The following is a 72,089-nucleotide window of genomic DNA, read 5'->3' on the forward strand; positions in this document are numbered from 1 at the left end:
TAAGTTGGCCCCAGGAAAATGTTATCACTTTTCTTGTATGAGATACCACTCTCTAGGATCAACACAGGAAGTTATTCCTTTGTTTGGCATGGCTGAAAAAGACAATGAAAATGGATCCTTTCGCTCTACAACCTGAGGATAGAGATGATCTCTGGTTAACTATTGCTACCACACCCCCTTTGTTTGTTTTGTACAAGAACTGGCTGGCAAGAGGTATAGATAAATAAAGCCAGAGGTTGCCAACAGTAAAATGGAAAGTGGGGACACTTTCTCATTTACAGAATTGGTTTAATCTTTGGGAAGTTCTCTATTCAATATTGAAAAAGAGGGAAATGCAAGCATCAGTGTTGCAAAATTGAAGTTGGTGTGAATTAATTGGACAGAACATTTAGTGCTTTTTAAACTATAAATGGCCAATTATTCAGGTGCAATGTCACTTCTCTCCACAGGGGGGAGGAATTCCTTTCCTAAAATAATGTTCTAATCCTTGTTGGCATTATCTAGACATTAAGTATACTTGTTGCTTCAGCATTTCCCACAAATGTTACTACTGGATCATTTCTTTAATAAGATGGCAACTCTAACAGGTTTACTAACTTAAAATAGAAGCAAACCCCCACCAAACCAACAAGTCATTTGATCCTATAAACGAACAACAGTTTTGTGCTACAAAGACCCAATTTCTAAACCTGTTCATTTGCAATTTTACATGCTTAAATTCCAGTATTCCTACTCCATCATATAAATAAGAGAGGTTATCTTTTAAAATAGCTGAAAACGAATTTCTACTGTGAAATGGATAACCACAAATCATGGTTATAAATTTCACTTTTAGTGCTTCAAAAAAAAAAAGTACATTAGTTGGTACCCTAAATGTAGAAATAACAGGTTTGATTATTAGGCCCTAGAATTCAGAACATATGAAAGACATCAAGTAAAGCAACATGTCTCCCAAATAAATAGAGAAGTAATATTTCAGCACTTAATTTTCATTACATATTTGAGTTGTTCACTTTACTATGTAGCACCTGATAACTCTATGTTCAGACTCCATATTGGTAATTTGAAGAGCAAAAAATAATAATTAAAAATCCTGATGCTTTCTTCTTCTATGCTTTATCTATCTAGCCAAAATTCAGGATGTTTTTGGCAGCCAGTGAACAGAACATGGAAACAATAGGTGGTGAGGGTCATGGAAAAGAAAAGAAAATCAGTAGTTTAGAAAATCAATGCCAGCTTTTACACTTTTAGAAGTGGCAACATCAATTGCCATGGCTTTAATCTCAGTGTCTCCAAACTGCATTAGCGTTTTGATTTCCCTCCGGCCTGGCACAGATTTGTCACTTCCTGTGAGATCCAAGCGCAGCGTGCCACACTTCCTCACTCCAGGCTCAGTGATGAAATTCACATTATCGTGTTCCGAGCTGTAGATGTTGATCACAATGACCAGCTGAGAAGGCTTGGCAGGGGTATAGCTGCGGGACACGGTCTCCCCAAGTGCCACGGACTGGTCAGCCGATATGAACTTGTCAAAGACGTCGGTGCACCAACGGGTGCCATCTTTAAGTAGCAACTTTTCAGTAGGGTGCTTCCCTTCCACGTAGCGATTCAGGACTCCCACCCCATAGGTCAAGGGGGAACGACGCACTTTAATGACAGCAGGATCCAGACCAAAGAGGACTGCTCCTTTGAGGATGGTGAGCCCCACATCTTGAGGGATGATGATTCGGCATTTTGAGCCAAAAGAATTCTGTACAGCTTGTTGTAGAAGTGGGGCTTCTGCAAATCCACCCACAAGGAATAGAAACTTTACATTTGTCAGTTCAGGTTTGTCAAAAATCTCACCTGAGCAGAGAAAGAAATCCAAGGGATGAGAAAAATAGCGCATTTACTAAGACCCAGTGAGAAAAGAATCTAGTCTCATCAGAACAATTTGATAAAAACATTAGGTACAGGTATATGTATGCGTGTCTATGGGGGTATATATACTGTAGATACTTATGGATCAGGATGTTATACAGTATATAGGTGTTCAGGAAGGGAGACGGTGTAAAGAAATCAAAATAGGCAACATTCTTCATATTAACTTGATAATCTCAACCATAATCCTACAGAAATGATAATCGTTAAACAAGAACATAATTATTTCTGGCATATAGAATTTGTATTTTTCAGGCTGTATGTTCAGTGGAAATTACAATAAAAGACTTATATACTCAGACTAAACAACTGCTAAAAAAAAGTGCAATATGATAAACATTTGGGATTAATTGTCCTGAAGAGATAAGATCTCTGCATTCTGAATGTTCTGACTCTTAATGACTTTAAAGCCTTATACACCCTTAATACCTACTGAGATGTTCTATAATGTGGTCAATTGTAGGTTTGAAGAGGGCATTCATTGCATCAGGACTCATTCTCAGCATTCCTTGGGAGGACCACTTCACAAAATCCACACTGCAAAAAAACAAAGAAAGCAACTGTTTTTTTTAAAAAAACCTACCCCAGTTCTAAGAAACTTTCTTGAAGATAGGGACAAAGTCAACGGAGGCAACACTGTACAGGTTAAGAATTACTTGGAACTTTTTGTAAGGAATGAAAAGATGAATCTATATTCCATTTGGGGAAAAGACTGAAAATGATCCTTACTGAATATTTATAAGTCTACATGTAAAAAGTTAGTACAAGGATGTATATCAGCTCTGACCCTTCAACTCCAGCCTCTCTGTAGGAACATAGATTTTAGGGACAGAGTACAAGCAGTTAATTCTCTATCATGTCAGGAATCAATCTTACTTGTTCAATCCTATTTTCCATTTAACATCAAATGGAAAAGTCTTAAGGCAAGGTCAGTCCACATTCCTGTGTACACCTCTACACCTAACACTCTGTAGAAGGGAAATATTGTTTAAAACTGGCAGGAAACTCTTGCCACTGAAATATAACTTGTTTCCTGTGCCTGACAGCCCTTCCCCCTGCAAAATAGGCAGGCAGAATTTCTCATCTTGAATTGGTTGCCACTTGTTACAGACAAAAAGTCATTCACAGCAAGGACATGCTTTTAAAGATGACTATAGGCTTTGCACTAGCAGAGCACACTTCTCTTTGCACAAGGAAGGGCACTCCCTTTCTCAAGTGCTGCTTTTGAGTTGGTGAGTCTCTTGGATCAGAACAACATGTGACAATGAGGCCTAGTCGGATGGTGAAATTCAAGTGTCATCTTTCGTGTGAACAGAAATGTTTTTGTAGGGAGAGGGCTAGATTTTTTCACCCTCCTGTCAGAAGAGGCCTTTGGTGCTTTTAAAAAATTCTAAAGACAAAATTCTAAAGATACGCCATTGTACCTGCATAGTACACCATCCTTTCTATCACTAATTAATGGGAGATTGTTCCAAATAGAAGGAAAAAACCTCCCTTCTCACATACTTTAAGATTGTTTACATTAGCAAATGCTATGATAAACAGCCTACATCCTCATGATAAATGGAGCAATTTCACAAAATGAAATTTTTAAGGAAGGGATAAAGAAAGATGTGGTTTTCTTTTTGTAAATGGACTAGTTAAGGAAGGAGGTTTGGGTCTGGCAATTTTACAAGCTTGATGCTGGAAAGGAAGAAAAAACTGTTTTTATGCTGGTGTTGCTTCACATACTGTTAGCAATTTGTCCAATTGAACTTGAATTAATTATTCATATTTCATGCAATTAATACAAAAAACTTTCTGGATTATTCTATGATGAATCTTCTGCATATCTATTTTTTTTTTAAGTATCAGTGACTCCATATGATTTATTTCCAGAAAAAAAACAGTCACAGAACAGCTTAACAGAGCCAAGGTGGCGCAGTGGTTAAATGCAGCACTGCAGGCTACTGCTAGATCAGCAGTTCAGCGGTTCAAATCTCACCGGCTCAGGGTTGACTCAGCCTTCCATCCTTCCGAGGTGGGTAAAATGAGGACCCAGATTGTTGGGGGCAATATGCTGACTCTCTGTAAACCGCTTAGAGAGGCCTGAAAGGCCTATGAAGCGGTATATAAGTCTACTGCTATTGCTATTGCTATTAACTAATTTCTGACTTACTTGCTTTTCCTTAAGGCATGTTCTACGCTGTGACCTCGAAACTTCTTATAGTAGTCAATGAAAGAAAAAGGCAGGGTGATATTCAGTGGATTTGTCCGATCTGGAGCTGCTGCCCTCTTCCGAGACTCAAATGCTATCATCAGATCAACCCAGGCAGCAGGTCGCTTGATTTTAAATTGTTCAATAAAATCTTCACCAAATATTTTGCACAGAAGTTTTTCAAATTCATAGTCTACACCTAAAGAGCCATATGGCCCTCCTGCATGAGAAATAAAATATTGTTAATGGGAAAAGTTATTTAAGAATTGATACAGTGAAAAACTATGGGTATAGCATTTTGCCTAAAGATTTTGTCTAGACAATTCAAGCACCTTTCTGCTGTGATAAAGGCTATTAAAGGCAACAATATCTTTCCCATAGAATCAGGTTACCACATGACAGGAATCATCTCTGTTTGTCCTTTGCCATCAAAATGTTTGTGGTCAAACTTTTGTATACTCAGTGCACAAGGGGACAGAGCTCTAGCCCATAGCTGTGTCTTGAAATCTACGTGAGAGACATCCCGGCACCATCAGGAAGTCTATTCATGGACAAAAATGCAACATCTGTATAAAAGCCATGGTTAGTAGGTTGTGCATAGCTAGCCAAAATGACCAACCCATAGCATAACTTATCCGTTCTTGGAATGTGTCATTTGTCAAGAGGTTTCCAAGTGAGTAATATATGCATGCATGTAGCCCGTTCCTATGTATCTTCATTTAAAATGCCTGTTAGAATAAACTGATACTCTGATCTCAGTTACATCGAAAAACTCATAATGAACCCAAGGGACAATATTATATAGTAGAATCAATGCGCTGTATAATTTATTCTTCATTTCTTGAAGTAAAGAAAGTTGAAGAACCACAAATCCAATTTTTGCTTTTCTTCAAAGATAAGCTTCTTTGGAACAAGTTTGCAAGTTTAATAACATTTATATGCCGCCCAATCCCGTAGGACTCCCGGCGGCTTACAGTACAAAAATAAGTCAAAAATAAAATACAGGGAAAGAAAAGATAGATTTAAAAACAGCGCACCATACACTCCATTCTAAATGGGGCTGGACCATATTTTGGGGTCAACAGCCCCAGGCCTGCCGGAACAGCCAGGTTTTAGTGGCTTTCCGGAAGGCCGAGAGAGTGGGAAGGGTCCGGATCTCTGTGGGTAGATCATTCCACAGGGCCGGGGCAGCTACAGAGAAAGACCTCCCCCGAGTAGTCGCCAACCGGCATTGCCCGGTCGACGGTACCCGAAGGAGGCCCAGCCTGTGAGATCTTAGACTACATGACTTCCAGCAAACCTTGTTACAAGTTGTTTTCAGGGTAAAGAAATTAAATGTTCTACAATCAGTAGGAGTGAGAAATCTATTTTACCTGTTGCCTTGTATAGTTCCTTCAGGTGTCCTTCTGGTAACCTGATCTGGTGCACAGTCACATCAACTGTTCCTCCTCCCCCATCCACAACTATGTAACGGTCACCTATTAATCCAAATGGAATAACAACAGTTGGGGTTTTTTTTCGCCCTGATGGGTATTTTGCATTTATTTTAAAAGCCACTTCATAAAAATCACAAGACGTTTACAAAAAAAAATCATGTAAAAGTTACAAACGTATGAGCTAGTTTGCTACTAAATAGACAGCAATTTGAAAACGGAGAGCAAATTAGGATCGCAGCACATTTGGGCACTGATGCTTGAACCATGTACTGAGTGATAACCAGAATGACTTACTTATACTGTCATTTACTTTGAATAATATGCGAGTTAATAAAGATAAATAGATTTATGGTGGTTCCTACACCCCAAAGTATTGTACTTTCATCATGCCTTTAAGCAACTTGTTCATCTCTTGTTCGGATTATTGCAATGCATTCTACATGAGCCTATCCCTGAAGAGTATATGGAAGCTTCAGGTGGTAGAGAATTAGGTCACGCAAGCAATCTTGAGCGCCCAATGAAGGGAGATGTAACACCTCTGCTGCATCAGCTCCATTGGAGGCCAGGTGCTGCCAGGTGCAAATCAAGGTGACCTTTAAAGCCCTACATGGGGCCAGGTTACCTGCAGAACGATCTTCGTCCCATTACAATGGCCCATCCCACCCAATCAGGCAGGGAGGGTATGTTGGGGAGCCTATCAGTTAAAAGTTCTTGAAACACTATCTTGGTTCAAGGTTTTTGCATCAATCAAGCGTTGACTACAAAATATGAAACTTTTAATGTGGACACTATCTACAGTAGAAGAAAGTTCTAGACCCATCAGCTAAAGAATTGTTACTGGCAGAGCCCAGGTAGAGAGATTTGTCTGTCATTCCCCCTGCCCTTTGGAACATTCTGCCCCCCCCCCCAAAGAACAACTGAGGTGGGCCCTCACTTTCCTGATCTTGGGGCCTGAAGGCCTGGCTCTGACAAATTGCTTGGAGCTCCCAAAGTAACAGGCAGCCATGGGGCTGGTTGGCCTCTTGGAAGACCATCCCTCCTCTGGCCTTTTTAACTTTGAATCTAACTATCCTTGCCTCCTAATGTAATATTTATACACAGTTCTTATCTTTTTATCTTTTACTTGTACGCTACTCGCTACCCAGAGTCCCTCTGTGAGGGAGATGAGTAGTTTCTAAATTTATAACATGTTTATAAATATATAAATAAATGGTTCTTGAATGAGTCACACAACACGCAACTGAGTTCTATTGCCTCACCCCTGTTATCATGTGTGTGCAGCAAATAACTTACTTAAAGAATTTATATTCCAGTTCACAGTACAAATACAGCAATTCATAGATCAACAAAATTACAAATACTTTTAGATGGTGGTGAAATTTTTAGAAAATAATTAGGATACTGTCACCCCAAAAATAATCTCTTTCTGAAAGCCATACGACTCAATTAATTTATGTGGGGCAAAAGACTTTAATAAAAGGATGCTGAATTGTGTAAGCTGACTAAAAGCCACTGAAAAATTAAAACCCTGGCATGATATGACTTGTATTAGCAAGACCTTGCTAACAATCTTGCCTTCCGTCTTGAATCATCTGACAATTTAGGGCAATCAGTAAAAGCAGCACCCTGTTATATAAATTACAAAGGCAGGAGGAGATCTTCTCAAACCTGGGCAACCCTTCAGAGGGTTAGATTCAGGGGTGGGTTTCTCGCCCCGTTCCAACCGGTTCAGTTGGAACGGGGCCGGCATCGTCCTCGTGCACGCACGCAGTGCACGCATGCGTACTAGCGTCTGTGTGATGCTCCAGCTGCTCCTGGAGGATCGCGCAGGCGCTGTATGCATTCTGCGCATGCGTGGAAGCGCAGAAATCGTCAAAACTGGGTAAGGAGCGCGGGCGGGCGGGTGGGCCCTTCGCCGTTCCCGGAAGTTATTTACTTCCGGGTTCGCCGACCAACCAGTTCGTGGGGACCACTGCGAACCGGCTGAAACCCAACCCTGGTTAGATTCCAAACTCTACAATTTTTTAGCGAACATCCGTTTGGTGTTGAGAACAAGTCCATACATCTGGAGAGTGGCCACATGGTGGGAAGCAATGATGGGTATGGAAGTGATTCCAGTGAGGATAATTTTTAAGACATGCATTTATTTACAAATGTGTCTTTATGTGGCCCTCTGCATTTATTAGAATCAAATATTCACATAGGCACTAAAAGGAACAAGGCAAGAGTCTCGCAGAGAACCATATTCTGCTGGCAATTCAAAACCAGCAAGACCAAAACAATGGACACTACCTTCCTCCAACTCGGACCAGATTTCTCCTATGACGTTTTCAACCAAAAAGGTGCGGCTTTGTCGATTTCGTCGAATGTGTTCTTTTGCTGGTGGTAACACAGAGAGAAAATGACTGAGTATAAAAGAGCAAAAGCAAAGCTGTATGTACATGGGGCGGAAAGCAGGGAAGTGGGCTACACATCATTCGGTTACGAATTAGAACGAATACATTGATAATCAAAGCTATAGCCCCAAAGTGGTGTCGCTCTTGGTGTGATTCTTTTTCAACAGATTGAATCAGAGTAGACCTCTGTGGTGGTTGAAGGCTTTTAATTCTATATAAACCAAACTGTTTATTGCAAACTTACCATAAACATATAACAAAGGTTAAGCAAATCAAATTCTGCTGAAAGTAGCTTTGCAGTATTTTGTTATTAGTTAGGCTATTAATTCATACATAACTGTGAATAAGAGAATCTGTCTGACATTAAGGCAGATCATGTCTTCTTAATCTTAGCAGATCTGTAGAGGAGAACTACACAACATGGTGCCTACCCCACACCAAAATGTCTTTAGGCACTCCCTTTGTACTCATAAATCTCCCTTCCCCATCATATTTCTTAAAGATTATTTTCATTTGAAAAAAAAAAAGAATACAGGCATGCTGGAAAACAAAAGATGAGCATATTGTATTGTTTTTATCTTCAGCAATGAGTACAGGCCCACAAAACAAATAGGATATCCTGCTTGAAAAACTGCCTTCTGTTCAATGGGCATTAAGAGCTGTGGTGGCGCAGTGGTTAGAATGCAGTACTGCAAGCTACTTCTGCTGACTGCCAGCTGCCTGAAATTTGGCAGTTCAAATCTCACCAGGCTCAAGGTTGACTCAACCTTCCATCCTTCTGAGATGGGTAAAATGAGGACCCAGATTGTTGGGAGCAATAGGGTGACTCTGTAAACCCCTGAGAAAGGGTTGTAGAGCACTGTGAAATGCTATATAAATCTGTGCTATTGCTATTTTGGAATTGCCAAATCCTAAGGCCATCATCATCATCAATTTATACGTCACTTGACTCCCATCAATTCTTAACACAACAAAATACAAAAGAAATTATTATCATTGTCCTTGGAGTTTTAGTTGTTGTTTTCCTCAGAGCTAGGATGAAGGGAAAGGTAGTCAGAATAAGTTCAACCAAGCGATTCATTGGAAAATTCCTGGCAGGAGGCATCTCTCAGGTTGGAATTAGGACATCTTCCAGTTTGCAATTGTCCGGCTTATCTAATCTGTGATGCCTTCGTGTTCACAAAAATCAGCAGAGTTGGTTAAAGAATGGGGGGATCCTTTTTTCTTTTCTCCCTCCCCCCCCCCGGTTTTGGAAAACAGTTTCACATATTATCTTTGTTGCCATAGTTAGGTATATCCTTGGATGTTGGGGCCAACATAATTAGAACTCCTATCTGGAAGACAGTCTCCAAATCACAATAATAAATAAATAAATAAATAAATAAATAAATAAATAAATAAATAAATAAATAAATAAATAAATAATGATAAATAAATGATAAATAAATGATAAATAAATAATAAATAAATGATAAATAAATGATAAATAAATAATAAATAAATAATAAATAAATAATAAATAAATAATACATAAATAATACATAAATAATAAATAAATACATAAATAATAAATAAATAATACATAATAAATAACAAATAAATAAATAATAAATAACAAATAAAAAATTGAGTCACTGTTCATTGATTATTGCTTACTAATTTTGGTTAGAATTGTTTATCTTTGTTTGGTATGTTCCTTAATTTGTTCCCAGCCTCTCAGAGCTGCAGTATTTTGAGTTGCACAGCCATACACATTTCTTAAAACCTTTACTTGAATTAGATCAGTAAATAGCACCCAACAACAGTTTATTGTTCTCTGAAACCGCAAACAAAACTAGTTCACATTTTGATTGGAGAGGTATGAACAAATCAGGAAACTCCACATATGTTGGCATGTAAATTCAAAAATCCCCCAAATAGCAATAGCAATTAGACTTATATACCACTTCATAGGGCTTTCAGCCCTCTCTAAGCAGTTTACAGAGTCAGCATATCGCCCCCACAATCTGGGTCCTCATTTTACCCACCTCGGAAGGATGGAAGGTTGAGTCAACCTTGAGCCGGTGAGATTTGAACCGCCGAACTGCAGATAGCAGTCAGCTGAAGTAGCCTGCAGTGCTGCACCCTAACCACTGCGCCACCTCGGCTAATAAAGCTAATGAACAAGCCACTGTCTTTTTTGTGAAACCTCATTCCTGGTTTCCCCATTATCAAAATCAGACCAACTAAGAGACAGTTTTTGTCTAAATGCTTCCATAAGGAAACATGTGGGCTGCAGGAATGAGGTGCATCATCCAATCGAAGTCTGATTAAGAGAGTGGTACCTGGTGTAAAACCTGAGGCAATAGTTTCACTGGGAGTGTAGCCGTTGACAGGAGCTCTGCTGCTTAGGTCTATCATCTGATGAAGGCGGAGCTTCCTGCAATAAATTGATGCAGCTTCCGGTTCCAAGGCAATTATCAGTTGTTCGGAAATCTCTGGGGACGCCATGCCTGCCTGTGAGAAATGAGATGGAATTGTAAAAAAGATTGTTTGTTTGTTTGTTATTCCTACATACTTGCTCCAAGTACATGTATTTCTTGATTTACAACAGTTCGTTTAATGGCCATTTGAAGTCACAATGGCATTGGAAAAAAGTGACTTATGTCCATTTTTCACACGGCAGCATTCCCCCATAGTCATGTGATCAAAATTCAGATGCTTGCCTCATATTTTGCAACTTTCTGAAAAGTTAAGTCAATGAGGAAGCCAGATTCACTTAACAACCATGTTACTAACTTAACAACTGCATTGATTCACTTAAGAACTGTGGCAAGAAAGCTTGTAAAATGGGGCAATACTTATTAACAATTGAGGATACCTGTAATCCCAATCCTGACCTTTTTTCCCATCCATCTCTATAGTATGTTGATTTCTTGATTGAGTAACTGAAATATTTAGTTTTGTTTTACTGGAGATAGTAAAGTGAAATGCTTTTGGAACAGTGGTGGGTTTCAAAAATTGTTTGAACCTACTCTGTGGGTGTGGCCTCCTTTGTGGGAGTGGCTTGCCACCCATGTGACCGAATGGGAGTGGCTTGCTGCCCATGTGACCGGATATGAAGATGCCGACGACACTTGTCAGAACCACCTTAAATTACCTCACACACAGCACTGGCATGCATAAGAATATGATGTAAACTTGTTTTTTAAAAGGCATCTTTAGTTTGCGTTAAAACAACTTCAACACACGGAATGTTCTGATTGTACCACAAACGCACCTTACCTTTCACAGAGGCACTGAGTTTTATAAATATGAGCATGATAGGGTAGAATAATCATATCCAAGGACCAGTGGTGGGTTTCAAAAACTTTTGGAGCCTCTTCTGTAGGTGTGGCCTGCTTTCCGTGTCCACTGGTGGAACCCCTTCTAACCGGTTTGGTAGATTTGACGAACTGGTTCTACCGAATAGGTGCGAACTGGTAGGAACCCACCTCTGTTTTGGAATATAGTGACAGAGTTCCTTAGACCAGCAGTCACCTAGTGGTGGTCTGTGGACCACTGGTGGTCCATGAGAAAATTTTGGGGGTCCACAGAAAAATTATTTGCATTTTTTTATATTGCACTAAATCAAGGATCCTCAAACGAAAGCCCCTGGGCCAGATACATGCAATGAATGGTTGTATTGCTGCAGAGTCTCCCCCTTCGGGGTCTTTTTGTGCAGGTAAGAAGGGGACAGAAATTCTGGCTTGGGTCTGCTTCAGCCTCCTGGTATGGGGCTTTGGGCAAAGGCTGGAGGGAAACGCCACTGGTAGCAAAGAGCCAGAGGGCCTTGTTCCAGTGGGATTGTATCAGGGGTGGGTTTCTCGCCCCGTTCCAACCGGTTCGGTTGGAATGGGGCCGGCGGCATCCTCGTGCACGCGCGCAGCGCACGCATGCGTACTAGCGTCTGTGCGATGCTCCAGCTGCTCCTGGAGGAGTGCGCAGGCGCTGTATGCGTCCTGCGCATGCATGGAAGCGCAGAACTCGTCAAAACCGGGTAAGGAACACGGACGGGTGGGTGGGCCCTTCGCCATTCCCGGAAGTTACTTACTTCCGGGTTCGCCGACCAACCGGTTCGCGGGGACTGCCGTGAACTGGTTGAAACCCACCCCTGGACTGTATCATGGCCTGGAACTAGCTGACCATCTCACCCTGCTGATCCTCCAGGTGCCGGTACCTGGCCTTGCACTCCCACAGGTCTTCGCGCTGCTTGGAAAGCCTATGCTTGTAGTCCTCAGTGAGGTACTTCTACTGAGCCTCCTTCTCGGTCAGATCCAATTTGAAATGAGCTGTTTTGCCAACTCTTTCTCATGGTGGCTGCTTAGCTCCAACAACTGCTTCCTTTTGGGGCCCTAAGGAGCCCAGGCAGGCAGGGAAGGAGTGGCTGGGAGGGGAGGGGCGGGTAGAGGTCAACGAGGTGCCCCTTGATGTGAATGACATCAAGTTGGCCACACCCACCCAGCCAGTCATTAGGCAGATCATATTAGTGATCCGCAGGATTTAAAATTATGAATGAGTGGTCCCTGAGGTCCAAAAGGTTGGGGACCTCTGCCTTAGACTGTATCAAGTAAGAATAATATTAACAGTTCGATAAATTATCTATTTGTTGGGCTTTTCAAATTAAGTTGCTCAAAACCACCTGTGTAAACTTTGCTTTTTGTGCCTTGTCTGGATTAAATCCAGCTTTTATGCTGTGGGAGAGCATCTAATATTTATTTTTTATTATAATTATAATTGACTTTCCATTAAAATTGCCCAAGATTACAAAATGTTTAAAATACATTTGATCGCATGATAATTCAATACAATTAAAAGATTTATTTGGACTACTAAGACTATATATGCCATGTCTGAAAGGACCATGTGAAACATTACTCTTGAGGCAGTAAATCTTAAAAGTTGCATTTTTCTGTCTTCTCCACATTAACTTGATCTCTCAACTGCACGAAACAATTGTGGGCATTATGAGATGAGGATGAGAAAATAATATATGGGGTTATCAAAAAGCTGAAGGGTTGGAAAAGGCCACGCAATTAAGTCAAAATTAAAATGTATTTATTTGAGCCATGATAATCTTTCAAACAAAATGTTTCACAGCAGGAAGCAATGCAAATGAAACTCCTCTTTTTCAAAAAGTTAAAAGTTGCTCTCAACTTGGATGACTCAAGATGGAAGACTCAATATTTAAGTCTTGAAATCCAGATTATGGATATTGGGGATAAATATGCTTACCAGCATTAAAACAGCATTTTAATTTTTTGGGAAGCTATCAGACAATAGTGATCATGCCAAAAGAAATATCTTTTTTCCACTTATTTATAATTTAGCAGCACTGCATTTTCAGGGCTCTGAAGCTCAATTCCATGAGTGGAGGGAGGGGGGAATCATTTTAAACCACAATAAGCACGGCTGATCAAGTAAAGTGGAAGACTATATATTTTGAAAGATTTCATTTTTAAAGGAGTAGAAAACCTACTGTTTTCCCCAGTTAATGTGGGAGTCAACAGTGAGAAACAGACACAGTCATTTTGAATGAACACAATTTCCTGCCGCTGCTTTAAACCAGGTTCCAACAGATGGTCACAACAATATATTCATGTATTTACTAAGATAACATTAATTTCTGCAAACTGCTGTTGAGTGGCATGGATGCAGTAGAACAGAGTATAATTTTTAATTTGAAAAATGTCCTGTTTTTAATGATCTACATGGCATCTATGTTGGGCTGGCAAGATAGTTTACAAAGTATGTTTTCTAATTAGCATTTTAAAAAACAATAATTGAAGGCTAGGGTTAAGTTTCCTTTTATTAAGTAGTGCACTAGAGTCCTCTTTTGGGGGCAGGGGGAAGAATACTACTTCAATCCCCAACATAGTTACCTATCTTTAAAATATAATAACTTCTCAAAAAATAAAAAAAATAGTTTAACACTTTTTCAACTTGGTTATTTGCTTATAGATGTTTCATTACTCAACTAAATAACATAATGTGTATCTGCATGCGTATGCACACACAAACGTATGCTGTTTGTGCGTGTGCATACACACATGCACATACATTCTACCTCTAAGTAACTGTTAAAATTACAGACTAACTGTATGGTCTAATTTAGAAATCTCTTGCCCGTAACTTTTCAACCAAAACCCTTGTCCACTGCCCTCTCTCCTTCTGCTGTCCAAAGCAACAATTTGAACTTGTCCATTCAGAAGTTTAAAACGTCTTAAAATTGACAGGTAGCTGATTCATTTTCCTTTGATGGATTAAGCCAGAGTTTTCAAACGTTTTCAGTCCACAGGTTCTACTATCCTAATTGAGAGGCAAAGCTTAGCTGTGTTTGAGTGAACTCCTTTTTTCCCCTTGCCCTTACTCTTTCATAATCCTCTGGATTAAACATTTAATGCTAAGTAGCAGGAAGACAGATTTTTTTAAAAAATTAGTAGTTAATATGATCTTGACATGCAGCAACGATAACGCTTCTGTTAAAAAGATTCTTTTTTATTGAAGAATCGTCATTGATTGATAAAATGATTCCTTGATCAATTGAAAGTGAATTAACCATTTTACCTAGCTGAATTGAATAACATGGGCACTTTTGTCCATGCCTATATAAAAGTAGACTTCAATGAAAACTACTTCGTTAGTTATGTGACCAGAATTCAAAGAATTAAACTATAGCACATATAAATATGCACATGAATATCTTCTCTCTCTCTCTCTCTCTCTCTCTCTCTCCCTCCCTCCCTCCCTCCCTCCCTCTCTCTCTCTCTCCACACACACACACAAACACACACACATTTTCTATTACAAATAATATGGCATAAAGGAATTCAAATGATGATGATTTGTCAACATTTTGGAGCATTCAAACAGAAATGAAATGTATTAAGTATGCTATTTGAGTAGACTGTGCATCTACCTCTTCTGTTGATCCCTTAGGGGTTTTTGCCATTTTATATTTTGGGAAATTTCAGCCACAAAATGAGGTAATATGTGTATATTTTCAGGGCCAGTTCTTGGTACCAGAAAAGAGACATTAATTTGTCTCAGAGCCATATTCCAAATGTAAAATCCTAACCAGCCTCTTGCTCAGTTCTAACAAGCATTGAAACTGGTTTCAGAAGCAAAAAAAATTTTAATGATAGAAAACGCTGGTTTGGAAAGTACATTAAGACTGTGATGAAAGTAGGGAGAAGATATAGAACCCAGACAATGCACTGTTAAATGGAAAAGAAAAAGAAAAAAAATTAAATATATAAGTATATATCCAAGACTCAGACATGAGGGAGGGTGGAATATAGGATAGATTAGCGATGGTAAGGGAATAAGAAATGATATCAAATTATATTTGGGTTTGCGGAAATACAATCCCAAGGAAGCATAAACTGAGATCTGAAAGAGACCCTTACAATAATAGAAAAGAGAGAGGGGAGGAAGAAGGAAAGGAAGAGGGGAGGAAAGAAGAAAGAAGTGAAGAGAGGGGGATGGAAGGGAGAGGATGGAAGGGGAGAAGGTAGGAAGGGGAAGGGGAAGAGTAGGAGGAAGGAAGGAAGGAAGGAGAGAAGGGAGGGAGGGAGAAAAGAAAGGGAAACGAAGGTGGTGTTACAACAGGCGGAAGGAATGGTAAATAAAGCAGCCCAAACTATATTATAACCCATTAAATGAAATAATAAATGTATAAGAATGATAAATGTAAAGAAGAATAACAATTATGTGAATGTATACTTAAAATGGTATGTAAGAGAATAAAAAATAAAACTTTCTTTAAAAAAAAAGAATGTGAGGAAAAATTAATCTAAGCCCACCATTACAGGAATTACAGACACTCCTCAATTTACGACTACTGAGCCCAAACTTTCTGCTGCTAAGTGAAATAGTTAAGTGAGTTTTGACCCACTTTATGACCTTTCTTGCCACAGTTGTTAAGTGAATCATTGCAGTTGTTAAGTTAGGGGCACGGTTGTGAAGGGAATCTGGCTTCCCCGTTGGTTTTGCTTGTCAGAAGGTCGCAAAAGGGGATCATAGATCCCAGGTACTGCAAACGTCATAAATACGAGTCAGTTGCCAAGTGTCTGAATTTGGATCATGTGACCATGGTGATGCTGCAATGGTCATATAAGTGTGAAAAATGGTCATAAGTCACTGTTTCCAATGCTTCCTAGCGGTCTCTAAACAAACTGTTGTAAGTCAAGGACTACCTCTCATGAGGAAATCATTTCTTGAACCTACATGTCCCAAAACAAATGGGTATCACAATTATTTTCTATTTTAATACATTCTTTTTTGGTAAGGGGTCCCCGACCTCCAGGATGCGGCCCATTACCATGTTGCGGCCTATTTGGAACTGGGCTGTACGAGGGAGGCTGGCTTGTACATGCGCGTGCACAGCTCAACTTGCAGTCAACACGTGTGCACATGCATGCATGTGCTGGCCCACCGCTCACGTGGCCCAGTTCCCCTCTCCTCCTCCCCCAATCACAAAGCCACAAAGGTTGGGGACCACTGGTCTAAACCCCCTATCGTTCTTTTTTGAAATCTAAGATAGGAATTTAACATCACAAGTAATTCAGTTATGGTGCCTGCATTGATTTCACTAACTGCATGTCTATTATTTAAGAGGCTTTAATAGAGGGGAAAGGCGGACATTCTGCTCGATGAAACAGGCCAGAAGGAGCTAACTTTTGTTTTTCTTGCACACCAGCCTCTCAGCTGATGCACTTCCCTCTTTGTCAACAAATAGCACACATTATTGCTGACTAATTGAGCTGGATAGCTTACCCGATTCCAGCAGTCCTACTTTGTACCCTAAAATATTTCTGGTTATTTAGAAGTAGCAGTGAAGGATTCATCCTGGGCAAAGCACCTAATCTATTATTAGTATGTTATTACTTTGCACAGAAAATGCAGGAGGAGCAGATTCCATTAATCCTATTTGTGCAATCCAAGTCCCGTGATTAGGTCTAAATTGGAAGTTGTTAACATACATTTCTTGCTTCAAGCATTTTTACACAATGATCAATTAGCTTTCTTAATTAATTATGGCTTCAAAATGATGCAACTTTATCCCACTTTACATGCTCCATAACAAACATTAATATTAATGTAACAAAGGGGATTAATTAGTGGAAGTATCACCAGAAGAATCTCATCCACAACATTTTGCCGTGATGATAACAACAAAACATTGACTAACAACCATCTGCTTCCAGTAACAAAGGATATTTGCATGTATTTCCCCATTCCCCTTAATATTTCAAATGTGATGCACTTCTTTAGATATTCTGCAGACAGAAAATGTACCTCTGTTCAATCAAGAGGTAAAGCTTTAAATCGCTATTTGCCATGATTCCAAAAAGTTTTTTTTTGCTATCCTTCTTATATAAACTAATATTTAATTATGAATCAGTAAGAACCATAATATGCTGTAGAGACTGAGGAATTATAGGAATTGAAATCTACATATCTTAAAATTGATATGCTTGAAACACTGTTCTAATTTATCAGCAAAAAAATCGGTTCCACCACAAAACCGCGGAGGACAAAATCGCGCTCGACGAAAGCGCGCATTTGACGTCACAGCGCGACGAAAACATCGTGCTGTGATCGAAAAATGTAAAAATAAAGCTAAAACCTTACCCTAACCCCCCCCAAACCTAACCCTAAACCTAACTCTAAACCTAACCCTTAACCTAACCCTAAATCTAACCCTAAATATAACCGTTAACGTAACGCTAAACCTAACGCTAACCCTTAACCTAACGCTAAACCTAACGCTAACACTCTAAACCTAACCCTAACCCTTAACCTAACCCTAACCCTAAACCTAACCCTTTCCTTTATGTGAATCGGCTTGCTTTAATTTTAATTTTATTTCAATTTTTAATTTTTTTCGTCGCGCTGTGATGACGTCACATGCGCGCTTTCGTCGAGCGCGATTTTGTCCTCCGCGGTTTTGACGGGTCATGAAAAAATCAGTAACAAGGCAAAATTCCTTTTTGCCAAACCAGAAACCTTTGTTGTTTTGAAGAAGAATATTTCGCCGAGATCCGGACCCTTACCACCCTTCCAGCTTTCCGCAAAGCTACTAAGACCTGGCTGTTCCGGCAGGCCTGGGGCAGTTAAATCTTTTAGCCCCAGCCGAGGTTACGACTGTTGTGTGTTTTAAACTGTTTGTCTTTTTATTTTTATTTTGTACCCCCTTGCCTTTCTGATTGTTAGCCGCCCTGAGTCTCTCGGGAATAGGGCGGCATACAAACTGAATAAAATCTAAATCTAAATTTTCTTTAGCATTACAAAACTTGGAGGAAGAAACATTTACTTCTCATCTTCTTGTCTACAGGAAGGAGAAAGGCAAGACACACTGAGCTTAAAGTTTTGCACTACGCCCAGAAAAAAAAAAATGTAGCCAAATCGAAATTGTTCTAATCTGATTCCTAATCCAGTGTTTCTCAACCTTGGCAACTTGAAGATGTCCGGACTTCAACTCCCAGAATTCCCCAGCCAGCATTCGCTGGCTGGGGAATTCTGGGAGTTGAAGTCCAGACATCTTCAAGTTGTCAAGGTTGAGAAACACTGTCCTAATCTACCAACAAGGCATTATATTTTTTTGGATGCGCCATGTCGCTCATACTTCGTTTACTTCAGAAGGATTTTTGCTAATTATAACTTCAATGTACACTATGAGAAATCACATACTCCATGCTGACTCCATTGTTTTGAGTTTCCTCTCTGGGGTGTGCGTCTGTGTGTGTGCGTCTGTGCCTGCGTGTAGAAAGGTTGAATAATACATTAGGAAGGAGATAAATATTTACATACCTATCCCTTGTAAAGAGTAATGCCTGACGGACTTGTGGAAATTACCAGATAAAGTAACAAATTATACAGCTTTGAGGGAAAAGAGAGAGGAATGACTCATTTCATCCTATTTATAAATCTCAAATCTCTTTTATTTATATAGATGCTATGGTTTGGGAGCCTTCTGTTGATTTTCCTAGCCAAGCCACCCTGAGCAGGAAAAAAGCAAAGTTTTACACTCAGGCAGGAAAAGCAAAGGTACAAGTTCTGATTAGATTAGGTTAGATTGGCTCAAAAAACTGTGAGAGGGACCTTGGAATCCTAGTGGAAGATCACTTAAATATGCGTGGCACGACAAAACCGCGCTTGACTAAGCCGCGTCCGATTAAACCGCGTCACTGATGTCATCAACAGGGCGACAACAACGAGCGCGGAGAAAGAAGGGCGCTTTAAATAGCGCTTTGAAAGCAAGCCGATTCAACTTAAGGTAAGGGTTAGCTTTAGGGTTAGCTTTAGGGTTAGGTTAAGGGTTAGGGTTAGGTTAAGGGTTAGGGTTAGGTTAAGGGTTAGGGTTAGGATTAGGTTTAGGGTTAGGTTAAGGGTTAGGTTTAGGGTTAGGTTTAGGTTAAGGGTTAGGTTTAGGATTAGGTTTAGGGGGGTTAGGTTTAGGTTTAGGTGTTAATATTAGGTTTAGCGTTTACAGCGTGCTTCTGTCTCCGCGCTGTTGTCGCCCTGTTGATGACGTCAGCTACACGGTTTCATCGAGCGCGGTTTAGTCGAATGCGGTTTTGTGGTGGAACCTAAATATGAGCCAGCAGTGTGCACCAGCAGCCAAAAAAGCTAATACAATCTTTGGTTGTATAACTAAAGACATAGAATCAAAATCATGTAAAGTATTAGTACCGCTTTATAAAACCTTAGTAACACCTGGAATACTGCATCCAGGTCTGGTCACATTATAAAAAAAATATGTTGAGATTTTGGGGGAAAGTGCAGAGATCCAATTAATCATGATTGGTTGGACTGAAGCTGTTTCATCTAAATTAAGACTAAACTCCAAGGATATGATCAGATAGATAAAAATGCAAAACATAACTCAAAAGTGGCTTACCAATGAACCAGTAGTCTGGGTCAAAGGAATTCTTGCTATCATTATGTTTGGTTGCATGGTCAACTGGATATTTAGACTGGATTTGACATTTATATCCACCTCTCAAGTCCTTCCCAAGGACCTCAACTAGGGAGATGTTGCTGTGATGGCATTAAAGGTATTGTCGCAGGATATAAACTTTTCCAAGTAAAGCTGCCTTTTGCAACTGACAAGGGTGACTTTTGTCAGTGCCGTTCAAGTGGTGGTCCACCTGTTTTGGGATTACACTATTACTATTGGCACTCTGTTTTCTTTTGCTACAGTCATTCTACTTCTATTCACAAGTCTTGTGTATTACGTCCTTCAGTTCTTTCTCTTCCATTTTGCTGTCTCCAAGTTCTGCAATGTCCATTATCCATACTTTTAAAAAATCTTTCTTATTGACAATCATTACACGTCTGGGTGTACTTTGCCTATTTTGTGGTCCCACCAGTTCTTACTTGCAAATTTCTTGAAGATCTTCCTAGGTATCTGTTCTGTCCCCCCTTCCTCGCTCGTTAACAGATGACAGGCACACAAACATAAAAGGGAAGAACTTTATCAGTTCTCGGCTCAGACTGGCTGCGAGCCCAAAAATAAACATAAACAAAGTCTCTGACGAGAAGATAACAGAATACAAAACAAAACTCTTACAAAACAATTCACTTCTCCAAGTGTCTCCTTGAATCAGGGTTACAGAAAGCAAAATCACTTCTCCAAGTGTCTCTCACAACCAAACCAGGACCGATGAATGCTGAACGAATGAATGAACGTATCAATGAACGTTGACCCCTGCAACCAGGGCGTGGCACCATCCGTCCTCTTATCACCAGAAGACCCACTAACGAGCCCCAGCTGCATTGTTAAACTTGCATCCCGAAAAGACTCACAGGAGACGTCTGCTGAGTCACAACAGTATCAATGTTGCTACTTTGTCATGTACTTGTTTATAGTTAGCCTATGCAATTTTCTTGAAGCAACTAATTCCACTTTTCAATTAAAACTGTTTTGCGCATGCGCAGAACTAAAAAACAAGATGGCGGCAGCAACCAGGGAACCGGTTTGGGGGCAGGGCAAGCCTGGGTCGCTGCCAGTTCCAGCAACCCAAGCCACTATACCACTACTAGTTTGGCCAAACCGGTAGGAACCCACCTCTGGTCCAGTTCAAACTCCACTGAAATATATGAGCAAAGTTGAGCATCCATGTATTTCAGACAGTGTTTTTCCGTACAACTTCAGAGACAGTCCATGTAAAGAGATAGGAGAACCTGGCAGATCTTTTTGATACTGTTAATTTCAATGACATATGGGTGATATTCCACTGTGGTTGGTTTATGGATGAATAATTTGTAATGCGACATGTAAGAACATCTTTGCCCAAGTCAAGCCAAAGAAAAACCTTCCCTGCTGATGTTACATTTCTTTATATTTAAGATTTAATATTAATTTTCTATAGCATAAATTCATTATAAAATCTGGCTTCTTTTAAGAAACTCTTACAGCAAAAGTTTCAGCTCTCAAATCAACAAAAAGCACCTATTATTTTTACTATCAGATTTTTGAATTCAGAGGTAGAAGTTTGCTTTATGAATAAAATGGTAACTGAAAGCAAGTATCCCTTCAGTAGATATCAAAAAAAATAAAGCAATTTTAAAAAGGCAGATTGAAATTTCTCAAATGTTATGGTAACACTAGCAGTATCATCATCAACTTGTATTCTCTCTTATCGTGTGAGTCATTACCCCTGTTCAGGTAATATAAACACACATCTTGAACTCACCTCTTGAACATCAGGGAGTAGCCTCTTCCACAAATACAGATCCTCATCAAAATTTGTCATGGCTTTCCACTTCAAAAGATTTCTTAAAGAAATCCTTCATATGTAAAGCTTTACACCCATGAAGGCTTCCAGATATGTTTGAGCCTTAATTGTACAGAGATTATCTGATTCAGAAGGTAGCTTCCAATCATACACCATAGGCAACCATTGAATTTCTCCAGGGTGTGGTTGAAAAAAATCAAGATGGCCGCTGCAATAGTGCTATCTGTGGGATACCCATTTTTTCCAGGCACATAAAAGATGAAGAGACACTCCACTGCCAACATCACCATCGCCACTTTTTTGTTGTCCATAGTCTGCTGACATCTCCGGTTTCAACTACAGGTATGTTCATTTTCCCTGACTACCATTATTTTATTTTCTCTATTTTTGTAATAACATTTCTCCTGTGTATGTATTATCTAATTATTGATTAGTTAATATGGTCCCCAACATACATAATGGCTGCATACATTTTTCAATAACATTCCACTGCAACACACATGGGAATTGTTAATAGAACATGAACACATTATTCATTTATTTTCTAAGGTTACATATGGATACCAACATAAGGCCAAAGACAAAACAGATTAACATCAGACATCTAATGTTTGAGCTTTACCTACAATTGTGTCCTTCCTGAAAGCCTTAAAAGTAATCTGGATACGTCATTAATAATCCTATAAAATAGATTGTTGAAACAAAAATGTTTCTCAACATCAGTGATGGGTGAAATTATTCAAAGTTATTGGAATACATTAGGGATTAATTAAAATACCCCAAACACCTTTAGGAAATGTACACTGCCAAGTCACTGAGAGTGGGATTATATACATCACGCTAGCTATGAATATTAAATAGATGATATTCTACAGATGCATCTAAATGTCTAAAAAGGAAATGAAACTAAAAAGTAATAAGGCTATCATCATCAATCATATAAGCAAAACAAACTTGCCAGAAGTTTCTATATTTATAAAATATTATGAAGAAAATGGGTATTTCTCCAAGAGACATCTGTGCTGCTGAGAAAGACAAGGGAAATTTGCAATTCTGTATTTATCCTTTATTATTTATAGGTAGTCCTTGAATTATGACTATAATTGAACCTACAATTTTGGTCGCAAGTCAGTGGGTCATCACATGACTAGACCTGATTTTACAACCTTTTTCATGATGATCATTAAATAAATCCAACAGTCATAAAGCTTGCTGTTGGCTAGATTTTACCGGAAACTGGAAATAAACACCAGTTTCTGGCAAAACCATTGATAAAACATGATCATAGGATCATAAGTTCTGCAAATAATGACAAATGCAGGCTGGTTGCCAAGCACCCAAAATGCAGTCACATGACAATTGGGGGGGGGGTGTTTGGTGATCTGGATGTCACAACTTTGCAACCAGGTTGTAAGACCCATTTTTCAGAACTTTGAACGGTTGCTAAGCAATCAGTTGTAAGTTGAGGTGTACTTGTATTGCCCTGCATTTTTTTCTTTTGAAATACAGATCGTGTGAGGCTACAGAATATCTTCAAAGCAAATGATTCTGGAGTGTTGATAACTAATTGGGTATCATAAAAATATGAACCAGGGAACTTCTGAAGTTGCAAATTTTATAAGCGTGCTAATGTACCCCTGATGTCAACCACCCTAACTAGACAAACCCATGAAATAACTCTGCAGGTTTTCTAAGCTATTTGTATTGAGATTGGACATAAAACAACAGAATCCCCGGGAGAGGGCCTTCTCTGTTGCTGCCCCGGCCCTGTGGAACGATCTCCCTGTAGAGATCCGGACCCTCACTACTCCCAGCCTTCCGCAAAGCTGCTAAGATCTGGCTGTTCCGGCAGGCCTGGGGCTGTTGATGAGTATCCAGCCCCACGCTAAGCTGTATGCATGATGTGAATTTTTTAATTAACTGTATTCTTATTTTTAATTTTTATATGTCTCCTATTTTGTCTGTAAGCCGCCCAGAGTCCCTAGGGAGTGGGCAGCATACAAATGTCATAAATAAATAAATAAATAAATAAATAAATAAATAAATAAATAAATAAATAAATAAATAAATAAATAAATAATAAACAGACAGACAGACAGACAGACAGACAGACAGACAGACAGACAGACAAACAACAAACAAACAAACTTCTAAGTGTGATTGTGCTGCACCTTTTCCTCGTTGCAGTTCAGTGAATTAGAAGAAATCTCTGTGATACTTCCAAATGTTATCTGAATGTTTTGGAATTTAAAAATGCTTTAGCCCTTTTGACCTAGGTACTTACACCTGAATACCTATGTCAGTGTTATCTTTGTTACTCTTTATACCTGTAATATTCACCTTACCTTGTAGGCAGCTTCCCTCATAAACTGCTTTGCAGGTTGCTTCCAGATAGCAGGCACTGTGATGACCCATCGCACATCAGAATTTTCAAACTCTGACCCAGCCTGATCACTCAGTTCCTAAAATAATTGGAAGCAATGCAGTGGTGAGATTATAAAATTAGAAAACAGCTGTTTTAAACATCAGTAACACTTTTTAGTGGTTCCAATGGAAATTATTTTCTTGCTTCTTACAATACAATACAATACAATACAATACAATACAATACAATACAATACAATACAATACAATAGCAGAATTGGAAGGGACCTTGGAGTCTTCTAGTCCAACCCACTACCTAGGCAGAAAATTGTATACCATTTCAGACAAATGGGTATCCAACATCTTCTTAAAGATTTCCAGTGTTGGGGCATTCACAACTTCTGGAGTCAAGCTGTTCCACTGATTAATTGTTCTAACTGTCGGGAAAATTGTCCTCAGTTCTAAGTTGCTTTTCTCCTTGATTAGTTTCCACCTATTGCTTGCAATGATTCTTGCATTGTTTGTCTGTCAATATCACTCAACCTGATTGAAACAGAGGACTGCCTAGATCCGTGATGGCGAACCTATGACACATAGGGCTTCAATGGCTTCCAGGGGAGCTTGGGGAAGCCATTTTCACCCTTCCCGGGCTTTAGGAAAGCCTCCGGAGCCTGGGGGGTTAATACATGCATGTGCAGAGGGGCGGGGAGGATTGCGTGGGCACGCACATGTGCACAATAGTACACGCATGCAATTTTGGCACTCCGTAAGAAAAAGGTTCACCATCACTGGCCTAGATAGCTAAATCTAGGTTTCAATTTCATCCTATCAAGGAAGTCGGAAAATAGAGCTCAGAAAGTATTTCTCCAAAACGAAGACCCAAATTGAACGAACATAATATTGCATTATGCTGAAGTCTGGTCCAAATGTCTTTTCCTAGAATTAATCAGGTTTCATGACACTTGTAAACATCCATCCATTCTATTATCCTTTATTTATTTAAAAGGGTCGCTTTATTTAAAGGAAACATTCTAATTAATTCATTTTTTTTCATTTTAAAACTTGGAGTTAACCTCAAATTCTTTCCCTGTGTAGGCGTTTATTGCTTTTTTAAAAAAAATAACAACAGAAGTGTCTGTTCTTAATAAATAAGGGAAAATAGCTCTTTGTGTTTTCTTTAGGCATCTGTGTCCAATTGGTTGCTGGTGGTATTTATGATGAGGAATTCCATCACGGGTAACAATTTTGTGTGTGTTTTTTGTTTTCCAGAAACAAAATGAATAGGCATAATGTCATAATGTCATTTCCTCGAGAGGAAAAAATATGTGATTAACCAACAGTACAGTGATAAGATTTAAAACTTGCAGCTGAAAAGGGAAGATCTTTCTAGCAATGCTTTTTAAAAAAAAAAAATACCTAAAATATAATGCTATTAAATCTTTTTTTTTTTTTTTGCTTAAAACCTGGTGTTTCCTCAAGATGTGACTCAGCACGTTACTGTGAAGATTCTCCAGTTTCCTTTGATGTGTGCCTTTGCTTCTAACTTTATAGCTTTTTCAAACACAAGAAGTCAGCTTTCCCCCAATGCCATATTGCAATGGAACTAGGGTGGAACTGCGGTGACTGGGTATTGTTTAACTCAAGTGACAGCATCTAACCAGCCCTAGCTGATATCAGGCCTTCCTTCTTGTAGTCTGGACAGGAAATAATTAATTCCAGGAAAAAGGACCCCAGAGCCTGATTAATAGTATTTTACTGGAAAGAAGGTTAAGAGTAGGACATACAAATTCTAGCAAGAACTCTATTTCTGTTTGATAAATCTTTATGTAGGCATTCTAAGGATTATTTTCCATTTTCTCATTCTTTTTTAATGCAGGGAGATGGGACCTGGAATTAATAGCAATAGCAGTTAAACTTATATACCGCTTCATAGGGCTTTCAGCCCTCTCTAAACGGTTTACAGAGTCAGCATATTGCCCCCAACAACAATCTGGGTCCTCATTTTACCCACCTCGGAAGGATGGAAGGCTGAGTCAACCCTGAGCCAGTGAGATTTGAACAGCCGAACTGCAGTCAGCTGAAGTAGCCTGCAGTGCTGCATTTAACCACTGCGCCACCTCGGCTCTAAAGGAGAAACTTCCTAACAATAAGAACAATTAACCAGTGGAACAGTTTGCCTTTAGAAGCCATGGGTGCTTCATCACTGGAGGTTTTTAAGAAGAGACTGGATAGCCATTTGTCTCAAATTGCATAGGGCAGTGATGGCTAAGCTTTCTGTTGATGCATGCCAAAAGCGCACGCACACTCATAATGCAATGCACGTGTGACACACACACCCCATGCGTGCTCCACCCCCATGCATGCGTGCACATGCATGTTCAGCAGAGACCCAAAAACCAACTGGCTGGTGGGGGGCGCACATGCATGCATGGTGGAGCTGAGCTGGGGCAATGGCTTGCATGCCCACAGAGAGGGCTCTCCATGCCACCTGTTGCATGCATACCATAGGTTCATCATCAAGAGGATAGGGCCTCCTTCTTGAGCATGGGGTTAGACTATAAAATCACCAAAGTTCCTTCCAGCTCTATTCTGATTGACTGACTCAACTCTTCTATGAAGCTAGTGTATTCTGCCCACTGTTCATTGCAATTGTTTTGGTAACTGTTCTTCCTATTGTCAGTATGAGAAATAAATCTCATAGCTAACATAAAAAATGAAGCAAAGCTGGTATGATTAATATTGAGATGGGAGATCTCTCACATCCAAAGTTGTAGGCTAGATGGGAAAGAAACCTATTTCTAATAATCTCATATAAATGAGACTTGGAGGGCATTGGCCATATTCAATCTGATCAGGCAAGAAAATGACTGTAGGAGGCAGTTCATCAGATAACCCTGCGCAGAACCATTTAGGACTCAAATAGCCCCTTGAATCAAACCTGGAAGCCAACAACAATCAGCATTGCTCTCAGCATAGAGGTCAATGAGAAGTACCCAACGTCAACCACACCATGTTTTGCAACTTCTGAATGCTTTCCAAGGCCAGCTCCATGTAGAGCACATTACCGTAATCCAGAGGTTCCCAAACTTGGCAAGAGCTGGCTGGAGAATTCTGGGAGTTGAAGTCCACAAGTCTTAAAGTTGCCAAGTTTGGGAACCACTGCGTAATCCAAATTGGGAAGGGACTAAGGCACGAGAGACAGTGAGCACATTTTATTTTACGTCCCATTCCTTCTGGCACGTGAAAGGGCCTTCTCTATGGTTACTACTATTCTTCCACTGGCTGGCAATGCCATATTTATCTACACAGGTTAGCTTTGAAACTAATTTGTTGCAGTTGATATTAATCTGCTAAGAGTGCCTTATTTACTTTTTTGTTGTGTAGCTTTTAAATTATATTTTTTTTAATTTTGTTTGCATTGCTGAACATTCACACACTGGTTTTTATGGGAAAAAATTCAAGTACATGTAATCAGTTTTAAATAAAAACCTCTCCAAACCTCAATAAATATTGTGAGAATGTGAAGAGTTAGAAAGAGACATAAGCAAAACCATCATTCAAAGTCAAAGCAATTACCTTCTTACTGAGATTGTATCTGCCACTCCTATTTCTTAGAAACCAACTGGGGAGACTCATGTCTTTGATCATGGCTATGGTATGCAGGACAGATGGATTTCATTTTTTACCTATAATAACATTTCTCATAGAAACTCTTCTTATGTTTCTTTGGCCCTGAGTGCTAAGTATTTTGCAACCAAGAATTATTTTGTTTCCATTATCCTGAATCAGGACTAGGAACAGGAAGGGGAGGAAAGAAATTATTGGGAAAAAGAGGAAATATTTGGAAACCAATGCATTAAAATATATGCTTCAATGAAATGGATAGTTTTGAGTTCCAAAGATTCTGCAGCTTGAGAATACCTCACTGAAAATACTTCCAGAAATGGCACAATTAAAGTGATTTCAATTGTATTATCTTGTACTTGGTCTGTAGCATTTATAGTTCTGGAGAACCAGTAGCAGAAATTTTGAGTAGTTTGGAGAACCGGGAAATAGGCTGGCACCGCCCCTGCTGCCTCCCAGACGATCTTCTTTTGTTGCCCATGAGAATGGAGCTAGAAAGCAGGTTGGGGTGGGGAGAGAATGGGGATTTTGCAGTATCCTTCCCCTGCCATGTCCACAAAGCCACGCCCACAGAATCGGTAGTAAATTTTGAATCCCACCACTGATTAATACTTAAACAATTAGGAGACAACTCAGAAAAGACAACTAGCTTAATGGGAGTGACCTGACATGGAGATGGGCTTTGTGGCTTCTCCACAGATTAGAGATGCCCATAGCCTTGGGTCACAACAAGCAGCTACAATGAACAGATAATCAGGCTCTCTATAGGACAATGGTTCCCAAACTTGGCAACTTTAAGACTTGTGGACTTCAACTCCCAGCAGAGCTGGCTGGAGAATTCTGGGAGTTGAAGTCCACAAGTCTTAAAGTTGCCAAGTTTGGGAACCACTGCTATAGGACTTTGAGGGAACAGAGTCTGTGGGAATGGTAGTCCAATTAACTTAGCGATGACAAATCAACTCAGGGACTTATCTCCTTTTACCAAATGACAGAATATGGAGAAATCCCTTTCTTAATGCCCCACAATCAGAAATCAGATCCTTGATTGGGTCTTACTCAACTTTACTTTCTGTTCAAACATATATTTTTAAAAGCAAAATTATTTGTTGCCAAGAATTATGTCGCATTAAGTCCATTTTCTCAATATGCTGAAGCAGCACCAAATGCTTGCCACTGAGTATGTGGAAGGAGGATGTTACCAATGTATGCAACAGGACAGAATCTTCTGGAATGTCTTCTCAGTGAGGAAGGAAGGAGTTAAGTAGTTTAGATGTTTTAACGTCATCAGTATTTCTACATTTCCTACAGCTGCTCCACTTTGTTTATATCAGAGAAACTGCTGCAGGCTGGAATTTGGCAAGGTTAAAATGTGCTGGAAATAGACGTTGAGGTTTTTTTTTTTACCTTTAATGCTTGTTCCTTAAAGTACTGCAGAGCATATGCAAATATTTCAAGGGCCTTGACTTTCTTGCCATTTGCTGCTGACAAGTCAGTTTCCAGAGTGAGATTCTGAAGAAGAAAATAATTTTCAGAAGTAATAAATATTAAACCATGCTTTTTGAGTTGAGGGAATACAACATTGAACCTCACTCATAATGCCTTCTGCCTAATACTCACAATTCTTATAGGTTTTAGGTTGTGTCATTTTATTTTTATTGTTTTGCCCTTCTTACTTTTTCCTACAAGTAGTCCTTGACTTATGATAAGCTGCTTAGTGACCGTTCAAATTTATGATGGACCTACTGGGAGTTACTTACAACCCCGATTCAAAGTTCTGATTATTGCCCTCTATGGTCACATGACCAAAATTCCGCTGCTCAGCAACTAGGCCTCATTTAAAGCTGATCCTACAGTCACGTGATCATGTTTTATCAAACAGTGGCATTTACTTTCAGTTTTTAGCGAAACGGCATCCATAGAGATACTGATATGCCTAACGCCATTTTATAGCTATCACAAAAGAGGTTGGACAGGTTCCATTATGGCAGTGGTTCCCAAACTTTTAAAAGTTGCCAAGTTTGGGAACCACTGCATTATGGTGATAGGTATAGGACTACATCACTCGAGAGATTGATCCTCCTCTTGCGCAGATGAGAGAAAGTGAGAAGAGTTATTATTGCTAGTATGCCTTGATAGTACATAACCAGGGGAAACAGCTACAGAAATTTTTCCCACTTTTTAATCTATCCCCATAAAGGTAGCACAGGTAATAAATGCCTTATCTGTCTCACATATCGATGCTGGACAGTTTGCAAAGTGAGGATCCCCCTGAAAACAAGATGGCGGCATAGAGATTTATGAAAAAATGCTGACTCCAGTTATGGCTGGGGCAGGAAGACAACAGAGAACTTCTAGGAAAAGGGTTGAAGCCTTTAGCTTTCTATTTGATGGGCTTGGCTATTTTGCTATACAGGTAGTCCTCACTTTACGACCACAATTGAGCCCAACATTTCTGTTGTTAGGGGAGACATTTGTTAAGTGAATTTTGCCCCCATTTTACGACCTTTACATTTGCCTCAGTTGTTAAGTGAATCACCGCAGTTGATAAGTTAGTAACTCGGTTGTTAAGTGAATCTCGCTTCCCCATTGACCTGGCTCATCAGAACGTCGCAAAAGGTGATCACATGACCTAAGGACGCAGCAAGGGTCGTAAGTATGAACCAGTTGCCAAGTATGTGAATTTTGAACACATGGGGATGGTACAAAGATTGTAACTATGAAAAATGGTCATAAGTCACTTTTTTCATTGCTGTTGTAACTTTGAACAGCCACTAAATGAACTGTTGTAAGTCGAGGACTACCTGTATGGAAAATGTGAGATGGATGGGACATGGGTATTCTCATTTCATCTATCAATGACTCCTTGAAGAATTCATTTGCACACCCCTATTATCCTGGATTTTCATTTCAATATGATTTCTCATTTATACTTGATTATGTTTATAAAAGACAGACCTGCAATATGAAGGCTTAAATAATCCTACATGTATCAGTGAGTTTACTCATAAATGGCTTATTCACAAGGAAATTCCAGCCCAGACAAAACATACATGTAGTCCTCAACACTTCTTACAAGAAGTCACTTAATAACTGTTTGCAATGACACCCTCAGAATGAGTATGTTACAACCTGTAAAGCATTTCCCGCCATCGTAAACTGTCGCACTGGCCCGCCAATCCCATTGGTTCACTTTTACGCCCAATTGCCAAGTGCCCTGCAATCATGGGATCATTATTTGCAACTTCTCTGCTGGCTTCCCCAGAAAGTCAATGGGAAGCCAGCAGGAAAGGTTGCAAATGGAGAAGACATTGGATTTGAGGAGGGGAAACATGCAGAGAGAGGAAACCTGGCAGAAACACAAACATAACTTTTCTGAGGCTTTCTGTGCAGCTGTGGAGAATCTTGGCAATCATATCAGACCTGCCCAGGAAGGAGGCAGCATATTCCAGAGAGAAACCCAAAATAAACCTGGAGGACTCTAATCAGGACTAGGTTTAGAGGAAAGAGTATCCATAGCCTAGAATTTCCCAAAGTATATCTATTAGGTTAGAAGGTTATAGCTTTAGCTTAGCAAGTTCTATTAGATGTAATTAAGTACAGAACTGGACTCAATTAGACTTTACAGCGTCATTTTTGGGCTTAGTCCTAACATTTTCAGAACACTGGTGTTCACAAGTATTTTCCCCTCTGCGCCTGTGTGTGTATAAACTCTGATTTTAAAGAAAATGGGTACAAAAAAAAAATAAGATGTAAAAATGCTGCAGAAAAATATCACTTATTTATTTGGGTAGCATGTTTAAACAAAATGTTCATTATATCAAATGAACATTGAACATTCTTAGGTAGAATATAAAATGGATTCACTACTTACACTGGTTGTGTGGAGCTTCATCTTAAATTTTTCAAAATAGAGCCAGTGTTTTGATTCGTTAGGATCTAAGTCATGATAGAAATCTCTAGCCGCATAACCAAAACTATGGAACTTTCGTTCTGGGGTCAAGAGAATAGTTGTTGGTGTCTTCTGGTTGGCCACACCAGGATCTCCTCCTTCCCATCGCCTAGAACATAGAGAAAGTAATTTAAAATCCATCAAAGTTTGATATCTATTGCTATTCAACCTGCGTAATTTAATCCATGCAAACACAATAGCTTTGTGGAATTATTTTTAAAAAATCAGTACACAACCTTCTAAGAGTTTTTTTTTAAAGCAATTGCAGGCTGATATTTAGAGGTTCTGGAGGAAAATACACCAAAATCCACCAAAAGTTAGGTATAAAGTGTGCCACTTTTGTCACAAAGTGCCCGCCCGCAAGCACTAACAGACAATCCACAAGCAGAACCTTATTGCCAGATCTTGTTTGTGGATTCCTATGATGGGTCTATATGAGAAGAAAGCAGATGGGTCAATTGCCCAAAGCACTGTAATTCCTGTTTCCTCTACAAAGAAAAGCATCAAGTATTTTATATAATAGAGCCCTATTTTAAAGATGTGTTCCCTACGGCCCTTGACTATTAGGAAAAAAAACTCCTTTAATTGTTTTGGTTTTGAGTAGTTCTTGGTTCGGAGTAGGAGGCTCACTACTGAGGTGAGCTGGACTGCAGCAGACAGGTTCTGCCCCAGCATGCAAAACATATAAAAACTGTTCGATGAGAACAGTCGGCAGTTCAGCGGTTCGAATCCCTAGTGTCGCGTAACAGAGTGAGCTCTTGTTACTTGTCCTAGCTTCTGCCAATCTAGCAGTTCGAAAGCATGTAAAAATGCAAGTAGAAAAATATGAACCACCTTTGGTGGGGAGGTAACGTTACATGCGCCTTCAGCGTTTAGTCATGCCAGCCACATGACCACGGAGACGTCTTTGGATAGCACTGGCTCTTCAGCTTTGAAACAGAGATGAGCACTGTCCCCTAGAGTCGGGAACGACTAGCACATATGTGTGAGGATAACCTTTACCTTTACATGCACTGGCACTGCATTTAATACAAGAGACTGTATTGAAGAATCAAATAATAAGGAGCATCAAGGGAGTATATTTTGTGGGTGACAATGTTTTTTTTCTTTCCTTGCTGTAGCACATTGTTTATTATTAACACTGTCAATAACTCAAGTGAGCTAAACCTCTTAGGCTTTTCGGGTGAGGTCATTTGTCAAAAGGGCACACTAACTGGTCACAACCTCTTACACTTGAGTCAATACATTAGCACTGCACAATTATCTCTTAGCAATAAAACATCCTTTGTTCTCAGCCCATGAAATTGCCTTCTCAATATATAATTAGGAGTTCATTATAGAGCACAGAGAATCCCAGTGGCTTGTTTGTGAAGGGGGGAAGATACACAAATTGTAAAAGTCTATCAAATTAACAAATGATAACTGTAAATAATAATATCCAAATATCTTGAATTAGACTTTAGTGGAAGCACATGGTAATCTGAGACGTGGTAAAAAAAAGAGATTGAAATTCATCATTTTGTGCCATTCAGAGTCTGAATTGAGATTGCTGCTTGTGAAGTCCTGCGCACCAGCTGCACAATCAAAGCAAAGAAAAAAATATTGTTTTGATTGGGAATCCTAATAACTGTAATTTTGACTCATTTTTTATCTTAATTTAACTGCAATAAACCTTTTGAATCCCTTCTCAGTGCTGTTCTGTCAGGCACACAGGGTGCACCCTGTGGCTAAGATTCACAGAGCTATCTTTAGTATACGAATGAATTTTTCTATCAAACCCTTCCTCAACTTGGATGGTCCCAATGTTTAAGAATTGCCAACGCACCCTGAGTCTGTTTCAGACTATACACATCAGTGCCCAAAATTCAGCTGGCAGAGAATTTCAGCCTTTAAGAATTGCCAACGCACCCTGAGTCTGTTTCAGACTATACACATCAGTGCCCAAAATTCAGCTGGCAGAGAATTTCAGCCTTTATTTAATAATAGCAAAACCTATATTTCTTTTCTTCCTTTAGGATGTAAAGATGAGTAAAACTGTGCGAAATGTTACTAAAAGAAGGGTTTACAACTTGTGACAGATTCAGGTTGGGATTTCCCTAGTCCTTTCTACTTTCTTATAACTAGGAAAAAAGGAACAGATTCTGACCTAGATTTTGGCTTGTTCGGGCCTCTAATGCACAATGATGGTTAAGAATACAAATCCTGCCCCACCATAAGGAGTAATAGCACAAGACAAAAGGCCAAAGCATTCCAACATTTAAATCCTGCACTGACTTGCGATAACTCTTAAAACGCACAATCACAATCTTGCATCATATGTTGGTTGAACCAGAAGCTTTGTATAACCATAACATTTCCCACCAAGATATAGGTAGACCTATCCAGAGAGGATATAGCTCAGCAGAAAATCATATGCTTTGCATGCAGACAGTCCCAGGTTCAATCCAAAACATTTCCAAATAAGACAATATAGTCACTTAGGTCAGGGGTCTCCAATCTTGGCAACTTTAAGCCTGACAGACCTTCAACTCCAAGGTTGGAGATCTCTGACTTAGGTGAAACTAGTGCTACTTATTAATCAAGAGTGTTTGTCTACACAAAGCAATAGCCAACTTCTTATAAGCCTGTTTCCTATAGTCTTAGGTTTGTTTTATTTTATAAGAGTTGTATTTTAAGAAATTCCAGTGTTAGAAAAAAGTTGCATTGCTTATTAACAAAGCATTGTCCATTAACTTCTGCAGACATTTTTATTTTAATACTATCAAAGAAAAGACTAAGTGTACATAAACAATAAGAGAAAGTATTCAGACTTGATGAAACCGTGGTCCCTATTTATTCATCCAGCCTGTCACATGTTTCCCGTGGCCATCCTAGTATGGAATCTCTGCCCTCAGCTGATTCCCCCATACTACATCTCTACTCTGCATCAAGGAACCTTGGCAACGCCTGCAGTCTTTTTATTATGCATTTCGAGAACTATAAATAGTCTTCCCTGTCACTCTTCTCTGTTAACCACTTTGATGTTAACAGGGAAAGGTTAAGAAGCAGGAGTCAAGACTTGGCTTAATTGCATTGTTCTTAGGATGGTTTGATGAAGTCAAGGACAATATCAGCAGCACAATAGTATATGCTTGGAGTCACTTGATTGTGTTTTTAAGATAGTTTGTTTCAGTGAGAGACAAAGCCTTACTAAGGCTTTTTACATAGCCTTAGTAAGATTGCACTTGGAATACTGCATCCAATTCTGGTTATCACAATATAAAAAGATATTGAGACTCTGGAAAGAATGCAGAGAAGAGGGGCAAGAATGATTAGGGGACTGGAGGCTAAAAACATACTGGTTACAGGAATTGGGTATGTCTAATCTAATGAAGAGACTAGGGAAGATATGATACCAATGTTTCGATATTTGAGGGACTCCCATAAAGACAGACAAACTATTTTCCAAAGCACCAAAAGGCAAGATGAGAAACAATAGATGGAAACTAACCAAGAAGAGAAGCAACCCTAGAACTTAGGAGAAATTTCCTAATGGCGAGAGCAATCAACCAATGAAACAACTTGGTTTCGGAAGTTGTGGGTGCTCCATTACTAGAGGCTTTCAAAAAGAGACTGGACAATCATTTATCTAAAATGGTACAGAGCAGTGTTTCTCAACTTTGGTGACTTTAAGTCCTGTGGACTTCAACTCCCAGAATCTGGGAGTTGAAGTCCACAGGACTTAAAGTCGCCAAGGTTGAGAAACACTGGTATAGAGTCTCCTGCTTGAGCAGGGGGTTGGACTAGAATACTTCCATGGTCCCTTCCTACTCTATTATTCTATGAGAAAGTTAAAAATGTGTGCAAGTTCTACACTAAAATAAAAAGTTAATGTGTTGGAGGAGATTATACACTTTTTATGAAAGAAGACAATGAATCAATAACATAATAATCCAGTCACTCAACCCATTTCTTGTACACATACTCTATTCAACCCTAACCCTGTACTGATAAAAGTTATTTTCAAAAATGAATTGACTTAACCTGGACAGGTTTATCATCCCAAAGAAAGGCCCATTTTTGTGTGTGTTTCAACTCTTCGACCCCAGTGTTTGTCATCTCTGATACTGAATCACAAACAACTAGAAGCCTCTGTGAAGGAGGTCAGTAGGACCAGTTTCTCTACATTAAAAGCAAGAGGGTTGTATGCCATACAGAAGCTAATTCATTTCCACGTTAGCCCAACAACTGAACAAAAAGCATGACAAAGCTTGAGCTTCAACTAAGAGCATTATAATTTTATTTCCTTTGCTGCTTCCCTCCCCACTTCACCTGCAGTTTTAAAGCTGGAGAGAAGAATAAGATTTTTCTATGATTATCTGTATTCCAGGTAATAACAGGAAATTGCAATCTGTTGTGGCACTTGCATTCATAACTGTTGTTGTGGCAGAATAGCTGGCAACTCCTTGGAGCTGTATTCGTTTTCCCTTCGGAGAGGAGCTATAAGAAATGTTTTACCTCTTATAGAACAGGATAGCAGAAGAGATTGGCTTACTGACCCCTTCCAGTTCTGTGATTTTGCTTGGGCTAACAATTTTGCAATCACAACCTATCAGAAGCTTCACACTCAATTACACATCTCCCAATCCACTCCATTGATTTCTTTATGGCTGTGTTAACAATAGTCACAAGAAAGTAATTTTGTCCTTTTTACATTTTATTGAAAATGAATAGTAGAAAAGGATCAGTGCAAAGCTGTAAGAAAACTGTGGAAGGGTGAGGGTTAATGAAAAAGAGTAAAATAGAACTAACATTTTTTTTATTTTAATGTAAACATCCTCAAATATAATGTAGCTCGAAATGACATTTCCTGTAATAAATATCTTCCAAAGTACACAGATTACGTAAATATTGACTTTGCAATTCTATCTACATTACCAGTTATCACAGTTTAATAAACATAAGCCATAGTTAACTGCCATACTTATTTTACTCCTTTTATTTATTTATTTTAAAAAGATCTCTAGAAACAATTCTGAAAAAGAAGAACTCACAAGAACCGCTGTTGGGAATTCTTATGTTCATTTTTATGAACTTTTTAAACATACAGCTTGGATGGCTAAATACTACTTGTTAATATTTCACACTGATCCAGTTTTCACAGTAATCACACTGATCCAGTTTTCACTTTTGAACTAATCTTCAGGTTTGATTCAGTATTCACAATTCACAACTTCAGTATGATTTGTTTTTTATTGCAGATTAATGGAAAATTGCAAACCACAGAGAAAAAGCCATTCTAGGGCTCTCTCTCTCTTTTTTTTTTAAAAAAAAGGGAAATACATTGCATTACAGTATTGGCCATTCCACTATAGAAGTCTGAAATCTGGTTTGCAGGAAAATTCTCATTTCTAAAAACGTTTGAACATTTCTATATAACTAAAAATACTTTTATTTCCTATTGTTTTATGAAATGCTGGTGCTGTTGAGATAATTGCTTATTTCCTTATGTCTGATGCCTCTGGTTGAAAATGCATCATCAGACATGTCTGGAGATAAGTAGAAAGAAGTTTCTTAGGCATCCATTCAAATTTATGGCAGACCCCTAAAAAAGACTTATGTTTTCAAGTTTTTCTTGAAAGTTTTTGACAATGTCCAACCTCTCTGGGGTTGAGGGCACTGTGATGTGGGTTACAACATACATTTTTGTTTCTAATAGTGATTAACGTGTAATATCATAGTTTTGGGTCATTGAGTAGTTTGGGGGGGGGGGATAGATGTAATCGATATACTAATGACACTCACTTCTACTCTATAGAAGATCAGGATAGGCTGCGCATCTTTTGATGCAAAAACTGGATGTGTAAGGACCAATACACGGAGTTTAAATCCTCACTTATTGGACATTCTGTGATAGGTTTCTTCCTAAATATAGAAATTGGGAAATCTGCCTGCCTCCATTGGGTTACACTCATTCAGAAATAATAATTTAGTGTGGCTTTTAAAATATTTCTACATTCATTAAGGCAGATAAAATCAAAAGGTATCCCTATCTGTAATTAAAATAAGCACTAATCAAACCAGCAATTTTACCACAGAATAATGTAACTCTTTATATTTCCCTTTGTCCATTACATGTTGATTAAGTTAATAGCACTTATAGCAATACTACTTAGACTTATATACCGCTTCACAGTGCTTTATAGCCCTCTCTAAGCAGTTTACAGAGTCAGCATATTGCGGCCAACAATCTGGGTCCTCATTTTACCCATCTCAGAAGGATGGAAGGCTGAGTCAACCTTGAGCCTGGTGAGATTTGAACTGCCAAATTTCAGGCAGCCAGCAAAAGTAGCCTGCAATACTGCACTCTAACCACTGTGCCACCGCATTTCCTTTGAGTTCCCTTAATTAAAAAATCACACAGCTCCAAGCACCAAGGCCAGGATACGGATCCTCACCTCATTACATGAATACATTCGGGTTCCTTGGTGAAGCTGTAAGCGTAACCACTGGAAGTTGTGCCAAAGTCAATAGCCACCACAACAAGAAATGTCTGCTCCTCGGCATCGTTTGCATCTGAGTCCTTCTGTCCAAGGAACAGAAATGGGATGGTTTAAGGAGGAATTGTAAACATTACTAGCTCTGATTGATTCTCCTTTGATACAGTTCAGGAGCTGAAGGCTGAAATGATTAGCCAACAAAGCTGACCTTTAAACAATAATGTTGTCATGTTTTTGAAATAATGATTATGTCCCATCAAATCATCTTTGACTCTTAGCAAACACATAGAATTTCATGGTGGTGGTGGTGGTGGTGATGGTGATGATAATGATGATTTGGTCATATTGACTAGGGATTTCCAGAGCTGAAATCTAATATATTTATAAAATATTAGGTTGTAGTAAGCTAATACAGGTAGTCCTCAATTTACTATCACAATTGAGCCCCAAATTTCTGTTATAAAGTGGGACATTAAGTGAATTTTGCCATTTTATCACCTTTCTTGACACCACCATTAAGCGAATCACTGCAGTTATACAATACAATACAATAGCAGAGTTGGAAGGGACCTTGGAGGTCTTCTAGTCCAACCCTCTGCCTAGCCAGGAAACCCTATACCATTCCAGACAAATGGCTATCCAACATCTTCTTAAAGACTTCCAGTGTTGGGGCATTCACAACTTTTGGAGGCAGTTGTTATATTAGTAACATATTTGTTAGTTAATCTGGCTTCCCCATTGACATTGCTTGCCAGAAAGTTGAAGACGGTGATCACATGACCCCAAGACACTGCGACTGTCATAAATACGAGTCAGCCAGCCATCTGAATTTTCATCACCTGACCATGAGGATGCCACAATGGGTCCTTAAGCGTGAACAATGGTTGTAAGTCACATTTTTCTGTGCCATTGCAACTTTGAACAGTCACTAAATGAATTGTTGCAAGTCAGGGACTACCTGTTTTGTGACCCGACAAATGCGCGAATGACAAAACCGCGGCGCTAAAACCGCAATGTCAAAAGCGCGCCGACAGAAGCGCGATTTAAGTTAAGGTAAGATTTAGGGTTAGGTTTAGGGTTTGGTTTAGGGTTAGGGTTACAGCGTGCTTCTGTCGGCGCACTGTTGTCGGCGCGCTTCAGCGCTCATTCGTCGGCACGGTTTTGTCGGCGCGGTTTTGTCACCGCGGTTTAGTCAGGCGCACTTTTGTCGTTCGCGCATTTGTGGTGGAACCACCTGTTTAGGTGATAAATCTTACCGCAATGTGGGAAGGAGACAAGGGTGTGATTCCTGGATCTCCTAAACTTCTTGCTGGAGATGCGTAGGCGGATGTTGAAACTGCATCTGAAAGAAAAGGGAGGCGCTTAATGAACTTGGTATCTTTCAAAGATGAAGAAAGGGCATCCAAAAGGGCATTCCTTCACATTGCCAAGATGGTTCAGAGCCAGAGAATAACCAAAGCAATGCACATAACAATCTTCTGCATTACTGATTTCAGTCTTTAATGCCACGGTCATTTAAAATTTAAATGCCATTCTTCTAACCATGAATAAACTGGACTATTCATTTTGACTAAGCCCCTAAGGGTAGATACAGTATGGGGATACGTCTCCCACATCCCTCCATTCCATCTTCTTTTCTTCAGAAGTTCGGGTTAAATTCCATGATGCTTGGGATCTTATGACTACTTATCTTCAGGCAGAAATAAAGGTTCTTAATATTGGCTAATGCGGCAACATAAAATATGAATAAAGCAAATCATATAGAATATAAAAGGATGCAGAACAAATGGATTGCCCTGCTGGTTCAAAGGGCAGGAAGCATATGCCAATGATTCAAACCATATCAGGCATGTGTCAACAGAGATTTCAATTGTGAATCTTGACCAAGATAGGAATTAGGAGAAATATCTTGTTCCATAATTGCTATTATGTTAGAAGCAGGGTGCCCATTTTTTCTTCAGCTTACAAAGGCGGCCTCTCCTTAAAGCAATTGTTTTTATTTCGTGAGAGCATGAGCTGGGAAATCAAAATATATTTCTTGTGTCACTATTATTTTCTAGGGATATATAGATTGACTCTGATCTTTGAATGATCCAATAGAAAATTAATTCACTTTTCCACTGTTTCATAGGCATCTGATAACATTCAACAATTGAATTTTCTGATTTCAGTTTGGAGATGTGATTTAATTCCAATATTTGATTGGATTAAGTCTCCAAATAAAGTTTTTATGTATTTGCATTATTTTCACTTGAAAAGGAAGAAACAGATTTGAATTTGTTGGAATAGAATGTATTCTATGTTAGTTCATTCTAGCAAATATAGCAAGTTTCCTCTGAGTTTCCATGGTTACCACAATGAATCACACATCCTATAATCACAACAAGTAGGGTAGCAGGCTACTTAGTGAAATGCCATGTAAAGTAGTTGCATTCAAGAAATAAGCTTGCATAACAGTGATTATGTGCGTCCGTCTGGTTTGGTTTCTAGGTATCAGCCATCTGTATAGCAAAATATGAAACCAAATGAAGTTGGTTCACTTAAAAGTTTTCTGAAATGCCACGAAGACAAAAACACATTTTTCCTTTGCATAACAGCTCTTGGCTTTATATTTATTTTGCAGCATTTTTCATTTAAAAAGCTTTACAGTGCTTCTTTTGTTGCTCTTTAATGACTTAGTACTTCAGTGTGAGTTATGTATGCATGTTTCCCCAGATTCCTTCAATTCAAATGAACAAAACTTTCTCAACTTTCACTGACTTCAGTGAAACCCTTTTGTAGTAGGAGTTCTTATAATGGCAAAACCAAAATGCTCTATTAAAAAAAGGTACAGTAGTCCCTGTGGATTTTACTCCACTAGTCGTTGCCAACTATAAGGGCAACATTTCAAGGCCATTGAGCCAGAGCTGTCCAAAGACATTTTCATGGTCATGTGGCCAACATAATGTCATGAAGTGCTGTTACCTAGCCACCAAAGTAGTACTTATTTATCAACATGCATTTGCATGCTTTCAAATTACTAGGTTGGCAGCAGCTGGGGCAATGACAGGAGCTCATCCTGTCACGTGGCGGTCAGGCCTCAAACCTGGACTGCCTGCTTTCCAGCCGACAAGCCTATCATCTTCACCATCGACAAGCCTATCATCTTCACCATCGAGCCACCACACTGCCAAAAATGCTCTCTACACAAAGAGAAACAAATCCCATTTAACAAACTGGAATAATTTTGTGCCATGTAACAATGATGTATTGGTTCTCATTATTGATACCAAGAGTCGATTTTATTTCCTGGATGAATGAAGATTTTGGAAATTATTCAACCCCAGGGGAAAGTTTAAATCTCTTCATGATATACAAGATGGTCCTACTGTAGACTGAGATACCATGTTGTCTATGCACACCTATGCACACACACACAGATACACAAAAACACACAGAGCCTGTTTGATGTGGTGGTTAAGGCATTATGCTAGAAACTGGGAGACCATGAATTCTAGCCCTGCCTTAGGCACAAATCTGAGTGACCTTTCTTTCTTTCTGTTCCAGGAAGGACAAACCACTTCTGAAAAACCTTGCCAAAAATAGTGGGGAGAGATTGTCCAGGAAGTTTCTTAAAATTGGAAAAAATGAACAGAATTCAATCATTGTATGTATGTATGTATGTACGTACGTACGTATGTACTTACGTACGTATATGTATGTATATGTATGTATATGTATGTATATGTATTATGTCATAACCCCTGGTAGGCCCAAATATGGGAGGGAGCATACTGCTTCCCTTTTTCTGTCTATCAGCTCACTCTGGGAGCCATCCAGGCAGAAAAGTCATTTTTTTATGTTGCCTTGTTACATTTGTGTTGCAATTGTGCTGATCGGCACAACTGCACACAGAGAGACACCTCCAGCATAATAAATAAATAAATGCAATTTAGTATTGTTTTCACTATACTGATAGTTGCCATGGCTGAAGCCATGATTTAGCACAATATATGGATACAGCTTCCAAGACAACTATGAGATTATGCCGTGAACTGAAAAAGACAACTTTCAAATCTTGTGAGTAGAATATCCTGATTGAATATTCTGCCCCTTTAACAATAACAGTAAAGACCAACTGATGACTGTTAGCTTCCAGGTCTGAATTATCTATCCTCTTTATGATCTTCTTGCTTGTTTCTTAAAGATAACAACTTAAGTTGCTGAAAGGACCCATAGGTCCCCCTCCCCCCCTGTTATATGGACAATGATAATGCACTTTCATTTCGAGATTTCATAGGCTGTTGCAGCATAAAATGTTATTAGCTTTTCATCTTACCTTTCCTCCAAATATTACAGCAATTCATCTATTCTTGAAACTATGGGCAACAATGAAAGATATTTGTCTGCAACTATTTCCTAATATAGGAAAATGCATCTGGTATTTGAGAAACTTAACACTATGACCACCAAATGCAATTTTGTTTTAACCAGGCTGAAGACACATGATCACAAACTCAAGATTTAAGAATGTCCACATAACAAGCTACAGCTGAGTTGTCAGGTAAAAAAAAAACATGAAAAATTTAAAGGCACACCCTAATGCATATTTTCCTGGCAGTAGCCACCACTGACCACTACAAGACTTTATTCAGAGAAGACACATCCTAGAAGAAACCGCAAATGCTTTGTTTCTTAATGAAACAAAGTTAACACCATCACCTAATTTCAGTCAATCATGGCCTAAAAAATGTATCAGCATAATGAAAATAAAGTTACTTAGATCATGATCAGGATTCCACAGGGACTCAAGGTCAAAAAGTCCCATCACATACATTATGTCAATCTTGGCAACTGTAGGAAGCTGGGGTAGAATGAACAGCATGAATTTGGGGAAGTCGCTGATCACTGGGCAAATCCAGACCTTCCAAAAGGTTGCTATAAAGCAACATAATCTTCCTGCTTCTTAAAGTCAATGATGCCACATAGATATATCTTACATTGCTAAAAAGTTCCTGTTCATAAAAGGAATGTTTATGACAAAGGCACATATCACAAATCTGTAGGCACCTCTTTTGCCTACTAGAACCATCAGGGGAGACAACGTGAACCTCATAAGGGAAAACTGCATTGCTGCCTCATCCTTTGAGCACAAGGAAACTTCTCAACGTAAAGCACATCTACTTCTACAAACCTGCTAATCATTTACTCATCAAATGTATATGATTATGGAGCCCAAAGGGCATCCAGGTGCAAGCTCTGCCTTTTGGGTTCTACATATGACGTTGCAAAATGGGAGTGACATGCAGTGCTATGTTACATGCCGGTTCTATGTTGCTTCTGCCCCCTTTGCCCCATCCCACGGGCACCACTGGAGCCCCCACCTCTTTTGTCCCTGCTCTGGGTTAAGTCTGAAGCAACTTTATGAGACTTTGACAAATGTTTTAATTTCACATGTTAATAAACAACTAGTCAACATTAAGTATCAGGTTTCTTTAATATTCTTGTGATCAAAGACTTGCATGTCAGCAGTTTTAGCTGAGATCAACTGTATATAATTTCCAGAACAGAGACCGGTGGGCAAACATTTGGTCATTTAAGTTATGCCTGAGTCAGAACAAAAACTCTTCCCAAAGCAGCTTGAAGTTAATTGGATCTGAAGATTTGGGAGTAGCTTGTCCTATAGAATCAAAGGATGCAAACCAGAGTCAGCCTTGTTTATTTAAAATGATTTCAAATTCCACCTCATCCTAAATTATGTATAAAAGAAAAGAACAGGGGTGTCAAACTTGCATCATCATGGTGGTGTCACATGACGTATCATGACTTTTTTCCCCCCTTCGCTAAACTGAGTGTGGCCAGCGTGTGATGCACCTGGCCCACTGACCATAAATTTGACAGCCCTGGGTTAGCGGAAGAGGAGGTTTTTTAAATGATTTATTTTTAATTGTGGGACTGAAGAACTTGCAAAGGTCTTTGATCTCATTGTGATTGGGCAGGCTCAAAATAGGCAACTATGTTTCTAGAATTCCATTTTATTTTCTCTTACATGTACATTGCATATGTCCATTTACTTACAGTATATGTAGGATCTGTAAACTGCTCAAAATTTCAGTGTTTTTGAAGTGGAGTTCTACTTCAGGTACAAACCCAAGCACATTTACCACAGAGTTACTCTGAGTGTTCTGCATGAGGGCTATTAATTCCATAAACTAATTATATTTCTACAATTGTAAGTTGTAATTAATAGCAATAGCAGTAGACTTATATACCGCTTCATAGGGCTTTCAGCCCTCTCTAAGCGGTTTACAGAGTCAGCATATTGCCCCCAACAATCTGGGTCCTCATTTTACCCACCTCGGAAGGATGGAAGGCTGATGGAAGGCTAATTAATAAATTGTATAAATAAAATAGCACATCAAAGCCATATAAGTCGAGATAAATCTTATGTTTGCTACACTTAATCAAAACCCCTACTATTCCTACGAGAAAGGAATTCCCTTGAGCATTCCAAGAATAATTTCACCATATCTTTAGACCTGATAAGCATAGTAGCAAAAAAGCCATCTCGGATTCTGGCTATCAGTGTTTACTTCGACTGAAGTAAAAGCAAGAACCAGAGCAGCGGTGTCAAACTTGCGTTGCCATGATGGCGTCACATGAGGTTAACCCCTTTGCTAAACCAAGTGGTGGTGGGGCCAGCATCTGGTGCATCCGACCTGCGGGCCACATGTTTGACACCCCTGAATGTGCATTGGTGCAATCCTTTCTTAGTTCTAATGGAAACCAGGCGTTCCTCACTCCCAGGAAGTTTCTAATACTTTGTAATAAAAGTGAGTAACCATTTATAGCACTGTGAAAAGTCACTGTGTTGTTGCCGGAAAAAACCTACATGGATATGACCAGCAGTCACTAGGGACTTGACTAAGGAACATATTTAATTAAGCACAGTTGGTATAATTCCTCTCATATTTCATAATCTCTGCTTGGTTCTATTGCATACAATCATTATAGAGCCAGGGTTAAGGATTTTTGAGGATCTTACATATGAGCCCTGCCTTAAAATTAAAGAGTTTGTCAAAACATCAGCTGTGTACATTTGTTTGGCATAAAACCATTATTTTATCGCTGAACACTGCTACCCAGGTCAGCTACAGCTGGAATAGATGCTTCCCAGCTCAAAGAGTCTCATGTGTCCCTTGAATTATCACACCACTTTTTAATAAGAGTTATAACATATTCTCCCTAACAGCTTATCATCATCATCAGTGGTGGGATTCAAAAAAAATTTCTACCAGTTCTGTGAGCATGGCTTGGTGGGCGTGGCAGGGGAAGGATACTGTCAGCCTCTGCTTTGCTGCTGGTTCGGCTGCCATTGAAATGGGGAGGGGGGGCATGGTATTTGGGAGGGGATTACTAATTGTGCTGGAGGAAGATTCTGGAGTTTCTGCTGCCTGTCTTACTGCGCATGCGGAGGAGGTTCCCACCAAGGCCAACGGCACTGACATTCCATCTTGGTGATGCCTTTTGAAGTTATCTCGCACCTGACACTTGGAAGAATTATGATTGGACTATAACTGGGATGCCAAGGGGTGGGGAATGGGGTATTCTATATATCATTTGCTTTCGCGCCTAAATAATCAGTCTTCGCTTTGCTACGCTTCTAATCATTTATAATTAGTAAAAGTACACTTGATTTCTATCAATGGAGTCTCGTGGTTTTCTTCCCTAATTATTCAAATGGAGGAGTGCTGACAGAAACTGTAAAAATCTCCATTCCTCCCAATAAGCTGGGAGTCAGGAGGCAGAGAATAGATGGGCCAGGGCCAGTCAGAGGTGGTACCGGTTCTCTGAACTACTCAAAATTTCCACTACCAGTTCTCCAGAACTGTTCGGAATACCGCCTCTTGAGCATCATCCCTTACAGCTACCCCACCATGCATAGAGAACTATTCAACATAATGCAGTGGGGAGGACGTGGGAGCTGATAGTTGTAACCTTCCCCAATGCCACACCCTTCAAATGTGAGACAGTAAATCCCTGTCTGCTAGGAAGACAGGAGGGGTGGTCCAACTCATGGAGGCTGGATGTTTCAGAGATCAGCTCCACTGTCTATAAAGACTTCTGCTGAAAAAGGCTGCAGTGCTGAGGGCCTGGAACCATCAATATAATTAATGGCTGATTTTTGCTGCAACGTCTTGCAGCTTTTCTCTCAAGCAGGTTTGCCTTTGTAACAAATTTTACTGCCACAGATGTCATTGTATTAATACAACATAATGTTTGCGGAATCCAATACAGTATTTTACATATTAAAAATCTGCATTGTTCACAATGACACAGATGTCACAATCTCTTCATAGATCAAATTAGGAATTCAACTGAGTTTATGTTTCTAAGTACTATGTTTTTAAATACTATGTATTTAAAATACTTGGGATTTATTTTAACACCTTGATGCCAGTTACTTATATAAAATATACAACATTCGTTATACGACAACTAAAGGAATTAGCTTTTCCATTTTTTTCAAATTCTATCTATCATATTTTAAATATTTACCACCAAAAGGAGATTTTAGTCCTTATTTTGGGGGATGGAAAGTCATTGTTCTTTTTTTTTTAAACGGAGATGCCATTGTACAATATACATCCACAGTGCTAGTGTGGAAAATGCCACAATTTAAAGTACTTCCTTCACTTTTCCTCTGATATTTTCCTCTTCTTTCTTGTCTCTGATTCAGATACCCTCTATGTAATGCACCATTCAGTTGCTGACCTCAAGAGAAGCAGCTCTTAAATTACATTTCATGCCCTTCTACTATCAGCTCCGTGCAGATCTCACTTACACTGACAGTAGGATTCAATTTTGCATGTCATCCCCAACATAAAAGAAGTTGCATAGCTAGCTGTTACTCTTTTGACAGTTCTGAAGAACTGGCATAATTTTCTAGCCACACCCATGGCTGACTTGCACTTCCAAAGCCAGTCCTACAGAAAGGGACCCAGGAAATCCAACCCCCTCCCATTCTGCATACACAAATAACTGCTGAGTAGGGTCAAGTTTGTCCTATTTCCCGAATGTTCTTTCCCCCCCCCCCAAACTATTCCTCTCTGATGAAGAGGGGAGAAGAACAACCCTAATTTGCACCTGCCCTGTTACTACTTTTTTAAGGGCCACAAAAATAAAGGTCGAAGGCCGCAGGAACCCAAGTTGCAACTACTCCCTTTAAAAACTGCAGAGCTTAGAAAATACTGCCAAGGTGTCCTATGCCAGTGTTTCTCAACCTTGGCAACTTGAAGATGTCCGGACTTCAACTCCCAGAATTCCCCAGCCAGCATTCGCTGGCTGGGGAATTCTGGGAGTTGAAGTCCGGACATCTTCAAGTTGCCAAGGTTGAGAAACACTGTCCTATGCGACACATTATTTTGACCAATCGCAACTATGAAAGCTGGGAAGAAGGACAGAAAGAACTAGCCAATAGTTTGGATTCCACTCTCCTTACCTCCTCTCCGAAATTTAAAGAACTGGAGTTTTCTGTTTGGTACTATTTAAAAAAAAAATAGTAACAAGCATCTCCATCGTGATTTTAAAAGGGGACTTTCCCTTCTCTGTCTCCCCTCTGCCACCTCCGGCTCGTGAATTACCTCTGCTACTCTCCTTAGTTTAAATGCCCTTGGGGAGGAGGGGGGACACGCCTCCTCGGCCGGCCTCTTTTATCACCGGTTCCGGGAAGCGCTGCATTGGCAGCCGCGGCCACCGGCGATCCGCACCCCGCCCAGCCGCAGAGCAGATGCAGAGGCCGGGAACACCCGCGGCTCAGCCTCGCCGGAGAGACGCGCCACCGCGCGGGGGGGGGAGGAGGGGGCGGCAGCTCGGATTCCTCCGCATTGTTTTTCCACCTGGATCCTACCGCCAGCCATTTCACCCCCCCCCCCGATCTGCTGCTGCCATCGCCTTCCCGGCCTTCGGGGACCGCGTGACGGCCGGGCACTAGCCTAAGTCGAAGGAGACGACCACTTCGGCATCAACTCCTGGCACGAAGCTTGTCAACAACGAGGAATGAGGCGTTTAAAAAAAAAGGGGGGGGAGTTTCCACGCCTGGACATCCCTTATATATTCTCTCTATTGCAAATTCAGCAGTTTGGCTGTTCAAATCCCACCAGGCTCAAGGTTGACTCAGCCTTCCATCCTTCCGAGGTGGGTAAAATGAGGACCCGGATTGTTGTTGGGGGCAATATGCTGACTCTGTAAACCGCTTAGAGAGGGCTGAAAGCCCTATGAAGCGGTATATAAGCCTAACTATTGCTATTAAAATCCTGCGCACCCGCAACTGAAGAGGGGGATGCCCCACCACGCGTAGAGCCAACCCCCTGGTAATCAAATCAGATCTGCTGATAAGTAGAACCTCCGTCCCTTCCTTATTAGCTCCTCAAGATGCTCCTGGCAGAAATATTTCTCCGCTCAGGGGCAAAGTAGACGCTCAGGATAAAGGACCAAATCTCACGGCCTCCCTTTGTCCCAAACCAGCACTTAAGGCAGCGCCTCTCCACACACCCACACTTGTCAAATATACGGCACGCGGGGCTGCTCAGGTCGTCTTATTTCGCTCCGGTGCCCGCACAATATATTTCAGATCCCATATGATTAAGAGTGAGTGAGTGTGTGAGTGTGGTGCGGGGGCTGGGGGGGGGGGGTGTTGCGGCTTGGCGTCTTCTGTGAATTCGGCCCGTTGGGTTCTGCTTCAAGCGTATTGCGCAAAAACCGCCCCAAAATGTAGAGATCGGGCCCAAATGTGCTGCGCGCGCTCATCCCGTGCGTGGACAGAAGTCGGTGCACGTGAGCGCTCTGCGCTGCGAACCCCGCGAGTTAACACCGTTAGTGCCTTTTGCAGCCCAGGTAGGGGCGCCTCCTTATAATTCGCGGGGGGGGGGGGTTTGCTGAAATGATACTGACGCCAAGTCTGGTTTTTCACACGGGCTTCCTTTCTATTCAATGGTCACCTTGCAAGATTAGACGCCGCTAGGATGTGCAATGAGTGTTTTGCAGCATTAGAGTGGAGGGCGTCCCTTCCGAGGCTCATGACAGCCTGCAAGACATAACCCGGGAGCCGAGAGGCTTCTGCCCCCGCTCCATCCCTCAAGCCCGGATCCCTTGCCTACCCCCCCCCTCCAAGGAATCTTCTGCATATCCTTATATATACTGCATTGGCGATTTTTCCTGCTGACAAAGCTTCCTCCAAACCATGCAATGCCCCCCCCCGCCCCGTCCCTGCCCGCCGCAGGACCCTTCAAGCCCATTACCTGCTGCGATGCCTTCGGTCCCCGCCATGTCTGAAGGCGTCTACTGCGCCCTCCGCTCTCTACTCCAATTACGCTAGGCGAGATCAGCAGGGAAGGAGGGAGGGGGGGCAGACCCACAAGCGCGCCTCTCTCACTCAGCAGTCTGAGCCATTGGGCAGGAGCCGATTCTGCTGCAACCGCTTCCTTCCCAGATCTGCGGATGAGGAGTCCAGACAAGCCCCCTTCCTCCCTCCCTCCCGCCCCGATCCGCTTTTCCGTCTCCTCTCCACCCACGCCTGGCCGTGCAAGACAGCCGAAGGGAAAGGTTAGCGTTTGACCCCGCTGCTAGCCAGCCAGCCAGCCAACCTCTCCCTCCCTCTCTCTCTCTCCCCCCTGCTGCAAGGCTCTGGATGCTAAAGTTCTGCAGCGCCCCTCCCCTTTTGAAGCGAGCGACTGGCCTGCCTCCCACCCCCTTTCACTCAGCTTGGGAGGGAATCCAAGACGCCTTTGACAAAGGAGGGTTTTGCCAAGGAGCCTCGCAAGGAATAGTGTGGATGTTAGGATCGGCAGACCACGTCGCCTTATTTGACATTTCCTTTCGAGTTGGTACTTTAATGCATAGCTGCAGAAAATCACAGTCCGAATTGACATAGAAGAGAACGCAGAAAACACTCAAGCCATAAATTAAACCAGCTCCTGGGGCCCTTTCTGAAGATCACCCAAGATGTTGCAAATGGATTTGAGCCTCTGCAGAACACTTAGTCCCAAGAGAGGCGCGGTGACAATAGCAAAATGCTTTGTATGAACTAGACTAGAGTGATGTTGCGGTATTGAGGGGAAAGGACAGCCACATAGGCTTTGGTAACTCTTACATACCAATGTGCAAATGACTGTATATTTACCAGCTCCAAGAAACTAAAGCAGTGTTTCTCAACCTTAGCAACTTGAAGATGTCTGGACTTCAAGTCCCAGAATTCCCCAGCCAGCGAATGCTGGCTGGGGAATTCTGGAACTTGAAGTCCAGACATCTTCAAGTTGCCAAGGTTGAGAAACACTGAACTAAAGTGTTGGGCAAATTATAACCAAATAGTAAAACCTGAGGTTTTACCGTGGAGGACAAAATCGCGGTCGACAAAAGCGCGCATTTGACGTCATCACAGCACGACGAAAACATCGCACTGTGATTGAAAAATGTAAAAATAAAGCGAAAACCTTACCCTAACCTTCCCAAACCTAACCCTAAACCTAACCCTAAACCTAACCCTAAATCTAACCCTAAACCTAACCGTTAACGTAACGCTAAACCTAATGCTAACCCTTAACCTAACGGTAAACGTAACCCTAACGCTCTAAACCTAACCCTAACCCTTAACCTAACCCTAACCCTAACCCTTACCTTTATGTGAATCGGCTTGCTTTAATTTTAATTTTATTTCAATTTTTAATTTTTTTCGTCGCACTGTGATGACGTCACATGCGCGCTTTCGTCGAGTGCGATTTTGTCCTCCGCGGTTTTGACGGGTCACGAACTCTGATACCTATTAATTGCATTGCAAAGATTTGGCCATCCAGCAGAGCAGACCATAAGAGCGAATTTCTAATTTTGCTCTGAATGCTTTAAAAACTAATATCGCTCCTGGTGAACACATCATGACTGCACAATGGCACATCAATATTTTTTCTCTCTCTTTTTTTAGAATATAATTCTTTATTGGCCAAGTGTGATTGGACACGCAAGGAATTTAGCTTTTATTTAATGTACTCTTTACTTTCAAGTATATTAATAATATAGTAAAAAAAAATCCAAACCTATGATTTAAAATGATTTAAAATAGATATGGATATAGCATATTTCACAATGTCCTTTAAAGAAAGGTATTGAATGAATACCATCCCAGTTCCCAAAATGTCTGTCTTCTCTATAGCTTGCTGAGTCAGAGAGAAATAAGAAGGTATCAGAAAGGGGGGGGGGGTATGACTCAGTGTGTCACAGGAAAACGTCCTGAGAAAAAATACGTATTTGTGCCTTCAAGTCAGTTTTCAACTCTTGGCAACTCCCTGGAAACGTGCCTGCAGTTTTCTTGGCAAGATGCTTGAGAAGTGGTTTGCCAGCGCCTCCTTCCTAGGGCTGAGAGAACAATGACTGCCCCAAGGTGGCTTTGAACCCAGTGAGATTAGAATTCAGAGTCTCCCAGTTCTAGCCTGATGCTTTAACCCAGTGTTTCTCAACCTTGGCAACTTGAAGATGTCTGGATTTCAACTCCCAGAATTCTGGGAGTTGAAGTCCAGACGGTTCCACCACAAATCCGCGAAGCCCTTATTCGCGGAGACATAAGCACGAAGACTAATTCACGCCGTTCTAAGCGCTAAGGAAAAGCGCGACACTACCGCGATGACATAATCGCGGAGGGCAAATTCATGCATTCCCAAGCACTCAGTACCCTAAACCTAACGCTAAACCTACCCCTAAACCTACCCCTAAACCTAACCCTAAAACAAACCCCTAAACCTAATCCTAACCCTTACCTTAATTGAAGTCGGCTTTCTGCCGCGGCGCCGTTTTAAAGCGCCCTTCTGTTGCAGCGCTGTTGTCGCGGCAGTGATGACGCGCGGTGATGACGTCGCGGCTTTAGCGCCATGATTTTATCACCACGATTTTGACGAGTGCGGTTTTGTCGTGCCACGAGTCCAGACATCTTCAAGTTGCCAAGGTTGAGAAACACTGCTTTAACCACTACACCAGTGTCTCTAATATCTGCACCCACTTTTATTCTGACCCAATCAACTATTTACTTTGAGGTGGGAAACTATGTGGGTTCTGCCTTTCTACACTTTTTCCCCCACTTCCTCTACATTTTAACAGGTCATAAATAATAAAATCAGCTTCCTTTGATCTGGGGAGTTTCTCCCTCCCAACTTAGAGGTTGATTCAAACTCGCCATTACTTGATTCTCTTCTAATCAGTGTGCCCAGTGTGCACACCTCAATTGTACACCTGCGCCCTGCAAATTACTCTTATGGAAATTAGGACAATAGCAATAGCAATAGCAGTTAGACTTATATACCGCTTCGTAGGGCTTTCAGCCCTCTCTAAGCGGTTTACAGAGTCAGCATATTGCCCCCAACAATCCGGGTCCTCATTTCACCCACCTCGGAAGGATGGAAGGCTGAGTCAACCCTGAGCCGGTGAGATTTGAACAGCCGAACTGCCGAACTAGCAGTCAGCTGAAGTAGCCTGCAGTACTGCACTTTAACCACTGCGCCACCTTGGCTCTAAAGTGCCCAATCTTGATAGATATTAATAAAAGTCTTATGTTCTGACCTATGACTGCTGTAGGGCAAAATGAAATACAGGAAAGAAGGATAAGTATATTTAGAGATATTACAGCTTACAGAAATAGGTAAAAATGGTCTGTTCATTGTATTCAAAGCCATCTGACTTTAAAAAAGCGTCTGTGAGTCTTACAATTTTTAAAAGAAAATGCTTTTTTTTTTTTTAAAAGGAACATAACCATCCAGACAAATCTGTATCATACCCATGATAAATCATTGGGGGCTCCACAAACTAGAACACAGCCTGGTCTTCAGAGACATGCCAACCATTTGAAGGGTGGGAGCCAAAGCTATTCTTAGAGGAAAGCTATTGCAGGAGAAAGGTGTCATGGCAGGGAAGATGCATTTTCTTGGTTCTGCAGAATGAAAACGTCTCACGGACAAGCAAACATTATTGGATACCTTTGTACTTGTCTCTGTTGTAATTGAGATGCCTCAAATGTCAACTATTTTATCCATAAGAGTATGATGAAAGTTTTACGGTGGACCACTGACGTTTCTAAATTGTAATCAGAAGTTGGAAAAACCTGAATAACTATTATCACACAGAATAATTTTATTGTATTAATATCTGGATTGCCATAACAAGCTTTCAAATGAACTGCCCCCCCTCATAGCTTCATCCACGCAAAGGATCCCGTAAATCTTCCAGCATATTAGTTGCACACAGTTGAATTCTACATTGATAAATGGTTATGTTCACATTATGATCATTACTGCAAACTCAGTTGGCTGGCTTGATATAGAACATGAACTATACTTTCATGAAATGTATGTATGAATTCTGATACTAGTTTTTCTTCCTGTCACCTAATCAAACCACAGAATAACTGCAGCACAAATACTTCGCATGTGTTTGTAGCTGTTCAGTAGAGAGGATATGCAGTTAGTCAGCAGATTCACCTTTTATGCTAACATTAATAATCAGAAAATGTCCCTAAATTCTGACAGGAGACAACTTTTGTGATGGGCAAACCAATTCACTGAGCAATAAAATGTATTTATTGGAATCTAATGTATTATTTTTATGCAACAAAAGAAAAATATTTTTTGTTTTACGTTCCTATCTTAATGGTCAGCAGCCGGGGACTAACAGTGTAAAAGTTGCTCATGCTGTCTACTCAGAGGAAACAAAATTGTTAGAAAATTTAGCAGTATCACTTAAGTTCCTGGGCTATTTGGGCAGAGCTGAACATGTCTACAAACGCTCCAAGATACTTTACTAGTGCTTCAGATGTTCTGTTTTCCAGAAGTGAACCCTGGCACTTCAAAAGAGGCCCTTTGTCAAATAAAGTTATGGGAATCACTGCAGCACAAAAAAATTGAAGAGAGAGATTTATGGGGCAGGAGGCCAAACAGAGAAATGGTTCCATCCTTTAAACAAAACAAAATATCTCTGTATTGAGCACAGGCTCAGCACTTAAATTAAGCATCAGCTGCTCTGGTGATGAGATTCTCCTATTCATTATTATTCAAGAAATTCCCAGGGAGATAAGGACAGCCAGGCTACAGAGCTCCGGGTCTTTTCTTTCACCCTTGCTGCCATGTAGTAAGGAGGAGTAACATCTGGTCTCCAATCTGCTACAATTATATATTTAGAATCTGACACCTAATGCAAAGGAAACAGGACATATTTTTTTACTATGGGTTCTAGTGTTTTAATTGCTGAAACTTGCAGATATTCCTTCTTCTGTACTATTCTTTTCTCACAGAATGTTAAAATGACATGATTTGGAAATGCCAACAATATGTATACTAGGAAGTAGAAGCATTTTGGCTATTTTCCTCCCTTAAATGACTCAAAATAACCATGTAAACATGGAACCTGGGGATAAAAAGCATCTTTCTTAATATCTGTCATATGATGAAATCAATGTCTTCCAAATCAAGTTGCCTAAGTTACGGGACTGACCGAAGGTATTTTGTATAATGCAGGAACACACAGGATATGTCACTAGTGAGTATAAAAATAAAACATCTCTAGGAAGCTTAGCAGCAAGGGTCCCCCCCCCCTAATTGTTTAAGAAATTGACACGGGTCCTACCCAACTCAGGAGCTTCAGGATATTAATCCAATCCTCTTGTGTAAAATGGCAATATGCTGACAAAATAGAGCAGGGGCGTGCAGTCACTAGAAGCAAGGGAGGTGGGGCCTCACCAGTCTCCTCAGGGAAAGGAAAGAATTTTAAATAATTTTTTAAAAATAATTAAAGCCAGGGTAGTTGCTACCAGATTTCAAGTCACAGTGGCTTGGTGTCTGCTCTCAGTATTAACTAGGAGGAGGCCAGAGAACTCGGGGCCTCCTTTGCATAAAGAATTTTTCGCCTTTTAAAAGTTCCATATGCAAAGGAGGCACTGATTCTCCAGCCTCCTGATCGGGGAGCAGCGAATCATGCCTTATGAGCACACTTACGTTGAGCACGCTTACATTGGGCGGACAAGAGGAGAGTTGAGAGAGTTTCCACAGCTGGAAAAGGTATGTGGATCGGACGGAGGGAGGGGGGGATTCAAATTTATTGTAATTAAATATGTAATTTTTTTATTGTGGAGTGTGTGTGTGTGTGTGTGTGTTTCTTTCTTCACAGCGGTCCGGTGGGGTCGGAGGAGGCGGGGGGGCGAGGCGGCGGAGACGGCAGGGATGTTCTCGCCGCTGTGTCCCAACAGGCCAGGCGTCTCGCGTTTATGTCCGCCATAAACGCGAGACGCCTGGCCTGTTGGACACAGTGGTGACAGGGGGAGGAATGGGCTGGGTGGGCTGGCTGGCTGAGGAGGGCCCTTTAAAGCCCTGCTGCCACATCTTCCCAGCAAGACTTCCTTTCGGTTCGCGGTTTCCCTTGCCTACCTTAACTAATTTTAGAGTGCCGGCAGGCAGGGCTCAGCTGCCATTCAGCGACACATGTTTCGCTGAATGGTGGCTAAGCCCATGCCTTTAAGTGCCGGCTTGCCTTCCGGGTGTCCCGGCTCCATCTGAGATGCTTCTTGCCGCTGTCGCGCTCCACCGCCTTGCCCCCCCCCCACCTCCTCCGACGAACAATCCTGCTGCCCCGGCCTGCAGCCAGCCCAGCACCGAGTGGGGAGGACGAGGAGGACGAGGAGGAGAAGCGGTGAGTCCAGGCAGGGAGCAGGTCGGACGGGGGGTGGGTGGGCTGGCTGCAGGCCGGGGCAGCAGGACTGTTCGTTGGAGGAGGCAGGGGGGTGCAAGGCGGTGGAGCGCGACGGTGGCAAGAAGCAACACCCCCGCCACTGTGTCCAACAGGCATCTCACATTTATGTCTGCCATAAATGCGAGACACCTGTTGGACACAGCGGCGGGGACGTTGCTTCTCGCCGCTTCTGCAATCTTGCCTCACCAACGGTAACCCTTACCGCACATCACTGAAATAGAGTAATATGTGTAATAACATGGCTGCAATGACAAAGGTTTAGTTGGTCACACAGTCCAACTGTGTTTAGACTGGTTTTGGCATTTTTATCCACCTATCAAGCAGGATAGGCAGATTATTATTGTTTAATAATATTAAAGATATCATCACATCATATTATGGTTGCCAGATGTTTAGACTGGATTTGGCTCTTTTTTTCACCTATTGAATCTTTCCCGAGGAACTGGTGTTTGATGGTGTTAAAGCTATTGCCTCAAAAAAAAAAAAACCCAAGAAACTCCAGTTGCCTCTTGAAAAAGCATTTTTGGGACAACCATGACTTGGATGACTGAAAATCTCTACAGACTATGGTCTCAGGATGTAAGCTATTCCAAGTAAAGCTGCTTTTTGCAATTGACTAGCAGTGATTTTGGGTTTCAAATTTTTTAGAACCTCTTCTGTGGGAGTGGCCTGCTTTGTGGGAGTGGCTTGCTAGCCATGTGACCGAGTGGGAGTGGTTTGGCAGCCATGTGACTGGGTGGGCATGGCCAACTTGTAAAATGTGGTGAAACTCACTTAACAATGCTCTTGCTTAGCAACCAAAATGTTGGCTCAGAAACTCTGGCATTTGAAGCACGCAAGTCTTAAAGCTATCAAGTTACAAGACCCTTACACCCCTAACCCTTTAGAAAAAACCCCCAGGGATGTTCAAACTTGACAGCTTTAAGACTTTAAGGTTAGATAGGACTCCTAGCGGCGGGCGGGGTGATTAGTGAGCCAGCCAATCACTGAGCAGTGGGAGGGGCAAGTGTGGTGTGGATAGGCGGGGGAGGGAGCTGGAACCGGTTCTAAACGGCACGGTAGATTTGTGGAACCTCTTCTATGGAAGAGGTTAGAACTGGCAGGAACCCACCCCTGGATTGCGGTCAAAGTATCTATTACTATTCATGCTATCTTTGCTTTCTTTTGCCACAGTCGTTTGACTTCTATTTGCAGATCTTTGTATACTCTCTCTAAGTACGGTAACATCCATTATCATTATGTCTTTCTTATTGACAATTGTTTTGTCTTGGATGTTATGTAGTATTCTCGATTTGAATTCTAAAGTCCAAAGCATTTCAGTTCAGTTCAGTTCAGTTTATCAAACTTGTATGCCGCCCTATTCCCGAGGGGACTCAGGGTGGCTAACAAACCAAATAGGGAAGGGGGGCAATACAAAGAAAACAAACAAGACAAAACAAAATACAAAAAACAGATTAAAAAACTCAACAACGGCCGCAACAATTTGAGTGGGGATGGGAACTCATCAGCCCCAGGCCTGCCGGAACAGCCAGGTCTTAACGGCTTTGCGGAAAGCCTGAAGGGTGGTGAGGGTCCGAATCTCCATGGGGAGGTCGTTCCAGAGGGCCGGAGCAGCCACAGAGAAGGCCCTCCCCCAGGAGGTCGACAGTCGATATTGGCTAGCTGATGGAATCCGGAGGAGGCCTAATCTGTGGGATCAATTGGGTCTTTGGGAGGTAATTGGCAGGAGGCGGTCTCTCAAGTACCCAGGTCCAATACCATGTAGGGCTTTAAAAGTAACGACTAGCACCTTTCCTCATTTTCAATTACTTTCTCTATTTTGTGGTCCCATTCTTTTTTTTGCAGGCAAATGGTATTTTTTGCAGATATTACAATGCACCATTATTGCTTCTTTGTAATGCCATTGTTTGTAGCCAGACTGTGTGATTTTCTTGCAGCTGCTAATTAAGTGGTCTGTTGTTTCTTCAGCTTTTTTTGTAGAGGGCGCATTTGCTCTCTGTTGTTATCTTCTCGATTCTGACTTTATATACAGTACATAGTTATAAGGCTTGGTCTTGTGGAACTAGAATTAGTCCCTTCAACTTTTCTTCTCTTAGCTTTTGCCAGGTCCAGTTCTTATCTGCTTTGCTTGCTTTTGGGGGGAAGGGTGTTTATAATATTATTATTAATATACCACACAACTAGAGAGACGATGTGGCGCAGTGGTTAGAGTGCAGTACTGCAGGCTACTTCAGCTGACTGTAGTTCTGCAGTTCGGCTGTTCAAATCTCACCGGCTCAGGGTTGACTCAGCCTTCCATCCTTCCGAGGTGGGTAAAATGAGGACCCGGATTGTTGGGGGCGATATGCTGACTCTGTAAACCGCTTAGAGAGGCCTGAAAGCCCTATGAAGCGGTATATAAGTCTAACTGCTATTGCTATTAACAATTTACTAATTGCTAAAACATTTAAAAGCAAGGCCCAATACAAAAACAAGAAAACAGTACAAAACAAAAATGGCAGAGAAAATAAACCCAGATGGGACCAAAGAAAAGGAAGAAAGAGAGGTCAATCATCCTTACCAAAGGCCTGGTTTTGGGGTCTATTCAAAATATTACTGGGCTGGAGGCTATTCAAATCTCAAGGGGTTCCTCATTCTAGAAGGCAAGTGCTAGTGCAGAGCGGATACTCTTCTGAAAACCTGATAGGTGACAATGTGTCAGCCTCTGTTTTGCTGCTTGCTTTTCGGCTGCCATTGAAATGGGGTGGGGGGCATGATATTTGGGTGTGGAAATTATTCTGTGCAAGAGGACTGTTAATTGGGAGTTGTTCTCACCATCTACTGCGCATGTGGCAAGGAGAGGAGTTTCCCACCAAGGCCAACTGTCCGGCATACCAACCTGATGATGACTTTTGAAGATGTCTCCCACATGACAGCTGTGGAGATATTGGATTGGACTATGGGCTGGGGTTACCAAGGGGAGGGGAATGGGTCATGTATTGAAATGAGCCGAGGTGGCGCAGTGGTTAGGGTGCAGTACTGCAGGCCACTTTAGCTGACTGTTATCTGCAGTTCAGCGGTTCTAATCTCACCGGCTCAAGGTTGACTCAGCCTTCCATCCTTCCGAGGTGGGTGAAATGAGGACCCAGACTGTGGGGGAGATATGCTGACTCTGTAAACTGCTTAGAGCAGGCTGAAAGCCCTATGAAGTGGTATATAAGTCTAACTGCTAGTGCTATTGCTATTGCTATATTTATGCTTGCGCGTGCTTTTGCTCAGATCCAGCTTTACTTATAACCAGTAAAAGTACTCTTAATTCTGCAAAATGGAGTTGAGTGGTTTCTTTCTTGGTTATTAAGTGAAACACCCCTGACACAATGTTTAATTGGTGGAGCTAAGAGTCCACTAATCCTGATAAATTCAAACAGCCTGATACTACGGGACTAAATGCTGTCTCGAAACAAGCAACAGAAGCACAGCAGCATCTTTAGTAGACCACCTGGGTAAATGGAATATATGCTTGACAAAATGGGAAACTGAGCTTAATCAGAATCCTGTGTGAAGAACCGAGGTGGCGCAGAGGTTAGGGTGCAGTACTGCAGGCCACTTCAGCTGACTGTTATATGCAGTTCAGCGGTTCTAATCTCACCGGCTCAAGGTTGACTCAGCCTTCCATCCTTCCGAGGTGGGTGAAATGAGGACCCAGACTGTGGGGGCGATATGCTGACTCTGTAAACCGCTTAGAGAGGGCTGGAAGCCCTATGAAACGGTATATAAGTTCTAACTGCTATTGCTATGTCCATTCGATACAAAGTTATCTTTTAAGAGCAACAGCAATAACACTTAGACTTATATACCGCTTCTACTTTACAGCCCTTCTCTAAGTTGTTTACAGAGTCAGCATATTGCCCCCAACAACCTGGATCCTTGTGTGACTTTGGAAAGGTGGAAGGCTGTGTCAATCTTGAGACGGTCAGGATCGAACTCCTGGCAGTGGCAAAAATTAGCCTGGAATACTGCAATACTGCATTCTAATCACTGTGCCACCACAACTCTTTAAGGCTGGCCATAAGTGAAATAATTCTCACTGGGATTAACTAAAATGTGAAATTACTGTCTTACAGTATTTCTTTTATGTTTCCAGATAAACTGCTGAACAGACTTATTGTATATGTTAAAATATATGGGGACTGACATAGATTGAGTTTCTGTTTCATGATTAGACTATAGGTAGTCCTTGACTTAAGACCTAAATTGAGCCCAAAATTTCTGTAGCTAAGTGGGACATTTGTAAAGTGAGAGTTGCTCCATTTTATGACTTTTCTTGCCACCGTTTTTAAGTTAATTACTACAGGTGTTGAGTCAGTAACATGGTTGTTAAGTTAATCTGGCTTCCCCATTGACTTTGCTTGTCAGAAGATCGCAAAAGATGGTCACATGCCCCCCCCAGGGCAACGTAACCATCATAAATATGAGTCAGTCGCCAAGTGTGTAAATTTTGATCACATGACCATGGGGATGCTGAAATAGTTGTAAGTGTGAAAAAAGGTCACAAGTCACTTTTTTCAGTGCTGTTGTAACTTTGAATGGTCACTGAATGAACCATTGTAAGTTGAGGCCCATCTAGTTTTATTTCCTACTCTCCTCATTCTTATCTGCTGGTGCTATTCTTGAAGCCAATGCTTGTCATCATCAGGTAATGCATTGTATGTGAGGCCTGGCGTTCATTATTAAGGCAATGACATTTCTGTAGCTTTTTTTTTAAATTGCATTCTGTGTTTGCTCTGGAATAGTAGATCTTATGTTTTCTATCTTTCCTGTTCTGTGTATATATTTACAGCATCTACTGATTTACTGTGTTTTCTTTTTAAAAAAACCAAAGTGTTAGAAACATTTAAAGAGCCGAGGTGGCGCAGTGGTTAAATGCAGCACTGCAGGCTACTTCAGCTGACTGCAGTTCTGCAGTTCGGCTGTTCAAATCTCACCGGCTCAGGGTTGACTCAGCCTTCTAGTCTTCCGAGGTGGGTAAAATGAGGACCCGGATTGTTGTTGGGGGCAATATGCTGACTCTGTAAACCGCTTAGAGAGGGCTGAAAGCCCTATGAAGCGGTATATAAGTCTAACTGCTATTGCTATTGCTATTAATAAGTAGCACCCTTATTTTACGGTACATTTTGGGGTTACAGAGTGTGCAGGTAATGGGAAAGGTAAACTTGTTATGCTCAACTTTAGGCTTGAGTTACACACGTACTTGCTTTCCTTTCAATGCACACAATTCTTTGCAGGTCCCATACTACTGTATTTTTCGGAGTATAAGGTGCACCAGAGTATGAGACGCACCAAGATTTTGAAGAGGCAAATTAAAAAAAAGTTTTTGCACTTTGCAGACCTCCTAAAAATGGCCCGTTTCTCACAAAAATGAGCCCATTTTTGTCAAAAAAAGGGGGGGCATGAATAGACATTAAGAGGCTTGTAGAGTGCTCCTGGGGGCTAGGGGGGCAGAAACAAGTAAAAAAGGCCCGTTTTTGCTCATTTTTGCCCTTTCTAGCCCCCAGGAGCACTCTGGAAGTCTCCTAAAGGCTATGGACAACCATTTTTGCAAAGCGGGCGGGGTTTCAGGTGGCCAAAAATGCTGCATTGAGTGTATAAGATGGACCCAGATTTTCACATTCTTTTTTGAGGGAAAAGGTGCATCTTATACTCCCCAAAATATGATAGGTTTGACAGAAACCTAGCAGTCAGAAACATCACCAATATTTGGTTTCTTTAGCAGCCGAGTCTTTGAGTCAGTTTTACCCTGTTTCACAATCAATCTGAGAACTGAGATATCTTCCCCAGTTACAGATTTGTTTTGTTTCAGATATTATTACCAAATGTGGCCCCCGCTGTATCACACTCACACACTAGTTCTATCTCCCTCCTCCAATAATCCATTCCCTTCCATCCCAGGCACAGCCATGCCATAGCACTCAAATTCTACTCTTTTTAAATTTTTAAGCATGAAGCTTAAGACTCACAGCCTGGTAAATAATTACGGAGCTCAGCATCCTAATTTGAGGGAAATGGGAGGAGAAAGATGAGGAATGCATGTGAAAATGTCTCTAAAACATTTCTAAGATGTAGTGGCTTTCTTTTGGTATCATGATAGTTTTCACCATCTGTTGCAAAGTCACATTGACTTCTTAGAGGCAGGACTGGGTTTTAAAAGAGTGCTGGGAAGAACAACAACCAGTGGACCAGTTCATCCTCAAAGTCCATATGTCTTCTTTCTCCTGGCTCTTAACTCTTCCCTTTTAAACCCCTTAGGTTATCTTACTATCTGAGCCAGGCCCATTCATTGTTCTTTGGAGTATTTCAGTGCTCTTCCCTTGCTGTTTTTTCCCCCAACTCTTTCTCTTGTATTGTCCAAAATATTAAAAAAAAAACATAAAGGGGAGGGGAGTAAGTCAGGAACCCTATATATTTATGCAAAATCATATCAAAGCAAAATTCTATTCTTCTCATATGGCTTCTGTCATTTTACATCGTATCCACCCTCACCCTGAGTATGATTTCTAAAGGCAACATAGAAGCATCTATGTTTTCTTGACAAAAAGTATGCAAGTGGTTTGCAACTAGCTTCTTCCAGTCAAGCACAAGTTATAAAGAAATGATTGATTTAGCATTCAGCCATGGTCTAGTCTCTGCAGGATCCAGATTCAAAAGAGAATTTATCTGTAGCAATGCCCGATCTTGGTTCTAACCTGGATTCTGAGAATGTCAGAGAGAAACATCATCCCAGCAGAAAGCCAGTATATCCAGCAGCCTTTCCTATTTGTGAATACAGGAATTATTATGCCTGATGGGGCCATTTTAAACTATAGGCCAGAGATCTTATTACCTTATATTTTTAATTTTCAAGAAAGGAGAGTGATATATGGAAGAGATAATAAGACTCAATGTTAGTCCATGCTAGCAGTGGTGATCTGTCCAAGGAGCTGTCCATGGTTCTGCAACCAGTTTGATGCTCTCTGATTAAACTAATTTGGGGTTACTGACAAGCTCTAAGGCTCCCTCTTGTGATCAGCAAAAAAACCACATTCATAATGCTGATTATCTTGGATCAGTCTGTATTTAAAGCAGTGCATAGATTACAATGCACAGTGCATAATCTGCTGCTCATAAATTGCTTCTATGCATTGCCTACCATGCATGCACATCAGTGAACCCAATTAACATGTCAAGACATGAATACAAATGTGTATTGTGATTAAATGTTGGATCAATTTGATTGTTAGACAAATATATTTCCACACCTAGGATATGTGTTTATTTAATATACTTTTGCTAAATATAGACAGGAAAGTTTATAGCTATTTGTATACCCATTACATAAGGGGGAGGAGAACATATAAGGATTTTTAAATTTTATTTTTCAGCATCCAGCTTGGATGGATTTTTTGTTTAATGTTAGATGTATTTGACATTTGGGATTTTTTTTCTTTTTTGTGCACAAATTTTTTTCCCTTTTCATTGTTAGTGTTGGATATTCATTTTTCTGTCTTTCTGTTTTGTGTATTATTTTTTATTTTTAAAAATGTTTAAAAAGATGTGCATACAAAGAACTCGTTTAACAATCTAAAGCAAATGCCACATAATTTTATCCTGCATGTTAGCAATTAGAGCCAAATTCATACAGTATGGCAACCAACCAATAGAAAGTCCTGCTAGGACTTTTTGACTGGACACATATGTGTTGTTAATATATTAACACTTCTTCATAATTTTTTTATGTTACATTGCACAATAATTATGGTATTTACTGTACAATAGATATGAAAGTTTTGAGCTGCAATACTTGAGGGTTATAAATACTGGTGGTTAAATTCTATAAATACTTGATTCACTGCAGACAGAAAATAACTGAATTTTCTGCTTGTTGATAACAGTATTGCTTCTTATGTTAAAAGACTGTATATAAGACTGCATTTATTTCATGGCAAATAATGCAATTAATTTGATTTACTGAAAAAATGCTGACAGATTTCTAATTTATCTGTTTTCTTTTAACATAGATTCAAAATGAGAGTCTATTCCAGAATATATTAAAAGAGACAAATTAAACTGGAAAGGAGACAAGATTTGAATTCTTAATACTGGAAATCTGGCTGATCTCAGCAAGGCATTTAAAAATCGAAACAGTCTGAATACATGCATCTCTGTACAAAGGATTCTCAAACTACTATTACAGTCACAATATCCAACAGTTGTAAAAATAAATGGAGGTACACACACACATACACACACACACACATGATAAACGTACAAAAGATAAATTGCTTTCAACCAACCAAACATAGGTTTTCTTTCATACAACTATAATAAAGATTCCACAATATGGTGTTTTCTAGATATCTAGTATAATAATTCTCATTAGTCTTGCTCAAGGGTGTCAAACTCAAAAGGTGCTTAAATCTGGCCTGCAAAGGACCAGCCTGCGGTTCTTCCGACAGCCAAAATGGGGCGTGGAGAGGCACATGCACCCCCATGCCCCATTTTGGCTGGCCAAGTGCTGCAGGAGGCCATTCAGGCCAAAAAGAGGCACAGGGCTATGTGTGTGCCCCCCACGCTCCATTTTGGCAGCTGAAGCAGCAGCAAAGCAGAAGCTGACACAGGGTGCTTCAGGAGGCATTCAACCCAACTTCCCCCTCCACCCCGACCAACCCACGTAGGAGAACTACAATGCTGATCCAGCCCTTGAAGAAATCCGGATTGACACCCCTGGTCTAGCTGATAATTTAGTACAGTGGTAGTCAACCTGGTCCCTACCGCCCACTAGTGGGCATTCCAGCTTTCATGGTGGGCAGTAGGGATTTGCTGTAACTCTGCTTTATAAATTTTATAAAGTAAAGTTACTTCCCTACTTTATAAATTACCATTACTGTGCAACCGGTGGGCGGTTAGAAAATTTTACTACTAACAGAAATGCAAAAGTGGGCAGTAGGTATAAAAAGGTTGACTACCCCTGATCTAGTACATCACAAAAGCACCTATTTCAGAAGGCTGAAAGAAAATAGAATCACTACCAATTGATTGATTGATTGATTGATTGATTGATTCCTGGCAATTATGCAGACAAACACTCCAAATCACCATTTCAAATGGACTACAAATACTATTTTCACTTCTGTGATGTTATGATGTTCTCAGCCACAATTTCTACAGCCATCAGAAACTACCCCACTTTTTTTAAAGTCCAACTTCTACCCACAAAGGGACAATCCCTGATTCAATACAATGTATTTTTTTTTTCTCAAATGGGAGTTACTTAAGTATAAACCAACCTTAACAATATTTGAAGCAAATGAATGATGAGTAGAAGTACAGGGGAGCAAAAATTGGGGAAAGCATTTTGAAAAGCAATTGAAGAAAAGTTGAGCTGCCCCTCTTCTGCTTAAAATCACAGGCTACAGAAGTTGCTTTCAATTTTAATTATCCCAATGATGTGAAACTTTAAATTTTATTCACAGAATAGATGCCCATTACCATCCACCTACGCTTCGAACAATTTTTGTCCGACAGATGTTGAACAAATTCCTTCACACATCCCCACAGAAAAACAATTCATGTCACTTAAAACAGGATGACAATCTGCAGATGCAATAAGGGCAGAGGCCATTTCACTGTCCTTACCACCACAAGACCATAATTACAGCTGTAACCTGTTTTCAGTCAGTTCATCCTCAGCTGGGCATCAGTGGCTTTCTAGACACCTGTTCATTTCATCTCCCTCAACTGTTTCATAATTCACACTGTTTTTAGAAATGAAAGAAACCATGTGTGTTATTCTGAGGTAAAAAAAATAAGATGGCAAATAAAATTAATCAATAGCATTTATCATAACGGAATGTAGTCAATGTGCTCACAGTATCTCACATAACTTAGCCCTCAGTGATTCAAGAGGAAGCAAATAAGAACACGAGAATTTTATACGGTGTAGAATGCACTGGGAAATATGAAGCATGGCAGAAGAAGAAGATGACAGTGATAGAGTTGGAAGAAACCTTGGAGATCATCTAGTCCAACTTCCTGCTCACAGACAAGATTACACACTAAAATATAAGGAAAGGATTTGCTAGAATAAGTCACCACAGATAGTAGTTCAGATTTCATGTCACATAATAGAAACTACAAAAGATTGAGTTGATAATTTCTCACTGACTGCCTCTACCCAAAGAGCTTTTCTATTAACTTTATAATTTTTATGGACCATTTAATTAGCCTAATTTAAGCCGAGTAAAACAGGAAGTTAAGGAGAAATGAGTGCTTGCTTCAGCTTTTTAATACGGTAATGAATTCTGAGCTACTATCCTGTGAAATGAGAAAATAAATATAAATTTAAATTTTTGCATATTTTCCCCTGAAATACATGATAAAGAAGATGAAGCTATTTCCCTTGGTGATTTATTCTTTGTCTTTAACAACAACAACAAAGATCTGTCAAAGAGTATTATATCAAGAACTGATATGACTTTGGATGTGAACAAGAAAGAGACATTTAAAAGTTATGCAGAATATTTTAGCATGCAGAATTGATCAGCCCTGAGAACCAGCTTGATTTGGTTCTGCATTCTGATTAGATATCATTTGCATGCTTATCAAAAGTTACCCTGGAAATACATTGCTGCGTTTATGACTGGAATCATGCCTTAATCACTGTGACTGGCTACTTCAGAAATGAACATTGCATATTATCCCGTGGAATCGAAACAAATAGCTTCGTGAAATATATAACTCATAAATGGCAATCCTGTGCTATACGTGTATTTTGGCATTACAGTTATGGCAGAGTATCAGAGTCCAGCAACATTGTCAAAAAACTGAAACAATAACATGCTAAATGAGAAGCTGGAGAAAAGTGACATTGGATGGATAGATAGGATTTTTCAGACCTGCATACTTCCTCATGAATCATACTGTTCCATTCTAAGAAAGAACTAGTTGGTAAAAATCAGACAGGAATTTAACTAAATGGTCTCTATCCCCCGCCCCAAATCTTATATTTTATTATTCAGTGAATATATACATACATACATGCATGCATACATTGCTTTTTAGCAATATAAAAATGACACCCTACTAGGATCATTACTTAATTTTCAGGAAAGCATTATGTATAAATATGGATTGTTATGCTCGGATTCTGCAGAATGATAATTATTAATGATTCAACTAGGTTAGAGGATGTTTATCATCTTCCGGGGGCAGGTGCCAGCGAGGCTGATCCTGTAGGTTTTCTTTGAAAATAATTACCTAGAAAGAATGACAACAATGCACTTATATGGTTCCATAAGTTCAAGCTACCATTTTGAAACATACTATTATAATAGTTATTGAAAGCCAATTTTATTTCAAAGCTTATTTTTGCTCTTTGGAGATTAAGAAATAAAATTATAAATTATAATACAGAAATTAAAATTGTTGGAGTCTAACTCAAAAAGTAGGCTTTCAGAGGAGAAGATAAGGTCGCAACGATATGGTCATGCGGTCTCAAAGTTCTGAGACCATAGCCAATACTTTTGCCGCTGGGTGATCCAAATGGACCTAAACCGTCCTGAAGAGACGGTGAACAGGAAGAATACATCTTGCTGATCTCGAGGATATCGCAAAATCCCTGAAAGAAGCAAGAGAAGCTCTTCAAGCTAGCGGTAAAAAATCCAGCTAAGGCTGACGAAGTTGGGGCGGCTCCAAAACGTAAGGATATGGAAAGTGAAAGTGTTTCCAGCTGGTGAGGAACTTTTACTGTTTTAAAAAGAGACTGCCTATAAAAACTTAAAAATTAATTTAAATTGAAGAATAGAAGAGTCAAGTGGCGGAATTAAATTTGGAATGGTTTTGGACAGTGGTTATCTTACTTTTTAAATGCTATCTTCCTGGATGGAATTCATACAAGCCTTCTGAAATGGATGGATTAAGTTTTCTTCTTCCACCTTCTATTTATGATTCTTTGTAATCTATAGGCTAAAGTCTTCCTCTTTCATTGCTGTGGGTATTTTTCTAATTCTTTTAAAGATTGGACTCTTTTTTCTAACTTGAAATACAAGTTACAAAGATACAAAAGGAAACTTTTTAACAGTGTTACCGCTGCTCGGAAGCTGGGAGGCTTTTGTTCTTCCACGGATTGTTTTTGACTTGGCACCATAAGACTTTACTGCTTAGCTACAAAGGGTGATAAGAAGGGAAAAAAACAGATGGCCCTTTGAAGTGCAAATAACATCCTTTGTGAATCTATGCTGTAATCTTATTAACCTTCCAAGCTAGAGCAGCTGTGTTTGTTAGAATGGCAAATTTGCACAAGATATTTTCAGAAATACAGAAATTATCAAATATATATGAAATAATGGATCAAAAGCTGGAATACTTAGAGCACATAACAATAATATATGATGAAAAAACTGAGGATGTTTATCAAATGCAAGACGGGGTGATTGAAACTCAAAAAACCAAAGTGGAAAGTGAATATAAAGAGATTAAACCTGCTGATATTGATGGTAATTGGTTTGTTCCAATGGAAAGAATGGAATACTGAAAGAGAAAGTAAACGGAGAGGAATTCTATTCCAGAGGGCAAGATACAGAAGAAGAAAAAAAGAAAGGATCTATGGATTTAAAGAGAGAAATTTTATTAGCAATAGCATTGATAACACACTGACAATCAAAGATAAGCTGACTAAGGAAACAGAAGAACGGCATCAATATTACATGAGAGATCTTATAAGCAAGGAGTTGCTAAGAGAAGTCCATACAAAGCTGATCAAGAAGATGATTAGAGGATTGGTACTACAAATGGCAGAAGATATGAAATTGTTTTGTTATTGGAAAGATACAGGTTGATAGATGGAAGAATATAATTTAAAACTAGTTAAACCTAGTGAAATTTATTGATAATAAATATAGCTTAAATAAATAACTGATAATGTTACTAATGTACAATGTGTAGTGTTATGATGAGTATAATTGGAGATGAATATTGAATGGTACCCATGTAAGGAAGATTAGCAATCCCTTTGGATTATACATAAAGGATAATAATAATAATAATAATAATAATAATAATAATAATAATAATAATAATAATAATAATAATAATAATAATTACAATAATTACAATAATAATAATTAATAATAATTAATAATAATTAATAATAATTAATAATAATTAATAATAATTAATAATAATTAATAATAATTAATAATAATTAATAATAATTAATAATAATTAATAATAATTAATAATAATTAATAATAATTAATAATAATTAATAATAATTAATAATAATTAATAATAATTAATAATAATAACAATAACAACAACTCCGCCGTTGCCGGTCCCAAGCCCGGATGAGAAAGGAGGAGGGTTGGGGTCAGGTTGGCATCTGGTCCCATTAAAAAAAAACCTGCCAACCCATACAATATGGTGAAAAAAACGAATAAGAATTCCATACCGCATCGGTCGTCGCGCGGGTTAACAAGGGCCGCGGCGGATGTTGGGGTCCCTGGACATCCGTCGACAAGTGGGCTACAAGTGGACCAGCCAACAAAATGACAAAAATATAGTGCAGATGAAAACCGTGCCATAATGGCCTGTTACTACAACTCAGAGCCAGAAAAAAGAGGCTATTTAAAGCGAATGTATGAATTATGGAAACAACAATATCCAGATTCAAATGTTAGTGAACAACGACTAGCAGATCAAAGGCGATTTATTATACGGAATAAAGTGTTTAGTGAAGTTGAACTAGAGGAAATTCAGGCAAATTGCAAAACCAAAAAAACAATATCACAAGCAGAAATAACTGATATGCAGGACACAACTAAAGACATTATAGTAGAACTCCCAGAAGAAGCTCTTGGAGAGGAAATAACACCACCACCACTAGAACAAGTTAACACTGAACCAACTGATGAACTAACTCAAAAACAAAAAGAATTGAAGGATAAGATCATGGAGCATTTTCTGCTTAATGAGGAAAGGCAACGTTTACCATCACTAAAAACTGTGGCTAAGAAAATTTTGGCCCCTATCATGAAAATGGTTAATGCAGTGTTTTCAACAATTGAATCGGAATCCATCTTGGAAACAAACCAGTTAATGTACAGCGCAGCTGTAATAGTCACTAATGAACTAGGCATTAAAATCAAAGTACCTAGTCACACAACAGAAAAAGCATCAAAGCCAAAGTGGAAAATCCTATTAGAACAAAAAGTCAAAAAAATAAGGGCAGATGCTAGTAACTTAAAGAACATGCATGAGCAACGGCTTAAAAACAACAAAACCATAGATCGGCTAATCAAAAGATATAGATTGGATACAAGAAACATCAATGAAGCTGTAGAGATTGTAAAACAGCGGATAACAGCAACAGCTAGAAAAATTGAAAGATATAGCAATAGCAATAGCAATTAGACTTATATACCGCTTCATAGGGCTTTCAGCCCTCTCTAAGCAGTTTACAGAGTCAGCATATTGCCCCCAACAACAATCTGGGTCCTCATTTTACCCACCTCGGAAGGATGGAAGGCTGAGTCAACCTTGAGCCTGGTGAGATTTGAACCGCCGAACTGCAGATAACAGTCAGCTGAAGTAGCCTGCAGTACTGCACTCTACCCACTGCGCCACCTCGGCTCTATGAGGCACGAATCATCCAATATAAACAAAATCAGCAATTTCGATCAAACCAACGGCGTTTTTATCAAAGTCTTAATGTGAATGGTGACACCAAAAGTGAAAAACCAGAAAAGCAGGCCACAGTTGAATTCTGGAAAGAATTGTGGGAAAATGCAAAGGACTACAATAAGGAAGCAAAGTGGATACATGACTTTGAGAAAAGCATTGGCAACAAACAAATGCAAGGATTAGAAATAACAACTGAGATGGTCAAAAATCGAGTAAAAAAGGTAAAGAATTGGACATCACCTGGAAAGGACCAATTACATGGTTTCTGGCTCAAATATCTGACCAGTTTACATGCAATATTGGCCAGGCAACTGAATGAAATTTTACAAAAGGGCCAAATTGATGAATGGTTGACAACTGGAAAAACATACTTGATTCAGAAAGATGCAACTAAAGGAACAACACCTGAAAACTACAGACCAATAACATGCTTGCCAACAACCTTCAAATTACTCACAGGCATTATTGCAGATAACATGATGGATTATTTGGAAACAAACAACATCTTGCCAGTAGAGCAAAAAGGCAACAAAAGAAGGAGCAGGGGCACAAAAGATCAGCTCCTAATTTATAAAATGATATTAGAAAATTGTAAGAACAGAAAAACGAACTTGAATATGGTCTGGATTGATTACAAAAAGGCATTTGACTCACTGCCACATAGTTGGATTATAAAATGCTTAGAAACAACTGGCATTAGCAAAAATGTTACATCCTTTACTGAAAAGGCGATGAAACAATGGAGAACTGAGTTGGCAGTAGGGAATGAGATCTACGGAATGGTTAATATCAAGCGAGGAATTTTCCAGGGTGATTCACTTTCACCTCTTCTCTTCATCATTGCAATGATCCCACTATCAGTAATCTTAAAAAAAATGAAATTAGGCTACCAAACAGCCAAAGAAGCTGAAAAAAGTTTGCATTTACTATATATGGATGATTTGAAACTCTATGGAAAGTCAGAAATAGAAATCCAATCATTGACAAACACAGTCCGAGTATTCAGCACCGATATTTCCATGCAGTTTGGCATGGAAAAATGCGCCACTGTATCCATAAAAAGAGGCAAAATCACTGCATGTGAGGGAATTGAAATGCCCAATGGCCAACTAATTAAATGCAACGAAAATGAAGCCTACAAATACTTAGACATTCTGCAGTTGGATAACATCAAGCATGGAGAAGTAAAAACTATTGTCACGCGAGAGTACACCAACAGAGTTAAGAAAATTTTGAAATCTAAATTGAATGGTGGAAATACAATCAAGGCCATAAATACCTGGGCAATACCAGTTATAAGATACACAGCTGGTATAGTTAACTGGACACAAGCTGATTTGGACATTTTGGACCGAAAAACCAGGAAACTAATGACAATGCACTACAGTTTACATCCACGTGGTGATACTGATAGACTTTACCTGCCACGAAAATCAGGTGGCAGAGGATTATTACAAGTGAAGCAAACAGTTGAAGAAGAAAAACATGCACTGGCTGATTATTTAAAAGAAAG

General features: G+C 40.1%; 1 protein-coding gene across 3 annotated transcripts; it reads right to left on the minus strand.

Annotated features, from left to right (window-relative positions):
- Positions 1–544: 544 nt before the first annotated feature.
- Positions 545–49,636, minus strand: HSPA12A (heat shock protein family A (Hsp70) member 12A). 3 transcript variants are annotated; one of them, XM_087725870.1, is made up of 12 exons: positions 49,408–49,636; positions 39,385–39,470; positions 38,087–38,214; positions 31,572–31,758; positions 29,105–29,209; positions 24,058–24,174; positions 10,274–10,445; positions 7,846–7,932; positions 5,491–5,595; positions 4,079–4,337; positions 2,354–2,457; positions 545–1,845 (listed from the first exon to the last, which is right to left on the minus strand). In XM_087725870.1, exons 1-12 carry the CDS (start codon positions 49,433–49,435, stop codon positions 1,211–1,213), a joined length of 2,013 nt encoding a protein of 670 aa, XP_087581996.1. In that variant the 5' UTR covers positions 49,436–49,636; the 3' UTR covers positions 545–1,210. The 3 variants fall into 3 exon arrangements, with proteins under 3 accessions (XP_087581996.1, XP_087581994.1, XP_087581995.1); XM_087725868.1 differs by lacking the exon at positions 49,408–49,636 and adding an exon at positions 41,149–41,299; XM_087725869.1 differs by lacking the exon at positions 49,408–49,636 and adding an exon at positions 41,149–41,297 and having other exon boundaries at positions 38,087–38,211.
- Positions 49,637–72,089: the final 22,453 nt, after the last annotated feature.

The sequence above is a fragment of the Thamnophis sirtalis genome, unplaced genomic scaffold (assembly GCF_051295495.1).
Source record: "Thamnophis sirtalis isolate CommonGarterSnake01/CBP01778 unplaced genomic scaffold, rThaSir2_p1.2 scaffold_11, whole genome shotgun sequence".
In the NCBI taxonomy this organism is placed as follows: domain Eukaryota; kingdom Metazoa; phylum Chordata; class Lepidosauria; order Squamata; family Natricidae; genus Thamnophis; species Thamnophis sirtalis.

What these genes read in the sequence shown, in the direction of transcription:
- HSPA12A (XM_087725868.1), bottom strand. Translation starts at nt 41,185, where the DNA reads ATGAGCTCCTGTCATTGCCCCAGCTGCTGCCAACCTA. An exon ending in GAATGTATTCATGTAATGAG is followed by an intron (nt 31,759 to 38,086) that starts GTGAGGATCCGT and finishes TCTATGTTCTAG; the next exon opens with GCGATGGGAAGGAGGAGATC. An exon ending in TGAAGCTCCACACAACCAGT is followed by an intron (nt 29,210 to 31,571) that starts GTAAGTAGTGAA and finishes TTTCTTCTTCAG; the next exon opens with AATCTCACTCTGGAAACTGA.